Raw genomic sequence first — 72,089 nt, 5'->3', positions numbered from 1 at the left:
CTAAGGTTTATCAATCCGTGGAAGGCGTAGGATGAAGATGGTCCTCTTCAAACAACCCTGCAAACCAAATAACAAAGAGTCTGCTTGTGTCCCCAACACACCCAATACAATGGTAAATTGTATAGGTGCACTAGTTCGGCGAAGAGATGCTGATCAAGTGCAATATGGATGGTAGATATAGGTTTTTTGTAATCTGAAAATATAAAAACAGCAAGGTAACTAATGATAAAAGTGAGCACAAATGGTATTGCAATGTGTTGAAACAAGGCCTAGGGTTCATGGTTCCACTAGTGCAAGTTCTCTCAACAATAATAACATAATTGGATCATACAACTATCCCTCAACATGCAACAAAGAGTCACTCCAAAGTAACTAATAGCGGAGACAAACGAAGAGATTATTGTAGGGTATGAACCACCTCAAAGTTATCTTTCTGATCGATCTGTTCAAGAGCCCGTAGTAAAATAACACGAAGCTATTCTTTCCGTCCGATCTATCATAGAGTTTGTACTGGAATAACACCTTAAGACACAAATCAACCAAAACCCTAATGTCACCTAGATACTCCAATGTCACCTCAAGTATCCGTGGGCTTGATTATACGTTATGCATCACACGGGCTCAGATTCATCTATTCAACCAACACAAAGTACTTCAAAGAGTGCCCCAAAGTTTCTACCGAAGAGTCAAGATGAAATAAACGTGTGCCAACTCCTATGCATAAGTTCACAAGGTCACTGAACCCGCAAGTTGATCACCAAAACATACATCAAGTAGATCACGTGAATATCCCATTGTCACCACAGATAAGCACATGCAAGACATACATCAAGTGTTCTCAAATCCTTAAAGACTCAATCTAATAAGATAACTTCAAAGGGAAAACTCAATCCATTACAAGAGAGTAGAGGGGGAGAAGCATCATAAGATCCAACTATAATAGTAAAGCTCGCGATACATCAAGATCGTGCCAAATCAAGAACATGAGAGAGAGAAAGATCAAACACATAGCTACTGGTACATACCCTCAGCCCCGAGGGTGAATTTCTCCCACCTCATCATGGGGAGCGCCGAGATTATGAAGATGGCCACCGGTGACGGATCCCCCCTCCGGCAGGGTGCCGGAATAGGGTCCCGATTGGTTTTTGGTGGCTACAGAGGCTTGCGGCGGCGGAACTCCCGATCTATGGTGCTCCTGGATGTTTTTGGGGTATATGGATATATATAGGCGAAAGAAGTTGGCAGGGGAGCCACAAGGGGCCCACGAGGGTGGGGGGTGCGCCCAGGGGGTAGGGCGCACCCTGGACCCTCGTGGCCACCTTGTTGCTTCCGTGACGTCTACTCCAAGTCTCCTGGATTGCGTTTGTTCCAAAAATAACTCTCCCGAAGGTTTCATTCCGTTTGGACTCCGTTTGATATTCCTTTTCTGTGAAACACTGAAATAGGCAAAAAAACAGCAATTTGGACGTTAGTCCCAAAAAATAATATAATAGTGTATAGTAAAGCCCATTAAACATCCAAAACGGATAATATAATAGCATGGAACAATAAAAAATTATAGATACGTTGGAGACGTACCAAGCATCCCCAAGCTTAATTCCTGCTCGTCCTCGAGTAGGTAAATGATAAAAACAGAATTTTTGATGTGGAATGCTACCTAACATATTTATCCATGTAATTCTCTTTATTGTGGCAAGAATATTCAGATCCTAAAGATTCAAGATAAAAGTTTAATATTGACATAAAAATAGTAATACTTCAAGCATGTTAACCAAGCAGTTTATGCCTTATCAAAATAACATAGCCAAAGAAAGCTTATACCTACAAAATCATATAGTTTGACCATGCTTCATTTTCGTCACACAAAATGCTCCCATCATGCACAACCCCGGTTTCAGCCGAGCAATTGGTTCATACTTTTTAACGCGCTTGGACTTTTTCAACCCTCATGCAATACATGAGCGTAAGCCATGGATATAGCACCATGGGTGGAGTAGAGTATGATGATAGGGATTAGGTGAGAGAATAAAAAAGGAGAAAGTCTCACATTGACGCGGCTAATCAACGAGCTGTGGAGATGCGCATCAATTGATGTCAATGCGAGGAGTAGGGATTGCCATGCAACGGATGCACTAGAGCTATAAATGTATAAAAGCTCATCAAAAGAAAGTAAGTGGGTGTGCATCCAACTTGCTTGCTCACGAAGACCTAGGGCATTTTGAGAAAGCCCATCATTGGAATATACAAGCCAAGTTCTATAATGAAAAATGCCCACTAGTATATGAAAGTGACAACATAGGAGACTCTCTATCATGAAGATCATGGTGCTACTTTGAAGCACAAGTGTGGAAAAAGTATAGTAACATTGTCCCTTCTCTCTTTTTCTCTCATTCTTTTCTCTTCTTTTTTGGTGATCTTCTTTGGCCTCTTTTTTTTATTTGGGCCTCTTTGACCTCTTTTGTTTTTCATAAAGTCTAGAGTCTCATCCCAACTTGTGGGGGAATCATAGTCTCCATCATCCTTTCCTCACATGGGACAATGCTATGAAGATCATCACACTTTTATTTATTTACAACTCAAGAATTTCAACTCGATACTTAGAACAAAATATGACTCTATGTGAATGCCTCCGGCGGTGTATCGGGATATGCAATGAATCAAGAGAGACATGTATGAAAGAATTATAAAGGTGGCTTTGCCACAAATACGATGTCAACTACATGATCATGCAAAAGCAATATGACAATGATGGAGTGTGTCATAATAAACGGATCGATGGACAGTTGCATGGCAATATATCTCGGAATGGCTATGAAAATGCCATAATAGGTAGGTATGGTGGCTGTTTTGAGGAAGATATAAGGAGGTTTATGTGTGATAGAGCGTATCGTATCACGGGGTTTGGATGCACTGGCGAAGTTTGCACCAACTCTGAAGGTGAGAAAGGGAAATGCACGGTACCGTAGAGGCTAGCAATGATGGAAGGGTAAGAGTGCATATAATCCATGGAGTCACATTAGTCATAAAGAACTCATATACTTATTGCAAAAGTTTATTATCCCTCGAAGCAAAGTACTACTACGCATGCTCCTAGGGGAAGGGTTGGTAGGAGTTAACCATCGCGAGATCGCGACCTCCACTCATAAGTAAGGAAATCAAGAACACCCCATGCTTCAAATTTGTCACACAACGTTCACCATACGTGCATGCTACGGGACTGGCCAACTTTAACACAAGTATTTCTCAATTTAATAATTACCCAACTAGCATGACTCTAATATTACCACCTTTATATCTCAAAACAATTATCAAGTATCAAATTTCTCATAGTATCCAATGCACTTTATATGATAGTTTTTATTATACCCAACTTGGATGCCCATCATATTAGGACTAGATTCATAACCAAAGAAAATTACCATGTTATTCTAAAAGACTCTCAAAATAATATAAGTGAAGCATGAGAGATCAATAATTTCTATAAAATAAAACCACCACCGTGCTCTATAAATATATAAGTGAAGCACTAGAGCAAATGACAAACTACTCCAAAAGATATAAGTGAAAATCAATGAGTAGTCGAATAATTATGCAACTATGTGAAGACTCTATAACATTTAAGAATTTCAGATCTTGTTATTTTATCAAACAGCAAGCAAAATAAAATAAAATAAAATGACGCTCCAAGCAAAACACATATCAAGTGGTGAATAAAAATATAGCTCCAAGTAAAGTTACTGATAAACAAAGACGAAAGAGGGGATGCCATCCGGGGAATCCCCAAGCTTAGGCTCTTGATTGTCCTTGAATATTACCTTGGGGTGCCTTGGGCATCCCCAAGCTTAGGCTCTTGCTAGTCCTTATTCCATAGTCCATCGAATCTTTACCCAAAACTTGAAAACTTCACAACACAAAACTCAACAGAAAACTCGTAAGCTCCGTTAGTATAAGAAAATAAATCACCACTTAGGTACTGTTGTGAACTAATTCTAAATTCATATGGGTGTAATATCTAATATATTCCAACTTATCTATGGTTCATACCCTCTGATACTACTCGTGGATTCATCAAAATAAGCAAACAACACATAGAAAACAGAATCTGTCAAAAATAGAACAGTCTGTAGTAATCTGTAACTTTCGAATACTTCTGTAACTCCAAAAATTCTGAAATAATTTGATGGAAGTGAGTAATTTGTTTATTAATAATCTGCAAAAAGAATCAACCTAAAATCACTCTCCAGTAAAACATGGCAGCTAATCTCGTGAGCGCAAAAGTTTCTGTTTTTTACAGCAAGATCGCAAAGACTTCACCCAAGTATTCCCAAAGGTTCTAATTGGCACAAACACTAATTAAAACATAAAACCACATCTAATAAGAGTCTATATGAATTATTTATTACTAAACAGGAGCAAAAGCAAAGGACAAAAATAAAATTGGGTTGCCTCCCAACAAGCGCTAACGTTTAACGCCCTAGCTGGGCATGATAATTTCAATGATGCTCACATAAAAGATAAGAATTGAAACATAAAGAGAGCATCATGAAGAATATGACTAGCATATTTAAGTCTAACCCACTTCCTATGCATAGGGATTTTGTTAGCAAACAGCTTATGGGAACAATAATCAACTAGCATAGGAAGGCAAAACAAGCATAACTTCAAGATTTTCAACATATAGAGAGGAAACTTGATATTATTGCAATTCCTACAAGCATATATTCCTCCCTCATAATAATTTTCAGTGGCATCATGAATGAACTCAACAATGTAACCATCACATAAAGCATTCTTTTCATGATCTACAAGCATAGAAAATTTATTACTCTCCACATAAGCAAAATTCTTCTCATTCGGAATAGTGGGAGTATCATAAGAGACTCGGATACTGTAAATTGTTTCCACATTAAAAGAGTAATGTTCAGAAAAAGGGTAATCATAATCATGAAAAGTTTTACAAATATAATCATTACTACTTTTTATAGCATAAGTTTCATCACAATAATCATCATAAATAGGAGGCATGCTATCATCATAATAAATTTGCTCATCAAAACTTGGGAGGCTAAAAATATCATCTTCATTAAACATAGCATCCCCAAGCTTGGGACAAACATTAATTGCATCAAATATATTCTCAAACATGTCATTCTCAACAAACATAACATCCCCAAGCTTGGGCCTTTTCATATCATAAGCATAATCACTCTCATCATTAATAGTATGGATAGCACCAATAGTGTAGGAATTATCATCATCACAATGAGTAATAGGAGCAACATCATTTGGGAGGGATACCTTTCTACCCTTTCTTTTCCGTCTTTTCTTTTTCTTCTTCACATCATGTGTGGGTTTAACCCTCTTTTTTGAGCTCCTTATTAATGAGATTGGTTGAATATAAAGCTCATCCTCGTTACCTGATTCATCATAAGAAATAATAGGAGGGTATTGGGAAGTCTCTTCCCTTTCACTAGTATTCTCTTCATCTTCTATTTGCTTTATTTTCTTTATGTAATTGGCAGTATAAGGATTTTCAGTGCAATTCACCGCACAATACATATAAATTTCCTGGAGATCAATATCAAGAAATTTCTCAAGGTTATATTCTGGAATATCCTTAGTTAAACGTTTCATTTCTTCATAACCCAAAAGCAAACTAAGTTCATTATGATGTGCAAGGGAAATCAAGTCATCACAATTTTTGGACATGATACGATAATGAAACAATTTGCATTGGGTATTTAAATGATCACGTTCCTTGCAAAGTTCACAAGGATGGCAAAGAAATTTTAAATTTTTAGCACAAACATCTAGCCTCTCTTGCAACCATTTAGTTTCGGAATACTTATTCCTCTTGCAAAATCTATCTTCCCTATTTGGTGTGTACTAGCAAACTCTATGCACTCCACAAAAATTGACATGCTTATAAGAGACATTTTCATCATGACTAGTGCAATCATCATTAGTACTATGGATATTCAAAGAGTCCATACTAACAACATTGCGATCATGCTCATCATTCAAAGATTTAGTGCCAAACATTCTAATGCATTCTTCCTCTAGCAATTGAGCACAATTATCGGAATCCTTATTTTCATGAAAGATATTAAAAAGATGAAGCATATGAGGCACCCTCAATTCCATTTTTTTTGTAGTTTTCTTTTATATACTAAACTAGTGATAAAACAAGAAACAAAAAGATTCGATTGCAAGATCTAAAGATATACCTTCAAGCACTCACCTCCCCGGCAACGGCGCCAGAAAAGAGCTTGATGTCTACTACACAACCTTCTGCTTGTAGACGTTGTTGGGTCTCCAAGTGCAGAGGCTTGTAGGACAGTAGCAAATTTCCCTCAAGTGGATGACCTAAGGTTTATCAGTCCATGGGAGGCGTAGGATGAAGATGGTCTTTCTCAAACAACCCTGCAACCAAATAACAAAGAGTCTCTTGTGTCCCCAACACACCCAATACAATGGTAAATTGTATAGGTGCACTAGTTCGACGAAGAGATGGTGATACAAGTGCAGTATGGATGGTAGATATAGGTTTCTGTAATCTGAAAATATAAAAACAGAAAGGTAACTAATGATAAAAGTGAGCACAAACGGTATTGCAATGCGTTGAAACAAGGCCTAGGGTTCATAGTTTCACTAGTGCAAGATCTCTCAACAATAATAACATAATTGGATCATATAACTATCCCTCAACATGCAAGAAAGAGTCACTCCAAAGTCAGTAATAGCGAAGAACAAACAAAGAGATTATTGTAGGGTACGAAACCACCTCAAAGTTATCCTTTCTGATCGATCTATTCAAGAGCCCGTAGTAAAATAACACAAAGCTATTCTTTCCGTTCGATCTATCATAGAGTTCATACTGGAATAACACCTTAAGACACAAATCAACCAAAACCCTAATGTCACCTAGATACTCCAATGTCACCTCAAGTATCCGTGGGCTTGATTATACGATATGCATCACACGATCTCAGATTCATCTATTCAACCAACACAAAGTACTTCAAAGAGTGCCCCAAAGTTTCTACCGAAGAGTCAAGATGAAAAAAACGTGTGCCAACCCCTATGCATAAGTTTACAAGGTCACTGAACCCGCAAGTTGATCACCAAAACATACATCAAGTAGATCGCGTGAATATCCCATTGTCACCACAGATAAGCACATGCAAGACATACATCAAGTGTTCTCAAATCCTTAAAGACTCAATCCGATAAGATAACTTTAAAGGGAAAACTCAATCCATTACAAGAGTAGAGGGGGAGAAACATCATAAGATCCAACTATAATAGCAAAGCTCGCGATACATCAAGATCGTGCCAAATCAAGAACACGAGAGAGAGAGAGAGAGAGAGAGAGAGAGAGAGATCAAGCACATAGCTACTGGTACATACCCTCAGCCCCGAGGGTGAATTACTCCCTCCTCATCATGGAGAGCGCCGGGATGATGAAGATGGCTACCGGTGAGGGATCCCGCCTCCGGCAGGGTGCCGGAACAGGGTCCCAATTGGTTTTTGGTGTCTACAGAGGCTTGCGGCTGCGGAACTCCTGATCTATGGTGCCCCTAGATGTTTTGGGGGTATATGGATATATATAGGCGAAAGAAGTCGGTTAGGGGAGCCACGAGGGGCCCACGAGGGCGGGGGCGCTCCTAGGGGGTAGGGCGTGCCCTGGACCGTCGTGGCCACCTCATTGCTTCCCTGACATCTACTCCAAGTCTCCTAGATTGCGTTTGTTCCCAAAATAACTCTCCCGAAGGTTTCATTCCGTTTGGACTCCGTTTGGTATTCCTTTTCTGTGAAACACTGAAATAGGCAAAAAACAGCAATTTGGACTGGGCCTCCGGTTAATATGTTAGTCCCAAAAAATAATATAAAAGTGTATAGTAAAGCCCATTAAACATCCAAAACAGATAATATAATAGCATGGAACAATCAAAAATTATAGATACGTTAGAGACGTATCACACACCAATCATAAGTCCAAAGCTTACTTCTTCAAATACGAATTGTGATATGATACTGATATTAGTTAACAGACACACATTTAATTGGTCAGGTAATGCTCCCACTTGATTTTCCAAATGCATGTGGCCACATATAGAGAGACAACATGGAATTGCATTTCTTTGGGCGTTGTGATTCATCATGAGTGGGAAACCAACACTGTATGCAATGAAGCGAAACCTCAAGAATATGTTTCCTCTTCTATTCTTTAACATGTTACTCTTCTGTTATTCTGTATTTAGTACATACAGTATGTTCCTTGTCAGGAAGGGTAGCAGGGACATCTGCAGTCAACAGCTGATAGAGCTGGCATGTGCATGATTGATAGGCTTTCAATTAGTAGCGGCAATACAACACCGTAAATTCCAGCCAGTTCCACTTTCTCGATTTATATATCCCGGTTATGGTGTACCCCTTTTATGTACACTACGATCTGCCTAGTTGTTGTGTGCTCTTGTTATCATGGTTTGGCAATAAACTCTCTATACAGTATATTATGAACCTATCATCTGCCAACTATCCTTACTTCTGGAGCCTATTTTTGTGTGTACTTGTGCCAGATTATATTAATGCACGCACCATATTACAGCACACATGGGCTCTCTCATCAGAATCCATTGATAGCACACAAGGGTTTACAGGGGAGCCCCTATATTAGAATATCCTCTGCATTACAAAGATAATCTCACTACTATTTATGTTTTCATGCTTCTCAGATATTATACGTAATCACAGTGAATATCAGAATCCGCACATCAGAAGAATATTGTGGAACACTGCAACGATTTACAAAATTGGCACCAAGGCATTGAGTGCCATTCTGGATGCAATGGAACTCATACGCTCCCCACCTATAGATTCTTCTTCAGAATATGATCCTAATGACTATTCTGACCTCGAGGAGTCAAAGGAAGATGGCCTATCCTGTTCACCCATCAAGGTTCCTATTCTAATTTGTCAAGGTTTTATTGATTGCGCGTATCTGGCATAAGTTGTCTTGCATTTTTTCTACTTTTTAGCACCGCCATTTTCTTAGTTTACTCATCATATATGTCAAGATGCCATGTCCATCCATTATCAATACATATTTCATCTTTCATCATACCATGTTTTTCACTCAAATGATGTTCTTGTGCATCAGACATCAGAAAGGAAGAGGATGATTGCCGAACCAGAAGGAGCACCAGCAAAGTCCTTGAAAAACATGGTGGTGCCGGAGAAATTAGACAGCACCCCACTTATATTGGCTCTACAACCAGTGACACAAAACGTATGACCGACTCCAGCAGACTGTACCCATACTTCACTGGACACACCACTAGCCCCACCACACAGGACCTGAACTCCAGCAAAAGGTATGTCGATTTCAATTGCCATAGCACGAGCGTACCACAGAAAAATCCCACTCCAACAAAAAGTACAGCAAGTCCACCGGCTGAAGACCTATCCCAACTGCAGAGACGGCCAATTCCTGCAAATTGGAACCCCATTCCAGTTATTCCCAGTTTAAAAGACAATGCTTTCAATGTTGTTAGGGATTACTTTCATATATTACCATCATGGTTATAGTGAAGACAAACACCATTTTCACATCTTCCTGTCCCACTTACGTGTAAGTGCTATTATTCATGGTGATTATTTTCATGTTTTCTGCTGATTAAACACATCAATGATTTACATTACATGACTGTAAGTAGGTGAGGGTCAATCTAGATAGTCATGACGAGCAAAGCTTGCTAGCGCTTTTCAAGGAAGCATTGCAGCAGTATCGATCTTACCTGAGGAGATCACACTTTGATGGCAAGTCTATAAACGAATTTCCAGTGAAGTATCCTATGCTAAATTTAGAAGACATTGAATGGAAAAACCTTGTTATGCACTGGTCTCGTTCTCAGGATGAGGTACTATCTATGATATCACATGACAATTTGAACTTCTACTTTTTCTCATGTGCCTTACGGATCTTTTTTGTAGGAAATCTGCTCGAAGAAGAATTTCGGTTTGAAAAGGATGACAGGATATCCGCAAATATGTTGCCCGCTGCTTTGCTCTTCTTAGTACATGGTGTCATGTATAACTGTACTTGCATATTGTCGGTGTCCTAGACTTGGGGGTATCCAGTCCTGCCTGCCTGCAGCCCACCACGTGGCTTCATCGATGGCCTGGTACGGCCCAACTTCAACACCAACACTACAAGACCCTCGCGAGGGGCCAAGCCTCGCGAGGCGGACGACGCCAAGACCCCTGAAGGAGTGGCCTCCTCAGGAGGGCTCTTGAGGGGTCGAGAGTTATATGCAGTTACCTCATGAGGCTCAGCTGATGTGAGCCATGACGACCAAGGCCAGGCAGACGCCAGGCGGGTGCATAGCGTAGGTTTCCTCTTTGGTGCAAGGGAGGCAAGCCACATGCACGGAGTCCCAAGGAATCAACCAAAGGTCTCCATTCTGGTGCAACAAGACCAAGACCGCCAGGACGGCGGGGTGGAGGTTATCACCTAGCCCACCGCAGCGTCACGACCAGAGGCTTTTTGCAACCGAAGACTACTTTTGTCAGGATAGACTGTACTACTTGTCCCCTTTCAAATCCCGCCGTTGTGGAATCCCTTCCCGCTCATATTTGGGAAGAGGACCGAGGCCACTATATATAGGACTTAGCCACCACCATAGAAGAAAACCGAAACCAGAACAAGTAGAGCACCGCACCAGCTCAAGAACACCTCACCTCCTGAGGCTTGTTCATCCTTTATACTAGTTCATCCATAGCCCCTCGAGGCAATCCACCATACCACACTGGATTAGGGTGTTACACCACAATGGTGGACCGAACCAGTATAAATCTCTGTGTCTCTGTGTCTCTGTGAGCTCAACGCGCTAGGCTAGGGAGGATCGCGAGTAGGCAGGCTGGGTAGGTTGAGATCTCCGCATGCACCCCAGAGTTCAAACCTCTCAAGGGTTGCCGGATCCCGAAATCCGACATTTGGCGCGCCAGGTAGGGGTGCGTCGAATCCTCTCTTCCGTCGTTCGATCCGTCTCCACTCTGACATCTCCATGGCCGACGCGCACAGGGCTCGCACCGAGCGTCAGGCCGCAATCGTCGTCCGTGTCGCTTAGACGCCTTCATGATACGTCTCCAACGTATCTATAATTTTTGATTGCTCCATGCTACTTTATCTACTATTTTAGGCAATATTGGGCTTTATTATCCACTTTTATATTATTTTTGGGACTAACCTATTAACCGGAGGCCCAGCCCAGATTTGCTCTTTTATGCCTATTTCAGTGTTTCGAGGAAAAGGAATATCAGACGGAGTCAACACAGAATGAAATCAACTGGAGAAGTTATTTTTGGAAGGAAAGCAACCCAGAGAACTTGGAGTGCACGTCAGGGGAGATACGGGCTGCCCATGAGGGTGGGGGCGCGCCCACCCCCCACCCCCCGGGCGCGCCCCCCTGCCTCGTGGGGCCCCTGTAGCTCCTCCGACGTACCCCCTGCACCCATATATACTTGTGTACCCTAAAACTTCCAGAATAGAAGATAGATCGGGAGTTCCGCCGCTGCAAGCCTCTGTAGCCACCAAAAACCTCTCGGGAGCCCGTTCCCGCACCCTGCCGGAGGGGGAACCCATCACCGGTGGCCATCTTCATCATCCCGGTGCTATCCATGATGAGGAGGGAGTAGTTCACCCTCGGGGCTGAGGGTATGTACCAGTAGCTATGTGTTTGATCTCTCTCTCTCTCTCTCTCGTGTTCTCTCTCGTGTTCCATCTATGGCACGATCTTGATGTATCCCGAGCTTTGCTATTGTAGTTGGATCTTATGATGTTTCTCCCCCTCTACTCTCTTGTGATGAATTGAGTTTCCCCTTTGAAGTTATCTTATCGGATTGAGTCTTTTATGAGAACACTTGATGTATGTCTTGCCGTGATTATCTGTGGTGACAATGGGATATCATGTGCCACTTGATGTATGTTTTGGTGATCAACTTGCGGGTTTAGTGACATTGGGAACCTATGCATAGGGGTTGGCACACGTTCTTGACTCTCCGATAGAAACTTTGGGGCACTCTTTGAAGTACTTTTATGTTGGTTGGATGAATCTGAGATTGTGTGATGCATATCGTATAATCATGCCCACGGATACTTGAGGTGACAATGGAGTATCTAGGTGACATTAGGGTTTTGGTTGATTTGTATCTTAAGGTGTTATTCTAGTACGAACTCTTTTATAGATTGATCCGAAAGAATAACTTTGAGGTGGTTTCGTACCCTACCATAATCTCTACATTTCTTCTCCGCTATTAGTGGCTTTGGAGTGACTCTTTGTTGCATGTTGAAGGCTTGTTATATTATCTATCTATGTTATTATTGTTGAGAGAACTTGCACTAGTGAAAGTATGAACCCTAGGCCTTGTTTCCTATCATTGCAATAACGTTTACGCTCACTTTTACCACTTGTTACCTTGCTGTTTTTATTATTTCAGTTTACAAAAAACCTTTATATACTATCTATTTTGCACTTGTATCACCATCTCTTCGCCGAACTAGTGCACCTATACAATTTACCATTGTATTGGATGTGTTGGGGACACAAGAGACTTTTTGTTATTTGGTTGCAGGGTTTTTTGAGAGAGACCATCTTCATCCTACGCCTCCTACGGATTGATAAACCTTAGGTCATCCACTTGAGGGAAATTTTCTACTGTCCTACAAACCTGTGCACTTGTAGGCCCAACAACGTCTACAAGAAGAAGGTTGTGTAGTAGACATCAAGCTCTTTTCTGGCGCCATTGCCGGGGAGGCTAGGTAAAGGGCACTCACTCACACCCCGTCAACTAAGCTCTTTTCTGGTGCCATTGCTGGGGAGGTGAGTGCTTGAAGGTATATCTTTAGATCTTGCAATCGAATCTTTTTGTTTCCTTTTTAGCACTAGTTAGTCTATAAAATAAAATTACAAAAAAATGGAGTTAAGTTTGTCTCATACCCTTCACCTTTTTAATATCTTTCATGAGTATGATGGAAAGGATAATTGTGCTCAAGTGCTAGAAGAAGAAATCTCTAAATTATTTGGCACTAAATCTTTGAATGATGAGCATGATTGCAATGTTGTGCAAAGCCACAAGCTTGGGGAAGCTATGTTTGATGAATATGATATATTTTGTCCCTCAAGCTTTGATGAGCAAATTTACTATGATGAAAGCATGCCTCCTATCTATGATGATTATTGTGATGACACGTATGCTTTAAAGAATAATGATAACCATGAAACTTGTCATCTTGATCTTAATTTTCAATCATATGATAGTTATTTTGTTGAGTTTGCTCCCACTACTATTGATGAGAAGAATTTTGCTTATGTGGAGAGTAGTAAATTTTTATGCTTGTAGGTCATGAAAAGAATGCTTTAGGTGCTGGTTATATTGTTGAATTTATTCATGATGCTACTGAAAATTATTATGAGGGAGGAACATATGCTTGTAGGAATTGCAATAATATCAAGTTTCCTCTCTATGTGCTTAAATTGTTGAAGCTATGCTTGTGTTACCTTCCTATGCTTGTTGATTATTGTTCCCATAAGTTGTTTGCTCACAAAATCCCTATGCATAGGAAGTGGGTTAGACTTAAAAGTGCTAGTCATATGCTTCATGATGCTCCCATTATGTTTCAATTCTTATCTTTTATGTGAGCATCATTGTCATCATCATGCCTAGCTAGAAAGGCATTAAAAAAGCGCTTGTTGGGAGACAACCCAATACTTATCCTTACTGTTTTTGTGTGTTCACATGATTATGCTACTGTAGTAATCATGTTTTATAGCTTTTGTTTCAATAAAGTGCCAAGTAAGACCTTTAGGATGGCTTACGGTGATAGTTGTGTTGATCCTGCTGAAAATCAGAAACTTTTGCATCCAGTAAATTAGTTTTGTTAATTCACAGAAACGTGCTTCTGATCTGAGTATTTTTCATATGGATTGGTAAACGAATTTCTTAGGACTTCCTAATTTGGTAGGATTTTTGGAGTTTCAGAAGTATACGTTTGATTCAGATTACTACAGACTGTTCTGTTTTTGACAGATTCTGTTTTCTATGTGTTGTTTGCTTATTTTGATGAATCTATGAGTAGTATCGGAGGGTATGAACCATAGATAAGTTGGAGTACAGTAGATATTACACTAATATGAATTTAGAATGAGTTCATTACAGTACCTTGAAGTGTTGTTTTGTTTTATTTCACTAACGGAGCTTACGAGTTTTCTGTTAAGTTTTGTGTTGTGAAGTTTTCAGGTTTTGGGTAAAGATTCGATGGACTATGGAACAAGGAGTGGAAAGAGCCTAAGCTTGGGGATGCCCAAGGCACCCCAAGGTAATATTCAAAGGACAACCAAGAGCCTAAGCTTGGGGATGCCCCGGAAGGCATCCCCTCTTTCGTCTTCGTTCATCGGTAACTTTACTTGGAGCTATATTTTTATTCACCACATGATATGCGTTTTGCTTGGAGCGTCATTTTCTTTTGTTAGTTTTTGCTTGTTGTTTGAATAAAGTATCAAGATCTGAAATTATTAAATGAGGGAGAGTCTTCGCATAGTTGCATAATTATTTAGCTACTCATTGATCTTCACTTATATCTTTCGGAGTAGTTTGTCGTTTGCTCTAGTGCATCACTTATACCTTCTAGAGCATGGTGGTAGTTTTATTTTGAAGAAATAGATGAACTCTAGTACTTCACTTAGATTATTTTGAGAGTCATTAATAGCATGGTAATTTGCTTAATGTTAATATATTTAGTGTTCAAGATATGTGAAACTTTCTTTTGAGTGAATTGAATACTAAGATAAGTTTGATGCTTGATAATTGTTTTGAGATGTGGAGGTGATAATATCAAAGTCGTGCTAGTTGGGTAATTGTGAATTTGAGAAATGCTTGTGTTGAAGTTTTCAAGTCCCGTAGCATGCACGTATGGTTAAAGTTGTGTAACAAATTTGAAACATGAAGTGTACCTGGCTTGTGCATCCTTATGAGTGGTGGTCGGGGACGAGCGATGGTCTTTTCCAACCAATCTATCCCCCTAGGAGCATGCACGTAGTACTTGATTTTTGATGGCTTCTAAATTTTTGCAATAAGTATATGAGTTCTTTTGACTAATGTTGAGTCCATGGATTATATGCACTCTCACCTTTCCGCCTTTGCTAGCCTCTTCGGTACTGTGCATTGCCCTTTCTCACCTTGAGAGTTGGTGCAAACTTCGCCGGTGCATCCAAACCCCGTGATACGATACGCTCTATCACACATAAACCTCCTTATATATTCCTCAAAACAGACACCATACCTACCTATTATGGCATTTCCATAGCCATTCCGAGATATATTGCCATGCAACTTCCATCATCTTCATCATGACATACATTACTTTTGTCATATTGTCATTGCATGATCATGTAGTTGACATCGTATTTGTGGCAAAGCCACCATGCATTATTTTTCATACATGTCACTCTTGATTCATTGCACCATCCCGGTACACCGCCGGAGGCATTCATATAGAGTCATATCTTGTTCTAAGTTTCGAGTTGTAATCCTTATGTTGTAATCAATAGAAGTGCGATGATCATCATTGTTAGAGCATTGCCCAAAATAAAAAAAATAAAAAATAAAAAAAGAAAGGCCAAAAAAAAAGAAAGGCCCAAAAAAAGAAAAAAAAGAAAAAAAAGGGCAATGCAACTATCTCTTTTTACACACTTGTGCTTCAAAGTAGCACCTTGTTCCTCATGTAGTGAGTCTCATATATTGTGCTTCAAAGTAGCACCTTGTTCTTCATGTAGTGAGTCTCATAAAGTTGTCCTTCTTATACTAGTGGGAATTTTTCATTATAGAACTTGGCTTGTATATTCCTACGATGGGCTTCCTCAAATGCCCTAGGTCTTCATGAGCAAGCGAGTTGGATGCACACCCACTAGTTTTCTTTTGTTGAGCATTCGTAGCTCTAGTGCATCCGTTGCATGGCAATCCCTACTCCTCATGTTGACATCAATTAATGGGCATCTCCATAGCCCGTTGATTATCCTCGTCAATGTGAGACTTTCTCCTTTTTTGTCTTCTCCACACAATCCCCATCATCATATTCTATTCCACCCATAGTGATATATCCATGGCTCGCGCTCATGTATTGCGTGAAGGTTGAAAAAGTTTGAGATTATTTGAGTATGAAACAATTGCTTCGCTTGTCATCAGGGTATAGAAGTTGGGAACATCTTTATGTGACGAAAATGAAGCATAGCCTAACTATATGATTTTGTAGGGATGAACTTTCTTTTGCCCTCTTATTTTGAGAAGACATGATTGCTTTGATTAGTATGCTTGAAGTATTATTATTTTTATGTCAATATGAACTTTTGTCTTGAATCTTTTGGATCTGAATATTCATACCACAAGTAAGAAGAATTACATTGAAATTATGCCAAAGTATCACTCCGCATCAAAAATTCTTTTTTATCATTTACCTACTCGAGGACGAGCAGGAATTAAGCTTGGGGATGCTTCATACGTCTCCAACGTATCTATAATTTTTGATTGCTCCATGCTACTTTATCTACTACTTTAGGCAATATTGGGCTTTATTATCCACTTTTATATTATTTTTGGGACTAACCTATTAACCGGAGGCCCAGCCCAGATTTGCTGTTTTATGCCTATTTTAGTGTTTCGAGGAAAAGGAATATCAGACGGAGTCAAAACAGAACGAAATCAACTAGAGAAGTTATTTTTGGAAGGAAAGCAACCCAGAGAACTTGGCGTGCACGTCAGGGGAGATACAGGCTGCCCACGAGGGTGGGGGGGGGCGCCCACCCCCCACCCCCACGGGCGCGCCCCCCTGCCTCGTGGGGCCCCCGTAGCTCCTCCGACGTACCCCCTGCACCCATATATACTTGTGTACCCTAAAACTTCCAGAACAGAAGATAGATCGGGAGTTTCGCCGCTGCAAGCCTCTGTAGCCACCAAAAACCTCTCAGGAGCCCGTTCCCGCACCCTGCCGGAGGGGGAACCCATCACCGGTGGCCATCTTCATCATCCCGGTGCTATCCATGATGAGGAGGGAGTAGTTCACCCTCGGGGCTGAGGGTATGTACCAGTAGCTATGTGTTTGATCTCTCTCTCTCTCTCGTGTTCCATCTATGGCACGATCTTGATGTATCCCGAGCTTTGCTATTGTAGTTGGATCTTATGATGTTTCTCCCCCTCTACTCTCTAGTGATGAATTGAGTTTCCCCTTTGAAGTTATCTTATCGGATTGAGTCTTTTATGAGAACACTTGATGTATGTCTTGCCGTGATTATCTGTGGTGACAATGGGATATCATGTGCCACTTGATGTATGTTTTGGTGATCAACTTGTGGGTTTAGTGACATTGGGAACCTATGCATAGGGGTTGGCACACGTTCTTGACTCTCCGATAGAAACTTTGGGGCACTCTTTGAAGTACTTTTATGTTGGTTGGATGAATCTGAGATTGTGTGATGCATATCGTATAATCATGCCCACGGATACTTGAGGTGACAATGGAGTATCTAGGTGACATTAGGGTTTTGGTTGATTTGTATCTTAAGGTGTTATTCTAGTACGAACTCTTTTATAGATTGATCCGAAAGAATAACTTTGAGGTGGTTTCGTACCCTACCATAATCTCTACATTTCTTCTCCGCTATTAGTGGCTTTGGAGTGACTCTTTGTTGCATGTTGAGGGCTTGTTATATTATCTATCTATGTTATTATTGTTGAGAGAACTTGCACTAGTGAAAGTATGAACCCTAGGCCTTGTTTCCTATCATCGCAATACCGTTTACGCTCACTTTTACCACTTGTTACCTTGCTGTTTTTATTATTTCAGTTTACAAAAAACCTTTATCTACTATCTATTTTGCACTTGTATCACCATCTCTTCGCCGAACTAGTGCACCTATACAATTTACCATTGTATTGGGTGTGTTGGGGACACAAGAGACTTTTTGTTATTTGGTTGCAGGGTTGTTTGAGAGAGACCATCTTCATCCTACGCCTCCTACGGATTGATAAACCTTAGGTCATCCACTTGAGGGAAATTTGCTACTGTCCTACAAACGTGTGCACTTGCAGGCCCAACAACGTCTACAAGAAGAAGGTCGTGTAGTAGACTTCACTTCGGCGGGTGACGGCTGCGCCCTCCGCGCTCCTTCTCCGGTGGCCAACGCCGCCACGGGCCCTGCCGGCGACGAGCAGCAAGCTTCATCGCTACACCCGTCGATGCATCGTGACGGCCGCACCGCCACTCCGTTGCTGACCCCAGCTGCTTCGTCCTCCCACACGCATCGTGGCCAGGTGAACGCGCAGGCCGCTCTGCCCATGGTGCGGGAGCTTCTTCGCTACCGTCCGGTGCGTGATCTCTACGAGGAATGGCTCAAGCGTATCGCCGAGCTAATCAGCGTCACGCACGGGGGCTCTGACGGGCTGGATCGCTCGCTACCTCAGCAACCACCTACAACGGGCGACGTTGCGCACGGGGCTCCTCCTCCGCCTCTGGCCCGGGGCGCCATCATCGAGCCAAGGCGTATGGCTCCACGGCGCGACCCGCAGCGCCCGGCGCCGGCTCGGGACGACGTGAGCTGCCAGGTGGTGCAACGTCCCGAGGGAGAAGCACGCGTGCTTCCAGTACCCTAGCACCAGGCTCGCGAGCCGCCATAGGAGGTGGCGGTGCGCGTGCACCAGGACCACGTTCTACCCCCTCGACAACCTCCGGTGGCCATGGCAGGGTGCCACGCATTCACTGGGGACCTCTGCAACGTCATCTGGCCGAGCAAGCTCAAGCCTGACCTGCCTCCATGTTACGACGGCACCGTAGACCCCGTCGAGTTCCTACAGCTCTACGAGATGAACATCGAGGCGTCCAACGGCGACGAGAAGATCATGGCAAACTAGTTTCCGATGGACCTCAAAGATGGTGCACGTTCTTGGCTCCTGAACCTGACCGAGGGGTCGGTTTCTTCCTGGGAGGAGATATGCAGCCGCTTCATCGCCAACTTCCAGGGCGTTCGCGACCATCCTCCGGCCGCGGGCGACCTGTGTCGCGTCAAGCAGCAGCCTGGAGAGACCTTGCATAAGTATATCCAGTGCTTCAACAACATCCGCCTCAAGATCCCCAAGGTGTCTGACGAGGCCATCATCTCCATGTTCACCGATGGTGTCTGCGATGTCAAGATGAAGGAGGAGCTAGCCATCCACGAGGACCTCTGCACCGCTCTGGAGTTGTTCAACATGGCGAACAAGTGTGCAAGGGATGAGGAGGGACGCCTCTCCCTCCTCGAGCTCCCTGATGCTGATCCAGAAGACAAGAAGACCAAGACCAAGGACACGAAGCGCAAGGGGCCAGCCGTGCTTGCGGCGGAGCCATAGACCAAGCGCGACTGCGACCACCCCGAGTCATCCAAGGGCAAGCGGCCGTTCTGCACCTTCCACAACGTCTTACAGCCACAGCACCAGCGACTGCCAGGAGCTCAGGGCTCTCTGCGACGGGTGCCTCGGTCGACGCCCCGAGCACAACAATCGAGGCTACGGTCGCGGAGGTGGCAGAGATGGAGGACGCTGGGATTGACGCGACCGCTGTCAGGAGTGGCACCACCAGCCTTGTGAGGACGGCTGGCAGGACCAGCCTTGTGAGGGCAACTGGAGGGGGAAGCCTCGTGAGGACCGCCCACAGGGCAATGCAGCTCGGCCTCCACCGACAAGAAGGAACGAAGATCACCAGCAGGACGAGGGGGCTAGGGGCTTCTAGGAGCCTCGAGCCATTGCCTGCATCTTGGGCGGCTCACAGGCCCCGGCTTCCCACCGTGTCTTCAAGCAGTTCACGCGCGAGGTGAATGCACCGCTCCCCAAGCTTGAAGCAACTCTCCCTCTCAAGTGGTCCAAGTGCGCCATCACCTTCGACTCCTCAGACTGGCTCAAGTGCGCGGCCACCACTGGCGTGCTCCCCATGCTCTGCTCCCCCGTCATCAGCAACGTGACCATCACCAAGACCCTCATTGACGGTGGAGAAGGGCTCAATGTTCTCTCCGTCCAGACATTCGACAGACTCCAGGTGCCATACTACCAGCTGCACCCCACCAAGCCATTCTTAGGAGTGACCGACGAATCAACACACCTGATCGGGCAAGTTCGCCTCCCTGTCACCTTCGGCGTGCGCAACAACTACCGCACCGAGCTCATTGACTTTGACGTCGCCGACATCCGCCTGCCCTACAACACCATCCTAGGGTACCCAGCACTTGCCAGGTTCATGGCGGCCACACACCACGGCTACAATGTCCTCAAGATGCCAGGAAGCAGCGGCATCATCACGGTCGCCTGTCAGGAGAAGGATGCAGTGTGCTCCCTCGAGCATGCCTTCCAGGCTGCAGTTGTTGAGAACCCAGAAGACGAAGATGGCGCCCTCCCTCCTGAGGTCGCCCCCAAGACGAAGAAGCTGCAGCTGGGCCAGGGGTCTCGTGAGGGAGCACCACTCGAGGACGCGGTGCTGAGTCTCGCATCTCCGGACGCGACGCCTTCACCCATCGCATAGGAAGGCACACCCGACGCCCCTCTCAAGCTGGTCTCGGGGGCTCTCCTCTGGAGGGCCTCATACCTAGCCGATGTCACGAGAGCGGCGCTCGGGCACCATGTGGAGGCACTCTTCATAGCATGCTTCCCAGGAGAAGGCAACATGCGTGAGGCACTAGGCGTTCAGGAGTTCATCAGTAGGGCGATGGAGGAGATTCAGGAAGGAAGGGTTCTGCAAGGCGATCATCGCCTGCCACGAGGCAGAGCTCACTGCCCTAGCGAGGGTACGGAGTTCTGCGTCTGCATCGACATTCCCGGGCTCAACAAGGCCGCATCTCGGCAGCTCATGTGGCCGTCTCGTGTCGGCCGATGCAAGGGTCCGCCTCACAGCTACGTCTGCATGCCTTTTGTCCTGGCGGGCGCGGCTGAGGCCTTCTAGTGCTGCATGAGGGATGCTCAGGCGGCCTGCGAGGCCAGGCACCAGGCAATCTTGGCGGAGATGGAGGAGCACCCTCAGGAGCCCTCCGGTCCCTCTGAGCCTCTCGAGGCTCGACACCGGAGCGGCTCATGAGGAACGGCTTCTGCAGCGCGCGTTTTTTGGCTACTTGAACAAATCTTTAGCAACGGTACCAGGTGACATCTCCCTAGTTAGTTCAGTTTGGGGGCGCCCCTACGGCATGTATCGTTTTGCATTCACCAGGACTATCTAATCGTTTCTGTGAATTTGTCTATGATTGTTACCTTGCGACCACCGCATCACGACCCTCATGCGTCTGACTAACGCCAATTCTGCATCACTGCACAACACTCACATCAGCACGGTGCTTGTGCTCGGGTCCGTCCCTGCAATGCTGATAAACCCGGGTTTCAAGCTCTGGTTCGCGGCCCGCCTCGCGTACACCACCTCGCAGGGTCCTCGGTGCCTCCGTCTCACGCCCTGGGGGCTCTTGGCCTCCTTTGTCATCCAGCCTGCAGGTTCACCTAGCGACGGCCCAAAGGTCGGCCCGGACAGCCACCGTCTAGCCTCGCGAGTCGCTTGCACGTTAAAGGGGGGCCTCCCGAGCATCGCGTCTCGGGAGCCCCTACTAGCTCTCCAGCCCCCACCCCCTGGCCTTGACCACGACATCGCGACCTGGCATACCAGTGGCGGCTGAGATTGCTCGAGGGCTAGGTCCTGAGGACGTAGAGCACCTTGGCAAGCGAGGTAGGAGGGTGGCCAAGAAGGGTTGCGCCTGATGGCACCACTGGCGCGATGACAAGCATTGCCTCTTCGATGGACTCAGGCCGCAAAAGATAAGTCTCGGCTCGCTACGGCACCAGTTTTGCTCCACATGCCTCACCCTGCAGTTCCACTTGGGTGGTTCAACTCCCCTTTTCAATTTTCTGCACAGCTGCTTGCACGCCAAGGGGGACCTCGTGAGCATCGCGTCTCATGAGCTCTTACCCGACCTTGGGCCGCTCACCTCCTATCCTTGACCATGGCATCACGACCTAGCATACTAGCGACGGCTGAAGCCTGCCTAGGGACTGGGTCCTGCCGGCGTAGAGTGCCACGCTGTCTAGGAAAGAGAAAAGGGAGGGACTCAGCTGAACTGGCATACGCGCACCCATTACAAAGTCAAAAGGAACAACGATACTATTAAATACATCCCAATCCTTACAAGCCCCACGGGGGCTGATCTTCATCTCGCGCAGGAGAAACAACTACAGGGCCCTACGGTGTCGCTGACCACGCTGGGTAGCAGCCGCTGTAGCACTCCAGCCTCGGTGGGAGCTCGGCGGCACGTAGCTGTCACCGCTCGACTCCGGAGAATCACTGGGCTCAGGAGAGTCGTTAGATTCCCAGGAGTCGTTGCTACTGCTAGACGAAGCGCTGAAGGGGGGAGCGGCATATCCAGCACCCATCACGGCGTCCCTCGAGCAGTCTCCTCTGGGGCAGCACTCCAGCCGCTCGCCCCGCTCGTTGAAGACCTTGAAGAACAAGGTGGCTGCACCGTCGTACTCGAAGTGGATCGCCAGGGCTCCCTCCATCGGCAAGCCCGGGCGACCTCGCCCCATCCTCGTGTCATGAAGACGTCTCCAGACGGCACCACCTCGACCTCAGCTCCGGTGGCTAGGCTGCTGCACCCAGCGTGTTGCAGCCATAGCTCCACCGGTCCCCTCAGAGGCAGCTCGCTAGTGAAGAACCGCGGGAGTCGGATCCAAGTATCGGGAGGCATCACCACCCACAACACAAACTCACGCGAGCTATCCTCAGCGGGGGTCTATGGTGTGGCTGGCAGGGCAATGGTGGCCCTGCCATCTTCGCGAGGCGCCGCTCGGCGGCGCACTCCTTCACCTTGAGCGCGGGTGTATAGGGGAAGGGGGAAGCCAGGCGGAGGCCTCGATTGCCAAGGCCTAGCCACCTCGCTCCCCGCGCCGGCGCCGTTAGGGAGGTGGAGCCGCTTCTTCGGTGGGAGAGGGTCCGGCCCCTCCCTAGGAGCCTTCCCCTTCTCTACCGCAGAGAACCTCCTGATCGGCGCCATGAGAGCAAGATGGAGAGGAGGAGAAGCAAACAGGAGCAAGACGAAAGAGAGATGGGCAGGGGCTCCACCCGCTCGCACGTTTATATTCCGGAGAAGGTAAATCGTCGGCCTCCCACAATTTCCAGTAATTATGATCCTCTCTACATGCAGCATGCAGTTGTCAAGTCGAGCAGTTGCCGAGGCAGCGTGGGGAAACAGAGTCGTCCACGTCCAATCAATCACCACACGTCATCAAGGCCGCAGGCGGTTAGGGCCTGCGGTGCTCCGCACTTGCCCTTTGGCTTCGCCTGGAAGCCAAGTCCGAGCGCGCCTTGGGCCTGGGGGCTACTGTCAGCGTCCTGGACATGGGGGTATCCAGTCCTGCCTGCCTGCGGCCCACCACGTGGCTTCATCGACGGCCTGGTACGGCCCAGCTTCAACACCAACACTACAAGACCCTCACAAGGGGCCAAGTCTCGCGAGGCGGATGACGCCAAGACCCCTAAAGGAGTGGCCTCCTCAGGAGGGCTCCTGAGGGGCGGAGAGTTCTATGCAGTTACCTCATGAGGCTCAGCTCACGTGAGCCATGACGACCAAGGCCAGGCGGGTGCAGAGCGCAGGTTTCCTCTTTGGTGCAAGAGAGGCAAGCCATAGGCGCGGATTCCCGAGGAATCAACCAAAGGTTTCCATTCTGGTGCCACAAGACCAAGACGGCCAGGACGGTAGGGTGGAGGTCATCACCGAGCCCGCCGCAGCGTCATGACCAGAGGCCTTTCGCAGGCAAAGACTACTTTTGTCTGGATATATTGTACTACTTGTCCCCTTTCAAATCCCGCCATTGTGGAATCCTTTCCCGCTCATATTTGTGAAGAGGACCGAGGCCACTATATATAGGACTTAGCCACCACCATAGACGAAAACCGAAACCAGAACAAGTAGAGCACCGCACCAGCTCAAGAACACCTCACCTACTGAGGCTTGTTCATCCTTTGTACTAGTTCATCCATAGCCCTTCGAGGCAATTGACCACACCACACTGGATTAGGGTATTATACCACAATGGTGGCCTGAACTAGTATAAATCTCTGTGTCTTTGTGTCTCTGTGAGCTCGACACGCTAGGTTAGGGAGGATCGCGAGTAGGCAGGTTGGGCAGGTTGAGATCTCCGCACGCACCCCAGAGTTCGAACCTCTCAAGGGTTGTCGGATCCCGAAATCCAACACATACATACCTGGTTCATTATGTGACAACAGTATGCCTGATAGCTTGGTTATCAATTGTTCGCTCCAAATTATCTGATCTGTATGAATGGTTACATTAGTGTAGAATATATCCAATGCCAATGAATTTTTTTAGCTCTGCATTGTTCTTGTAAGTACCTGCTGTCCTTTATCAGTGTACTTATATTGACACCTAGTTGTACATGTACCATCACTCTGTAGCTTATTTTCCTTTGCCCTCCATTTTGTACACATCAGATCTATATTTACTCTTACCATAAGGTTGGATAACACCGATGGTACTGAAGAAGTTTAGCTCTGCATTGCTCTTGGCTGTACCTTTTGCCTGTATCGTTGTACTTACATTTATAGGTACTTGGTTATGTAGCATCACTCTTCATCTTATCTTAAATATTCTCCATTTTTTCTTATATTATCACATGTATATTTACTCTTAACAAAATGTAGAATAAAGGCAATGCTTATGAAGAAGATTCTCTAGTAAACTTCTTGAATTGCCCCCCCCCAATCAGCATGGACAAGGGCTTTATGGAGCCTGTCTTCACCAATAATGTAAGTTTGTCCTTCTCAAGCCTTCAAACTTTGTTGTGTATATTTAGTTAGGCATGACTGCAACATCTATTTATTTTTGGTGTTTGCATCAAATTGCATGTTTAAAGTTTATTATGTAGTTCATAAACAAAAGTTTGTCCTTCTCAATTTAAGTTTTCAGTTGTACAACCAAGTTCATTCTTCATACCATGTAAATTAAACTATACAGGGCAAGTGATCTTCTTTTGCACTGCATGTATGCTTCTATTCTTGATCCGTAATTCAGTGGTGTGGTGAACCTACCCACTATAACACAATGTCATATTCTGCAGTGTCTTAACTATGAACAATGTCATATCATTCTACTATTACATAAACCATCTCTTTATTTGCCAATATGAAATGGGATAAATTGACAGCACACTAACCATTGATACTTATGAGTTCTTGATCTGTAATCTAGTGGTGTTGTGAAGCTGCCAACTCCTTCACAATGTCATTTCCTGCCATGTCTTGACCTGAACTAACACCCGAGGAGTACATAAGGGATACTTTCCAGAATGTTTCAGATTCCGAAAAGGAATAGGTATGTGGTACGGTAAGTAAACCGACTCCAAAAGTGTTCTAATGCTAGTTTTTCTCAGTTTTGCAATATTTAAAAAATTAGGAAAATTAAAAGCAGTCCGAAGAGTGCACGAGGAAGCGGCAAGGCAGGGGGAGCGCCCTACCCCCTGGGCGCGCCCCTGTACCTTGCCGCCACCTTGTGTGCCTCCGGACTCCATTTTCTTGCACAATACTTCTTTTGGTCAGTAAAAATTAATTATATAATCTCCCGAAGGTTTTGACCACTATATCACGGCAATATCCCCTATTTTCATTTTGAGTTGTTTCTGCAGCAGATTTAGAGCAAGATGTCCTTGCAAGAGTTGGTTGGGGAGAGTCGTGTCTCTCATCCGACACCGGGCCCAAGAGCAAACAGCGAAGCTGACCACTTCGGGCAATCAACGAAGGAAGAGATGGAGGCTGACTTGAAAAGGGTGGATGCCATGGAGGAGGATCAGGAAGCTACCTCTCGTCTTCAACCTGGAGCCATGCTGGAGGAACTTCAGAGCTCAACAATACCAAATTCGGTCATCCCTCCCAATGCTAGATTTCTCTCTTATGAAAATATGAAAAAGAGTGTTGCTTTTTTCCCCTCAGCTATGAAACATCCATGGGTGATTGGAGCTATAGCCGTCACGGGTAAACTTCGCAAGGAAATAATGGATCTTAAGTAGCAAAATAATAAGCTCGAGGAGGAGAATCGCATCCTAAGGGGCATCATCGCCAAGAATATATCATCACTACCTCCGAAGAAAGAGATCTAAATACATGGGTATGGGCACTCCCCTTGGCTTGTGCCAAGCTTGGGGGAGGTGCCCCGGTATCCTATCACCATCACACCTTTACTTTTATCGTTTTTCTTAGTTCGGTCCTTTTGGTTATATCTAGTACAATAAAATTTTAGTATGATTTAGCTTTGAGTTTTGTTTTGAGATCTACCTATGTAATCGAGTCAGTGAGTTATATATATAATAAAGACTAGTTTTGAGTTGAGGGCTTTGCTTTCTTGCTATGATCTTGAGGAAATAAAATAGAATAAAAAGATCAAATAATGATCTTATGGAGAGTGATGACTTCACATATAAAGAGTGTGATGAATAAAATTTGTTGAGAGCTGACAAACATAGTTTTGGTCATTGTTGCAATTAATAGGAAGTAATAAAGAAAGAGAGGTTTTACATATAAATACACTATCTTAGACATATTTTGTGATTGTGAGCACTCATTAGAATATGACATGCTAAAAAGTTGATGTTGGACAAGGAAGACAACATAATGGGTTATGTTTTCTTATATCCGAATAGAAGTTATATTGTCATGGATCCTCCAACATGTTCAGCTTGCTTTTCCCTCTTATGCTAGCCAAATCCTTTGCACCAAGTAGAGATAGTACTTGTGCATCCAAACATCCCTTAACCTAGTTTTGCCATGAGAGTCCACCATACCTACCTATGGATTGAGTAATATCCTTCAAGTAAGTTGTCATCGGTGCAAGCAATAAAAAATGCTCTCTAAATATGTATGATCTATTAGTATGAAGAAAATAAGTTTTATACGAACTTGTGATATGGAAGAAATAAAAGCGACAGCCTGCATAATAAATTTCTTTATCACAAGCGGCAATATAAAGTGACATTCTTTTGTATTAAGATTTTGTGCATCCAACCATAAAAGCGCATGACAACCTCTGCTTCCCTCTGTGAAGGGCCTATCTTTTACTTTTATTTTCTACCCTTATACAAGAGTCATGGTGATCTTCACCTTTCCTTTTTACACTTTTTCCTTTTGGCAAGCACTATGTGTTGGAGAAAGATCCATATAGGGAAAATCCATCCTACCACCCTGTGGTAGTTACCCCATATGTCTCATATACTACCATTTAGTACTATATGTACTACTTTATCATTTTAAATATATTCATATACTATATCTAAGATATTTCAAAGCAAGTTACATGAAAAAATTACATATGAACCCATAGTTTTTGTTATATTTGTGAAATACGTACATATTTGTACGTAAAAAAGAGCATACTCAAAACATGGTATATACTACCTAAAAATTAGTATATATACTACCTAATCATTGTTATGTACTACATACTACACATACATACTCTCAATTTTGACAGATACTACATACAACATACAAAATGCAAGTGGTGGTAACTACCACTGCTTGTAGGAAACATTTGTCCTCTCTCTCTCTCTCTCTCTATATATATATATATATATATATATATATATACATATATATATATATATATATATATATCCACTCGGATGTAGGTTATCATAACGTATTATTGTTGACATTACCCTTGAGGTAAAAGGTTGGGAGGTGAAACTATAAGCCCCTATCTTTCTGTGTGTCCGACTGAGGCTTTGAACCCATAAGTATCGCGTGAGTGTTAGAAATTTTGAAAGACTAATGATAGTTGACTATGTGGACTTGCTGACAAGCTCTTAAATTGACTCTTTCCGATGTTATGATAAATTGCAATTGCTTCAATGACTGAGATCATAGTTTGTTAGTTTTCAATGAAGTTTTTGATTCACACTTTACCTTGTGAACGAATTGTTACTTTAGCATAAGAAATTATATGACAATATATGTTGTTGTTCTAAAGATGATCATGATGCTCTCATGTCCGTATTTTATTTTATCGACACCTCTATCTCTAAACATGTTGACATATTTTTCGACTTCGGCTTTCGCTTGAGGACAAGCGAGGTCTAAGCTTGGGGGAGTTGATATGTCCATTTTGCATCTTGCTTTTATATTGATATTTATTGCATTATGGGCTGTTATTACACATTATAGCACAATACTTATGCCTTTTCTCTCTTATTTTACAAGGTTCACATGAAGAGGGAGAATGTCGGCAGCTAGAATTCTATGCTGGAAAAAGGAGAAAATATTAGAAACTTATTCTGCACAACTCCAATAGTCCTGAAAATTTATGGAGAGTAATTTAGGAATTAATAAAAAATATTGGGCGAAGAAAGTACTAGAGGGGCCCCACCAGGAAGCCACAAGGGTGGGGGGCACGCCCCCTGCCTTGTGGGCCCCCTGGCAGGCCTCCGGTGCCCATCTTCTGCTATATGATGTGTCTTGACCTGTAAAAAATCAGAAGGAAGCTCGAGACGAAGCGCCGCCGTCTCGAGACGGAACCTGGGCAGAAGCAATCTAGGGCTCTGGCGGAGCTATTCTGCCGGGGAAACTTCCCTCTTGGAGGGGGAAATCAAAGCCATCACCATCACCATCGATCCTCTCTTCGAGAGGGGGTCAATCTCCATCAACATCTTCACCAGCACCATCTCCTCTCAAACCCTAGTTCATCTCTTTTATCCGATCTTTGTCTCAAAACCTCAGATTGGTACCTGTGGAATGCTAGCAATGTTTATTACTCCTTGTAGTTGATTCTAGTTGGTTTATTTGGTGGAAGATCATATGTTCAGATCCTTAATGATAACTAATACTCCTCTGATTATGAACATGAATAGGCTCTGTGAGTAGTTACATTTGTTCCTGAGGACATGGGAGAAGTCTCGTTATAAGTAATCATGTGAATTTGGTATTCGTTCGATATTTTGATGAGATGTATGTTGTCTTTCCTCTAGTGGTGTTATGTGAACGTCGACTACATGACACTTCACCATGATTTGGGCCTAGGGGAAGGCATTGGGAAGTAATAACTAGATGATGGGTTGCTAGAGTGACAAAAGCTTAAATCCTAGTTTATACGTTGCTTCGTAAGGGGCTGATTTGGATCCATATGTTTCATGCCATGGTTAGATTTATCTTAATTCTTCTTTCGTGGTTGTGGATGCTTACAAGAGGGGTTGATCATAAGTGGGATGCTTGTCCAAGTAAGGACAACACCCAAGCACCGGTCCACCAACATATCAAATTATCAAAGTAACGAACACGAATCATATGAGCATGATGAAAACTAGCTTGACAGTAATTCCCATGTGTCCTCGGGAGCGCTTTGCACTATAAAAGAGTTCTTCTAGGCATGTCCTTTGCTACAAAAAGGATTGGGACACCTTGCTGCACCTTACTTACTTTTGTTACTTGTTACCCATTACCAATTATCTTATCACAAAACTATTCGTATCAATAATTTCAGTGCTTGCAGAGAATACCTTGTTGAAAACCGCTCCTCGTTGAGTTCGACACTCTTACCCATCGAAAGGACTATGATAGATCCCCTATACTTGTGGGTCGTCAATTGGTTCTTCTTGCAATGGAAGAGGTGCTTAGTTTTGGGTTCAATCTTGCGGTGTCCTCACCGAGTGAGAAAGTAGGGGTAGCGAGGCACATATTTGTATTGTTGACATCAATGGTAAAACGATGGGGTTTTCATCATATTGCTTGAGTTTATCCCTCTACGTCATGTCATCTTACTTAAGGCGTTACTCTGTTCTTATGAACTTAATACTCTAGATGCATGCTGGATAGTGGTCGATGTGTGGGGTAATAGTAGTAGATGAAAAATCATTTCGGTCTACTTCACACGAACATGATGCCTATATGCATAATCATTGCCTTGGATATCGTCACACTTTCTTTTCTATCAATTGCTCGACAGTAATTTGTTCACCTACCGTATTATTTGCTCTCAAGAGAGAAGCCTCTAGTGAAACCTATGGCCCCCGGGTCTATTTTCCATCATTTATTTTTAGATCTATAAACCAAAAAAACTAAAGATACCTTGCTGCAATTTATTTGTTTTTTACTTTGTTTTACATTTTAGTCATCTTTTATATCTATCTCTATCATATCTCATCGTTGCAAGTGACCGTGAAGGGATTGACAACCCCTTTATCGCGTTGGGTGGACGTGTTTGATTGTTTGTGCAGGTGCATAGATTGGAAACTTGCTTGTACCTCGTACTGGATTGATATCTTGGTTCTCAAAATTGAGGGAAATACTTATCTCTACTTTTCTGCATCACCCTTTCCTCTTCAAGGGAAAAACCAACGCAAGCTCAAGAAGTAGCAATCTACCACGGGATCAGATGAACTAAACCCTAGGTAAGTAGGATGATGGTTCTTCTTCTAAATATGAGATCGTCTATTGACTAGCCGACCTCGGTTTATATAATACACCAGAGGCCTAGGATTTAAAGGAGTCCTTGTCTTGTGCGCCAAGTCTTGTGGAATACTCCTTGTATGCGTCATGGGTTGCCCGAAGTGGCCCATGAGTGAACCGCCATGGGGGTCCTCGGCCTGATCCACCTGGTCGGGAGACGACGTGGTGAGTACCCCCTAGTCTAGGACACCGTCAGTAGCCCCTTGAACAGGTCTTCAAGTTGGGGACGCTCCTCGATTCTTCTGAACTGTTCTTCATCTTCAGTCGTCGGTCTTGAAAATTCGTTCAACAAATCTTCCCATCATCGATCTTGAGGATTGCCGAGCTAAATCCAAAGTGTCCACATGTCGAGCATCCGAGGGGCCCTTTAAGTCTCTGGCCTTTATTAATTCCTTGTTATTTTTTACGCCACACCTCGGGTTTGAAGTGTTTCCCGTGCGGCGGTGTCCTCTTGCGTCCGAGCTCCAACATCGGACTGCATCCGAGGTGTGTTTTTGTAGCCGAGCTCCAATGCCAATCTGCATCTGAGATGTCTATTTACAGCCGAGCTCCAGCGCCGATCTGCATCTGAGGTGTCATAAATTACCTCATTCTTGAAAAAACTTGAAGGAGTTCAATCAAGCTTAATGCCGGAAACGTCCTATATGGATCTAGCCAATTGCATCCGAGCTTTATGTCGGTCTGCTTCCGAGGAGGTGCACCACCTCGGCCGTGGTCTTACTTTTTGTGGACTTTTTGATTGGTGCAATTTATTCTCTGCCAAGATATATAGCCAGTAGCCCCCGAAACTCAGCTTGGGTATGACCGACTAACCTGAGGATCGAATCTCCGCGGGAACTATTTCATCTATTGAATGTGTTTTGACGACACTGCTACTTCTTGAGCTTGCGTTGTTTTTTCCCTTGAATAGGAAAGGGTGATGCAGCAAAGTAGAGATAATTATTTCCCTTAGTTTGTGACCCAAGGTATCAATCTAGTAGGAGGAACACACAAGTCACCAATGGTTGCACCTACACAGATAAACAAATACTTGCACCCAATGCAATAAAGGGGTTGTCAATCCCTTTGTAAGTGCATCTAGTGCCCCTTAGTGATTTTGGTGTATTGAAGACTTATATGTTAAGGGACTAATGTGTTTTTGAGTGTACACAGGTCTATAAGTCTATGAGGAGTTTGATATTTACAGAGAAAGTCGACCCCTAAAAATGAATATCTTCGACTGAAGATTTTGGTATTCCTGAAGACTTTCATGAAGACTTTGAAAGTGAAGAAATTGGTGTGTTCGTGAAGACTTGATATTCATGCAAGGAATATGAAGCTTTAAGACTTTCGTTTTCATAGTTTTGTTTTTCTCCTTCTTGAGTCATATGAAACACCGTATTGTTAAAGGGGGTCAAGGAAATACTAAGGAAAAATTTCCATGTGATGCTCAACTCAAAATCCTACACCTATCAATCCCTTCGAGTGAAGCCATTGGAAATCTCATACAGTTCAGTCAATTTCTTCAGTGACAGAGACGAAGTTCTTCTGGTCACTGAGGAATTTGTTTTGACTGAGGAGTTAGGAATTCACCAGTGCAGATTGCCTACACAATGAGGAACATGATAGCCCTGAGGAATTTGAGAGTCAAATTTCCGACCGTTGCTGTGCTATGCGCCAGCTGTCCCAAAATATCTTATCCACATAACGGTCATATCATTGAAGGGCATTTATGTCTTATCATGTCGGGCTGCTCCCTAGGCTATAAATAGCCGCCCCCTACAACCACCAGCTGGTTGGTTGCTCTGAGAGAAACTGAAACTTGTCATTTGAGAGCAACCCATCCTCCGAGGACTTTGAGCGAAAATCATTGAGCGACCAAAAACCCAAACCAAACACCTACAAACCCAAAGTGATTGAGCATCACTGAAGAGATTGATCCTGTGTGGATCCGACGCTTGTTACCTTTGAAGACTGTGCTTCTTCCAGACGGTTAGGCGTCATGGTCTAGAGCATCCAAGAGGAATTGTGGATCGCCGAGTGACCGAAGTCTGTGAAGATTTGGAAGTCGCCTGAAGACTTACCACGAGTGATTGGACGAGGTCTGTGTGACCTTAGTTCAAGGAGAATACGGTGTGGACTTGGTGTCCTGAGCTGCATGCTTAGCGACTGGGTGTCCAGGACTGTGTGTCCTCGAGTTTAAATACTCAGCCGCTCCAACCAGACGTACAACTGAGACAACAGTTGGAACTGGTCTACCAAATCATTGTCTTCACCAACCTTAGTGGTTCTATTTCCTCAACTCTTTCATTTCTTCATTACTATGTTGATGATTGTTCATATCTGTGTTTGAAGACTTTGACTGAAGACTTTCTCAATTTCCTCAGTTCAATTTCTTTAGTCTGTTTGTCTTCATCTTGTGTTATCTTGTGTTTACGCTTTCTGTACTCTGTGTTTGTTTTCATTTCATCATGATGACCATGTGTGTATTCTGTCATGCTTACTTCTGAGTACTTATTCCACTGCAAGTAGTTCTTCGCTAAGGAATTTCCTCACCAGCAAATTCCTAAGTGAAGAATTCATAAAATCGCCTATTCACCCCTCCTCTAGTCGATATAACGCACTTTCAATTGGTATCAGAGCAAGGTACTCCCTTGTTCTGTGTGATTTTGGTTTAACCACCTGGAGTTTTAGTTATGTCGACTGCAGGATCGAGGAACGTTTCTTGCCCCATCTTTGACGGTCATGAGTATCCTCGGTGGAAGGCCATGATGACAAAGCGACTCATGGCTATGGACAGCGAACTGTGGACCGTCACCGAGATCGGTCTTACCAATCTATGCAAGATGGCTGAGGCTGATGACATTCGCAAGTACACACTGCTTAACCTCACAGCAAAGGATGTCATCTGCTCTAGTCTGTCCTGAAATCAGTTCAGGAACGTCATGCATCTCAATCACGCGAAGCTAATTTGGGACCGTCTCTTTGAGGTCTATGAAGGTCATTGGACTCGTCATGATCCTTGGTTTGAGGATTACAAGGAATCTCTCAATGCGATGACATTCGAACCAGAATCATCATCGTCTACCCCCTGCCTTATGGCAAACGGTGCTGAGGTAACCGAATCCTACCTATCTGAATCTAGTGATGATGAATCTGGCGATGAATTTGGACCTAGCTATGTCAAACTTGCTTCCCTTGCCACTAAACAACAAAGAGCCTTGGAAAAATTCCAATACATGCTAAATAAGAGCGATGATATGTTGGGTGAAGAAATGGATCGGTCAAAAGCCTTGGCTGAAAGTCTTCAGGGACTCCATTCCAAGTTTGACGGCCTTCAATGTCATCATAACGCTCTCTTATCTGATCACGAGAAGCTTTCTCTTGAACTTCTTCAAAGAAAGCAAGATCTTGAGAAGCTAAGAGTGAGTTATGAAGATCTTCAGAAGGAGCGCGATTCATTACTTGCTCAACAAATCAGCGCTACTCAGGAAGAGTTTGATCCTCCATGCTTAAAGTGCATTGAACGTGAATCTGCTAATTCTTCACCTGAATGTTCAAATGCTTCAAATGTTACAAATTCTTCACCTGCCTCTGCTATCACTAATTCCTCATCTGAGGACATTGCTAGTATCACTAACGATGCAGGGTTGAAGGAATTGTATATGACAGGCATGTACAAAAGCCTCAAAGGGCATCAGACTCTTTGTGATGTGCTTAAAAAGCAGATCCTCAACAGAAACCCTAGGAAAGAGGGTATTGCCTTTGAGAGGAAACTCAATGCTGATGGAACATATTGGAAGCCTGAGCAGTACCCCAAAACCTCATGGGTTGCTGCAAAGGGACCTCCAGTTGATCCATCTAACTTATCTGGCTTTACATGTGAATCTCCTCATTCTTCTGATGAGTCATTTGACTCCAACTATAAACTATTCAAAAATCAGAATGGTGAAGTATTTGCTAGATATGTTGGCACTAACTGCAGGAACGGTTCCCCTATGAAGAAAATCTGGGTTCTCAAAAGTTATGTTGAAAGTCTTCAGGTGAATGTCCTCATGACACCACCAGTGAAGAATAGGAACCCCGGATCAAACTCTTCATATGGACCAAATTCTTCATATGGATCCAAGTCCTCATATGGACCAAATTCCTCACATGGATCAAATTCCTCAAAAGGATCAAAATCCTCATATGAACATCATCGTGCTAACCCTTCTGTTTCACAGGGTAGAGCTAAGGGCTATGAATATGAGCATTATTCTTCTAATCATTATGTTCATAAGTCCTCGAAGAATTTCTCTGCTTATTCATATGCTTACCCTAACCCCTCTTATGTGAAGCGAAGTGGACTAGCTTCTATGCCACCTTTCTCATATGGTGCTCGCAGAGTGATGAATTCTTTGCCACCCCTTCAGATGTGGGTGGTGAAGAAAAAGAACTAACTTCTTCCGCAGGGTCAGGTCTCCAGACATGCTTTAACGTCTGAAGAATTTGCTGGGGGCCTGACAAAATGCCTGAAAGGATGCAGGCGAATCATGATGAAATGAACTTTCATTTCACATGTCCTCACACTGCTTATCTGTGCTATTGCTTGACGAAATTGAACTGATGAACTTGATATCATATTCTTCACTGATGAAGTATATGAGACCATAAGTTGCACTAATTCATCTGCAGGATGATCAACCCAAAGCCAACGAGTGGGTCCTCGATAGTGGATGTACAAATCACATGACTGGTGACAAGAACCTATTGATGGATGCTCCCTTAACACCGTCACATCTGAAGCATATCATCTTTGCTGACAAAGGCAAAAGTCAGGTATTGGGTCTAGGTAAGGTTGCGATCTCAAAGGATCGACACATGGACAAAGTCATGCTTGTCGAGTCCTTAGGATACAACCTCATGTCTGTCTCAATGCTTTGTGATCTCGATATGGTTGCTGTCTTTGGAAGATATCGTTGTGTTGTGATCATGGAAGCTAACCATTCCAAAGTCTTCGAAGGCTTTAGGAGAGGAGATCTGTATATTGTTGATTTCTCTACAGGACCACAACCAGCCGTGTGCTTACTAGCGAAAGCTTCAGAAGGCTGGCTATGGCATCGACGACTTGGTCACGCAGGCATGAGGAATTTGCACACGCTTGCGAAGAAGAAGCATGTCATTGGCATTGAGAATGTCAAATTCCTCAAGGATCACCTGTGTGGTGCCTGTGAAGCAGGAAAAATGACCAAGGCCAAGCATCCAGCGAAGACTATCATGACCACTACTCATCCATTCGAATTGCTTCACATGGACCTCTTTGGTCCTAATCATTACTCAGCAGTCACTAATGATGCATCTTTATATGGCTTTGTTATTGTTGATGATTACTCTCGTTACACATGGGTACACATTGTCACTTACAAACATGAAGTGCAGGAAGTCTTCAAACGATTTTCCTCGAGCGCTTCAACCAACTTTGGTGTGAAGATCAAGCACATCAGGAGTGACAATGGAACTGAGTTCAAGAATTCCGGTCTTAATGACTATCTTGATGAACTTGGTATTACTCATGAGTTATCTGCTCCTTATACTCCTCAGCAAAATGGCGTCATGGAGCGCAAGAACAGAACTCTTGTTGAGGTGGCTCGCACTATGCTTGATGAATACAAAACGCCTCATCATTTTTGGATTGATGCAATTGATACCGCATGCCACATCATCAACAGAGTATATCTTCACAAATTCTTCAAGAAGACTGCCTATGAACTCCTCACTGACAAGTAACCCAATGTGAGTTATTTCAAAGTCTTCGGTGCTAAATGTTGGATTAGGGATCCTCATCACAATGCTAAATTTGCACCGAAAGCACATGAAGGTTTTATGCGTGGTTACGGAAAGGACTCGCACACCTATAGTCTTCAACAACGCTCTTCACAAGGTTGTTGAAACTGTAGATGTGCGGTTCGATGAAACTAATGGCTCGCAAAAAGAGCACCTACCTTCTATGATAGATGAACCAGCACCTGAGGATTCTATCAAGTTCGAGGCTACTGTGGATGTCATTCCTACCAAAGAATCTACTGAAGAATTCATTCCAGAACGCGAAGATCGTCGAGCTAATGCACCTGAGGAAAATGCTGAAGAAAATGGTGCTGAAGAAAATGTTGATCAAGTTCCTCGACGACAACCAGCTCACCCTCGCATTGCAAAAGAAGTGCAAGTTGAAAAGATCATCGATGACATTGAAGCACCAGGTCCTCTCACACGCTCAAAAGCTTCACATTTATCTAACTTTTGTGGGCACTATGCTTTTATCTCTATCACAGAGCCCACTAAGGTAGATGAAGCATTTCTAGAGCCTAAGTGGATTCAGGCCATGCAAGAAGAATTACATCAGTTCGAGCTCAACAATGTCTGGGAACTGGTCAAACATCCAGATCCTCGCAAGCATAATATCATTGGCACAAAGTGGATCTACCGCAACAAGCAAGATGAAAATGGCTTTGTGGTGAGGAATAAGGCACAACTTGTAGCTCAAGGCTACACACAGGTTGAAGGAATTGATTTCGATGAAACTTTTGCACCTGTTGCTAGACTTGAGGCTATTCGCATATTACTTGCTTATGCTAACCATCATAATATCGCTTTATATCAAATGGATATGAAAAGTGCATTCCTCAATGGTAAGCTTGAGGAAGAAGTATATTTTGCTCAACCCCTAGGTTTTGAAGATCCAAAGAATCCTGACAAAGTCTTCATACTCGACAAGGCCCTCTATGGCCTCAAGTAGGCCCCTCGGACGTGGTATGATACTTTGAAGGAATTCTTCGCGAAGAATGGCTTCACACCCGGTTCACTCGACCCTACTCTCTTTACTAAATCTTATGATGGCGAACTATTTGTGTGCCAAATATACGTTGATGATATTATCTTTGGCTGTACTAACCAACGTTATAGTGATGAATTTGCCTATATGATGAGTGAAGAATATCAAATGTCTATGATGGGAGAGTTGAAATTCTTCTTAGGTCTTCAAATTCGTCAACAGCACAATGGCATATTCATATCTCAGGAGAAATACCTCAAGGATGTTCTGAGGAAATTCGGCATGCAAGATTGCAAAGGCGTCAAAATTCCTATGCCCACAAATGGCCATCTATGCACTAATGAAAATGGTATTGACTTCGATCACAAGGTATACCACTCCATGATTGGTTCTTTATTGTACTTATGTGCATCTAGGCCAGATATAATGCTTAGTGTTTGCATGTGTGCCCGATTTCAAGCTACACCGAAGGAATCACACCATAAGGCTGTGAAGCATATTCTTCGATATCTAGCTCACACACCAACACTAGGATTATGGTACCCCAAGGGCTCTACTTTTGATCTCATTGGATATTCTGACTCTGACTATGCTGGTGATCGTGTGGACCGCAAATCAACCTATGGTACTTGTCATTTCCTCGAACGATCTTTGGTCTGTTGGTCCTCAAAGAAATAGAAGTGCGTATCATTGTCTACTGCTGAAGCTGAGTACATTGCTACTGGTTCTTGCTGTGCTCAATTGCTGTGGATGAAGCAAACTCTCGAGGACTACGGCATCAACGTGAAGAATGTGCCTCTCTACTGTGATAATGAGAGTGCCATCAAGATTGCTCACAACCCAGTTCAGCACTCGGAGACAAAGCACATTCAGATTCGTCATCATTTTCTTCGCGATCATGTGTTGAAGGGCGACATCTTTATTGATCATGTGAAGACTGAAGAACAGCTAGCCGATATCTTCACAAAGCCCTTGGATGAGAAGAGATTTAGCAAGTTGCGGTGTGAGCTAAATATCTTAGAGTCTTCGAATGTTCTTTGAAAAAAGACACTCATCCTAACACTTATGCAAAATTGATGACTTAGATGTGCAACACATGAAGAAACGTTTTTCTTCAATCAATGAAGAATAACACTCTAAGTGTGAAGAAATTAATGAAAAATTTGATTCTCAGAACCCTACGACAATTGTACGCGGTGTCTGAAATCATCATTCTTATACGGTGGGTCACGCCACCACCAAAGTTGAAAATCTTCAATTTGAGTTTTTCCTCAGTTTTTTGAAATTCTTCAGTTTTTTTTTAATTCTTCAACTTTGCAAAATCTTCACTGTTTCCTTTGTTTTTCTTCATTGGCTATATATATATAGGTTTATGTCCTCTACATCATTCACTTATGGCTATTTCTTCAAGTTGCATTTTCTGCTAAGTGAATGTGATCGGACCCTTCCCCCCTCTATGCTATACTCAACCCAATCTATTCACAAATTCTTCACGTGCGTTCTATTTGAAACTCGTTCAAAATCTTCACTGTGTCCTTGTCAGCTGAAGAAATTGCGAATGGAACTTTAAAACTAATCTTATCCAAATTTTCGGCTTTGCCGCCCAAACCGTTCCGCTTCCTACGATAGACTTATCTATTCACCCACGATCTAACACGGTCTCCACTTTTCAGTATGTGGGTGACACATGTCAAGCGAATGAGAAGGGTCAGGGGCACGTTCGTCCTAAATCTTCGGGCGAACAGTTTTTCACTGCGACTATAAATACCCCCTCTCCCCTTCCTCACTTCCTTTACTCCGCTCGACCGCTCTCTCTCTCGCTCGAGCTTCTCAAACCCTAGCGCCGCCGCTACTCCATCATCGCCGGTGAGGAAGAGATTCACTGCCTCGACATCATCGTTGTCGTACTCATGCCGGCCGCGGAAATCTTCACTCCGCCGCCGCCGTAGCTGTCTTCCTCCGCCAAGTTAGGGCGTGGAAGATCTGAACTGACGAGCTTCAAATCTACACTTCTCAGTTCGTCGTGTTCTTCATCCAGGGTAATTAAAAGTTACTTTTACTGCCCTCTTTGATTCAAATTTTCTCTACAAAATCTTCAAAGGTGTTTTATTCTTCAAATCCTCACACACAAAACACCTCACTAGTCATATGTTCTTGATTTGTTTCTATAAGCATCATTTATATTCAAGATTCCTTAATTGTGTGGATCCTCAATCTATACAACTCTGGAACCTAAGACAAAGAATGCTTAGTGAAATTCTTCAAGACTCATCTGGTCAAATTCCTCAAACTTGTTCTTTTTGAAAACTTTCTGATAACGCATATGACCTCTTCAAATTCCTTGCAACTATACTCTGTTCACAGGTACTCATGTCCGCTACTGAATCACTAGGTTATCATCAACTTAACTCATTTGCAGCGTTCCTTGAAAAAAAAGTTGCATACTTCTTCAGAGAATTCGATTGTTCAAATCCCTCAACTGAAGAATATGGCAGAAGGTAAGAAACCACAGAAAGGAGGAAAGAAGCATGAGGTCATGAATGCTTTTGAAATACCTGAGAACATCTATGCTGACTATTGCACATCTGATGAGGCCAAGTTCGGAAAGGAGAACAAAAATCAGCGCAAGGTGCACATACAGAGGATTGAAAGGAGATGGGCAAGAGAATGGAGGGAGTACAGATATGTAACTCCAAAGTATATGAAGAAATTTGCTCTAAATCCTCCATGCCCAAGAGCTCCATTGGCACCTGGCCAAGAAGCTGACCCCACCAGCATCAAGCGTGGTGAGGATTTCCCTGAAGAATGGGCCAAACGCCAAGCCAAGTTGGCAAGACAAGCCAAAGAAGCAGTGAGGAAATTCTATGAAGACTCTGCTACTGCTGCTGCCACTAAGGCCTCTGTCAGGCCTAGAAAATTAATGGCCAAGAAGCCCGATCACAAGCTAAGTGCTTCACCAACTATGCCCTCACGGCCAAGTTCCTCAGCAATGCCCTCACAGCCAGAATCTTCAAAGCCCTCACGGCCAGATTCTTCAAAGCCCTCACGGCCAGTTCCTCATGCTGCTCCTGCTCCTCCAAAGTCCTCAGCTCCTCCCCCAAAGTCCTCAGTTGCTCCGGCAAAGTCCTCAACAACTGTACATCTGGCCACGTGCCAAAGGACTGCAGGCATCTCTATTGCCTCTGGTGTCTGGGCGAGTTCCTCAGCTGAACCAAACTCTTCATCAGGCCCCACTCTACTGAAGACAAAGGCAATAGCTGGTCGAGGTCCTCGGCCAAATCTGAAGAAGAAACATGTGACGCCCCCGATTCAATTGTACACTAATCATACACGCAAACGTGTACGATCAAGATCAGGGACTCACGGGAAGATATCACAACACAACTCTAAAAATAAAATAAGTCATACAAGCATCATAATACAAGCCAGGGGCCTCGAGGGCTCGAATACAAGTGCTTGATCATAGACGAGTCAGCGGAAGCAACAATATCTGAGTACAGACATAAGTTAAACAAGTTTGCCTTAAGAAGGCTAGCACAAACTGGGATACAGATTGAAAGAGGCGCAAGCCTCCTGCCTGGGATCCTCCTAACTACTCCTGGTCGTCGTCCGCAGGCTGCACATAGTAGTAGGCACCTCCAGCATAGTAGGAGTCGTCGTCGACGGTGGCGTCTGGCTCCTGGACTCCAGCATCTGGTTGCGACAACCAGAAAGAAAGGAAATGGGGAAAAGGGGGGAGAAAGCAACCGTGAGTACTCATCCAAAGTACTCGCAAGCAAGGAGCTACACTACATATGCATGGGTATATGTGTAAAGGGCCATATCAGTGGACTGAACTGCAGAATGCCAGAATAAGAGGGGGATAGCTAATCCTGTCAAAGACTACGCTTCTGGCAACCTTTGTCTTGCAGCATGTAGAAGAGAGTAGATTGAAGTCCTCCAAGTAGCATCGCATAGCATAATCCTACCAGGCGATCCTCTCCTCGTCGCCCTGTTAGAAGGCGATCACCGGGTTGTATCTGGCACTTGGAAGGGTGTGTTTTATTAAGTATTCGGTTCTAGTTGTCATAAGGTCAAGGTACAACTCCAAGTCATCCTATTACCGAAGATCACGGCTATTCGAATAGATTAACTTCCCTGCAGGGGTGCACCACATAACCCAACACACTCGATCCCATTTGGCCGGACACACTTTCCTGGGTCATGCCCGGCCTCGGAAGATCAACACGTCGCAGCCCCACCTAGGCACAACAGAGAGGTCAGCCCGCCGGTCTAAATCCTATGCGCGCAGGGGTCTGGGCCCATCGCCCATTACACACTTGCACGTTGCGAGGGCGGCCGGAAGCAGACCTAGCAACCTCCATTACAAAGGAAGTCACGTTACGCGGTCTAATCCGGCGCGCGCCGGTCCGTCGCTGATGTCAAGAAGGCTTCCGCTAATACCACGACGTCGAGTGCCCATAACTGTTCCCGCGTAGTTGGTTAGTGCGTATAGGCCAGTAGCCAGACTCGGATCAAATACCAAGATCTTGTTAAGCGTGTTAAGTATCCGCGAACGCCGAACAGGGCCAGGCCCACCTGTCTCCTAGGTGGTCTCAACCTGCCCTGTCGCTCTGCCACAAAGTAACAGTCGGCGGCCGTCGGGAACCCAGGCCCACCTCTATCGGGATGGAGCCACCTGTCCTTCCAGCCCCCACATCAGAATCACTTGCGGGTACTCAACGAGCTGACCCGACTTTAGTCACCATCTGTATAGTATATGTATGTATAGTATATACCCGTGATCACCTCCTGAGTGATCACGGCCCAATAGTATAGCAAGGCAGACTGACAAGAATGTAGGGCCAATGATGATAAACTAGCATCCTATACTAAGCATTTAGGATTGCGGGTAAGGTATCAATGACTGTAGCAACAATGACAGGCTATGCAACAGAATAGGAGTAACCGAACAGTAACATGCTACACTACTCTAATGCAAGCAATATAGAGAAGAATAGGCGATATCTGGTGATCAAGGGGGAGGGGGGCTTGCCTGGTTGCTCTGGCAAGAAGGATGAGTCACCAACACCGTAGGCGAACTGGGGGTCGCCGGCAGTCTCAGGGTCTATCAGAAAGAAGTAACGGAGAGGGAACACAATAAATAATAGAGCAATCAAAGCATCACAAAGCATAACAAGACAATAGGCGGTGTTCGGTGTGCCCTAACGCGGTAGTAGGTGATACTGGTGAAGGGGGGAAACATCCGGGAAAGTATCCCCGGTGTTTCGCGTTTTCGGACAGATGAACCGGAGGGGGAAAGTTGCGAGTTCGATAGGTTAGGGATGTGTGGCGGACGAAAGGGCTGCGTATCCGGATTTGTCTCGTTGTTTTGAGCAACTTTCATGTTGAAAATAATTTAATCCGAGTTACGGATTAAAAGTTATGATTTTCTAAAGATTTTATGAATTTCTGGAATTTAATTAATTATTTAAATTAATTCGAAAAATGGATTAATGACATCAGCATGAGGTCATGCTGACGTCAGCAGTCAACAGAGTTGACTGGTCAACCTGGCATGTGGGTCCTGCATGCCATAGGCTAAGACTAACTAATCAAGTTTAGTTAGTCTAACTAAATGATTAGGTTAATATAAACAAGATTAATTAAGTTAATTAATTAAGTAATTAATTAATTAAATAATTCAATTATTATTAATTTTACTTTATATATTATTTTTCTTATTTTTTTTGTAAATGTTCTGGGGCGGGGCCCCACATGCCTGTGGCCCCAAGGGGCCTTGCGGTTTTCGGGCGCATGGGCGCGCGGTTGTCGCCCGAACGGGCGCGGGCGCAACGGGTGCCAGCACTCGCTCGTCCGGGCGCACCACAGGGGCGGGCGGAGCCGGCAAGTCGCCGGAGCAGGGGGGTTGGTGACCACGGCGGGGCTCGCCGGGCGCCAACCGGGCGGAGGACGGGGATGGCGACGGCGCACGGGACAGGGGCGGACGGAGGGAGGAGCGGGCTGCCGCGGCATCCGCGAGCAGCACCACCAGGGGCGCGCGGGGGTGGCGAACAGGGGGCGCGGTCACGGGCGAGCGCGTAGGGGGGAGGGTGAGGCATCGGTGCGTGCCCGGGCGCGTGTACAGGGACACGCCAGGCGGGGCGAGGCCACGGTGAGCGCGGGCCGGGGCGCGGTGACGGTGAGCGCGGGCCGGGCCGCGGTGAGCCAGCGCGGGCCTCCCGCGTGCGGCGGCAGATGTGGCGCGCACGGTGAGCGCGCGCGGCGCGGGGTGTACACCGAGGCGAGGGAGAGAGAGGAGGCCGGGACCTCACCGGGGGAAGTAGGGATCGTGGCAATGGGCGCGGGGGAGTTCGGGGAGGTTGATGGGGACGACGTGCGTATAAGGGGAAGTCCGGCGGCGTCCGGGATGCTTCGGGCGACGGAGTCGGGGTCGAGGCGGCGATGGCGGGGCGGCGCCGGGAGGAAGCAGAGGCCGGCCGGGGAGGAGGGGTGGACGGGGCGGCGTCGGGCGGCATCGGCCTCCTCTAGATCCCAATCCAGATCGGGAGAGGAGGGGGGTGTCGTGGGGAGAGTGGGGTGTGGGTGCGAGGAGTGGGTTAGGGTTTGTGGGGTGAGGGGATAACGAGAGGGAGTGGTCGGCTGGGCCTTTGCCCAGTTGGGCCGATGGCCGAATGGGCCGGCCAGTTGGGTCGGCTGGCCCGGGGGGGGGTTCTTTTCCTTTCTTTCTTTCTGTCTTTTCTTTATTTTTCTTTTATGTTTTATTTCATTTTAAAGTATTTAGGCATTTTCTAAAAATGTGTTCACTTCACCATAATTACCTACGCAATATTTGGCACCCCCCCCCCCGAACATTTTTGTTTTGACTTTTGAAAACTTTGGGTGTTTGTCGCTAATTCATTTTTGAATTTGCAATGTTTTGGAACTACCACTTAATTAGCAACAGTAACATAGATGACATGGCATCATCAGGAGAGTTTTACTATAGTCTAATTATCGGGGCGTCACAATTCTCCTCCACTACATGAAATCTCGTCCCGAGATTTAAGAGGGGAGTAAGGGGGAAGTTCTGGTTATGGTATTCTAAAGGATCTTCTCGAAGGAGTTAATCCCTTTCGTTGATGTCTTCAATTCTTTATTCCAATGCATCATGATAAAGTTGTCGTCCTTTCTTCGGGAACTCCATCGTACTTACAAAAGTATAAGGGGCAGCTCAGCTACGGCATAATGCTTTTGAGGGAAGCAATCTTGGGGTTAACCCATGAAGGAGCATAAGATTATCTCTCGAGTTGAACATATAGAATACATCAAGAGTAAGGTACGAAGGTACAATAAGAGGTTCCAAGCGGATAGATAGTTGCTCGAAGTCTGAACCAGAGTGAGAAAGTGGTTCCGGGCAGCGAGAGTAAGTATTGCGTCTAATACCAGAATAGAGCACTAGGAAGGTGGCTCATGAATTACACACGAAACCAAGAGTAAGGTATAACTTTGTCAACAAGGTGTACAGGAGAGTCAGGTTTCGATCCTGGGACCTGTGGGTTATGGGCCCACCATGTGGGTTAAAAGTAGGAAGGGCGATGACGTCTTGCACGATCATGTAAGCAAGGCATGTCAGAGGTTAGCCTATCAGTTATATGTCAGTAACAACATCGGTACCAAGGGCGAGGGACGAAGAGAACCATTTTCCTGCTTGTTGAAACGAGGCGGGCCAATAGGCTAGGTTCTCGTCCATCGGTGGCTACCGGAATGTCATCAACAATAGTAACAGGGTCTTACTGACAGAGCGGTACACCGAGGTGTTTGCACAAGCAGGGAACTGTTACTGCTTATATCATATAGATCATAGAAAGGGTTTAAACAAACTAATGGAAAGGGAAACGTGTTTATCCGATTTAATCAGAATAATGGAAAGAAAAATGTGTTTAAACACATAATTCAGGGGTATATCCTTCCCAAGGACAAGCATAGCATGATGCCCATGACAGGATATAACGTAGAAAACCATTTAGGTAATGGGAGAGAATTTTCATGGCATTACCCATACAACGGTGTTAGGATAATTAAGAAAGAAACATTTAGCATTGGGCTTCAAATGTTCTTGTTGAAAATCGGAGTACCACAGACTTGCTTTGAGTTAGCATTGACATGGGTTTCAAGCAAAGGTCGGATTTTTGGATACACAAAGGATCCATCAGAATGAACTTATTAAACAAGGTATTCCATTTCCTCATGGAAAATGACTATCCTTGTTAAAAAGGAAACTATAACACTGGGTCCCTTGGTCAGGAGTGCTAGGCATGACATCACCTTACCGAGTCATAAGAGGACCAATGTTATAACTCTTAAAAGTATGTTCCAACCATCATATCTGACCGGAATTCAGATCTGATTGGTGTCAAGGACTCAGGATGCCTGAGAAGAAAAGGTGCAACTCAATTTGATGTGATGGAGTTGCAAGATTCTCGGGAAATAAACTATGGAAGCAAGTTCCGAATCATGAGTTCATCATTAAACCAAGGAGAGGATGAGGAGGTGGCTGATGAACTCAGCGAAATTCATTGGGATTTTCCAAAAGATGGATTTCCACAATTAGGTGAACAGGGAGATAGCATTTGTCAGATCAAATGATATAATGAGGTATGCTCGAGGAAAACATACTCAATTAAACATTGGTGGAAAGGTGCGCCCGGAATATGGGTTGGGTTGCACGACCAATGTTATAATGGTGATTCGATAACCAAATGTCTAAGAATGAATGGCCGACCATTAACTTCAAAGCAATAGGGTTGCTAGAAGGGCAGAATCCAAATAGCACCGTTCATCTGTTGGTATCCTGGTTAGAACCAACACGGGGACCAAGAAAGAATGGTGATGGCGAGAAGCATCGCTGCAACAAGAATTTCTTAAGAGGTGGTGAAATTCTCACAACATCCTCGACATTAGAGATAGTAATACTTCAAGGTAGAACATAAGACAAGCTGGATTGCAAGTTGCATCCATAACAGGAATAAGTTTGTAACAGAAGGAAGGCAAGGATGTTGTCGATGGTAACTCAAATTACCAAGGGACGAGGGTGGTACTCATCATCATGAATTCGATTGGTATCCTGGAAGGAGTCAAAATGTTGACGATGACCACGATAAATTTGTTGAGAGATTTCAATAAGATGTAATCAATCAGCGACGACATCAAGTCAAAGGAATGAGGTAGCGGAAGGTTATTGGAACCATGGGTAGGACACAAACTTGAAATCAAGATTGTTGTTCAAGGCGAACTGATAGGACGAGGAAGATCGACGTAAGCTTAGCTCATCGTCGAAAATTTTGTGCTCCGGGAAGAAGGACCAGGTAGCACAGTTAGAAGTTTGCACGATAATGATATGGCCGATAAGGCTAGGAATGACTTGAAGGATTATTAAACTCGTAAGCAACAAGAATTACTTAGAGTTATTGAATCGGAGTGCGGAATCGATTCACTTATCTGTGTTCTCGAGTGACTAATAAATCAGAACCTGGGGGGAATCCGAGATCGGTGAGAAGCAATACTAGATGAAGACTCGCAGGAAGCAACATAGTCCTCGAGATACCAGAGGTTAATACTCGAGGAAGATCAAAATAGAGGTTGGGCAAGCGTATTGATCTGCAAAAGGCAAGTACTTTAACTTGTCCGATAAATGGAATCAAAGAGAAAATGTGGTCGGGACCACGACTGCAAATGATCAATACGTAGATACCAGCTGATTTCATATCAAGGAAATAGTTATTATTACAAGAAGCTTCTATAATAGGATCTACATCGTGTCCATGGGCATGAACACAAAGTTCAAGGTCGACTCCCACTTCTTTAATGCATAACCTTTCATTCACTTCTCGCCTTCAACGAATTTGTGTCTTGAAATTTTATCTGACATAACACTAGTGGAGTATGACCCATCATAGTTTCCGGGGTCACACAGTTTAGAGAAGCATTATGTCCAACCCATCGGGGCCTCTTAGGAACATATACCACAAACTTCAGGAGTAAATAACACAAGCTCGATAGCAGAGTATGGTTGACAAAGCAGAGGATACAATTTACTAAAGGTGGTATATATCCTACGAAAGGCTCAAGGTTATTGAATATGAAGGACATTGTCGGATAAAATCCCACAAGGATCTAGGGTGAGTATCGGCACACAACCAGAGGAAGAAGCAAGGCAAAGACATTGGATTATAGAAACAACTGAATAACTTAGAGCGCAATTGCTAAGGAATTATGATTTACAACGCGAAGGATCAGAAGCAGACGCTCTGATCAAGGATGGATAAGTTCAATACTTAGGGGCACAATCGACGACAATTTAATTGGCGAGAACCAGCTCATGATTAAAACGACGTCTGAGCCGGAAGGATGAATTCTAGGATCTGTTTGAGGATTGCGAGCATTCGCAACAAATCGAATCAACAGACTCAAAATGTCAATGACAATGGATGTCAACAAGATTACTAGACTTATGGGATTAACCATAATGCAAGCAATCAAGAATTTCAAGAGCAATAGGATGCTCAAGATTATCGGAAGATCGAATGATATTTCGAGGATTCGTGACATACATGCATCAACTGGGGATGAGTGGATACTCGGTAAGTGCGACAAATTATCCGTAGGGGTATTCAGGCGACAAGGAACTGCAAGGCAGTAGGCACAAAAGGATTCTCGGAACAATAGAGAGAATTTCGAGGTATCTTGTAATAACAAGATCAACTGGGAATAAAAGTAAGAACGACAGGTGTAAGTATTTATCCATAGGGATGTTTCGGTGGTAGGGAATTGCAAAAGGCGACAGGCACAAGGTCTCAAGAGAATATCAGAGAGTATCTTCGAATTCTTCTGTTTCACGGAGTAATCATCTGGAGTGAGGGGTTCTCCGGGAGGAAGTAGTAACGAGATCCTAAAGTTAGGTTTTAGTAAATTCAGTAAACCCGAATAGAAGAGAGATCAGAGTCCCAGAGTATAGACGAGGAGTAAAAGATCCTAATACCACCCAATGGCAACGTGGGCCCATGGGCGGCACAGCCATGTTAGTAAAAGTTTTGTAAAGTCTAGACTCGACTTTGGCCAAGGAGTTGGAAGGGGGATTCCTACAGGCAGTCGGCTCTGATACCAACTTGTGACGCCCCCGATTCAATCGTACACTAATCATACATGAAAATGTGTACGATCAAGATCAGGGACTCACGGGAAGATATCACAACACAACTCTAAAACATAAATAAGTCATACAAGCATCATAATACAAGCCAGGGGCCTCGAGGGCTCGAATACAAGTGCTCGATCATAGACGAGTCAGCAGAAGCAACAATATCTGAGTACAGACATAAGTTAAACAAGTTTACCTTAAGAAGGCTAGCACAAACTGGGATACAGATCGAAAGAGGCGCAAGCCTCCTGCCTGGGATCCTCCTAACTACTCCTGATCGTTGTCCGCAGGCTGCACGTAGTAGTAGGCACCTCCAGCGTAGTAGGAGTCATCGTCGACGGTGGCGTCTGGCTCCTGGGCTCCAGCATCTGGTTGCGACAACCAGGAAGAAAGGAAAGGGGGAAAAGGGGGGGAGAAAGCAACCGTGAGTACTCATCCAAAGTACTCGCAAGCAAGGAGCTACACTACATATGCATGGGTATATGTGTAAAGGGCCATATCAGTGGACTGAACTGCAGAATGCCAGAATAAGAGGGGGATAGCTAATCCTGTCGAAGACTATGCTTCTGGCAGCCTCCGTCTTGCAGCATGTAGAAGAGAGTAGATTGAAGTCCTCCAAGTAGCATCGCATAGCATAATCCTACCTGGCGATCCTCTCCTCGTCGCCCTGTTAGAGAGCGATCACCGGGTTGTATCTGGCACTTGGAAGGGTGTGTTTTATTAAGTATCCGGTTCTAGTTGTCATAAGGTCAAGGTACAACTCCAAGTCGTCCTGTTACTGAAGATCACGGCTATTCGAATAGATTAACTTCCCTGCAGTGGTGCACCACATAACCCAACACGCTCGATCCCATTTGGCTGGACACACTTTCCTGGGTCATGCCCGGCCTCGGAAGATCAACACGTCGCAGCCCCACCTAGGCACAACAGAGAGGTTAGCCCGCCGGTCTAAATCTTATGCGCACAGGGGTCTGGGCCCATCACCCATTGCACACCTGCACGTTGCGAGGGAGGCCGGAAGCAGACCTAGCAACCTCCATTATAAAGGAAGTGACGTTACGCGGTCCAATCCGGCGCGTGCCGCTCCGTCGCTGACGTCAAGAAGGCTTCGGCTGATACCACGACGTCGAGTGCCCATAACTGTTCCCGCGTAGTTGGTTAGTGCGTATAGGCCAGTAGCCAGACTCGGATCAAATACCAAGATCTCGTTAAGCATGTTAAGTATTCGCGAACGCCGAACAGGGCCAGGCCCACCTGTCTCCTAGGTGGTCTCAACCTGCCCTGTCGCTCTGCCACAAAGTAACAGCCGGGGGCCGTCGGGAACCCAGACCCACCTCTACCGGGATGGAGCCACCTGTCCTTCCAGCCCCCACATCGGAATCACTTGCGGGTACTCAACGAGCTGACCCGACTTAAGTCACCATCTGTATAGTATATGTATGTATAGTATATACCCATGATCACCTCCCGAGCGATCACGACCCAATAGTATACCAAGGCAGACTGACAAGAATGTAGGGCCAATGATGATAAACTAGCATCCTATACTAAGCATTTAGGATTGCGGGTAAGGTATCAATGACTGTAGCAACAATGACAGGCTATGCAACAGAATAGGAGTAACCGAACAGTAACATGCTACACTACTCTAATGCAAGCAATATAGAGAAGAATAGGCGATATCTGGTGATCAAGGGGGGGCTTGCCTGGTTGCTCTGGCAAGAAGGACGAGTCTCCAACACCGTAGGCGAACAGGGGGTCGCCGGCAGTCTCAGGGTCTATCGAAAAGAAGTAACGGAGAGGGAACACAATAAATAACAGAGCAATCAAAGCATCACAAAGAGTAACAAGACAATACGCGGTGTTCGGTGTGCCCTAACGCGGTAGTAGGTGATACTGGTGAAGGGGGGAAACATCCGGGAAAGTATCCCCGGTGTTTCGTGTTTTCGGACAGATGAACCGGAGGGGGAAAGTTGCGAGTTCGACAGGTTAGGGATGTGTGGCGGACGAACGGGCTGCGTATCCGGATTCCTCTCGTTGTTTTGAGCAACTTTCATGTTGAAAATAATTTAATCCGAGTTACGGATTAAAAGTTATGATTTTCTAAATTTTTTATGAATTTCTGGAATTTAATTAATTATTTAAATTAATTTGAAAATTGGATTAATGACATCAGCATGAGGTCATGCTTACGTCAGCAGTCAACAGAGTTGACTGGTTAACCTGGCATGTGGGTCCTGCATGCCATAGGCTAAGACTAACTAATCAAGTTTAGTTAGTCTAACTAAATGATTAGGTTAATCTAAACAAGATTAATTAAGTTATTTAGTTAAGTAAATAATTAATTAAATAATTCAATTATTATTAATTTTATTTTATATATTATTTTTCTTATTATTATTTTTGTAAACGTTCTGGGGCGGGGCCCCACATGCCTGTGGCCCCAAGGGGCCTTGCGGTTTTCGGGCGCATGGGCGCGCGGTTGTCGCCCGAACGGGCGCGGGCGCAACGGGTGCCCATCACCCGCTCGTTCGGGTGCACCACAGGGGCGGGCGGAGCCGGCAGGTCGCCGGAGCAGGGGGGTTGGCGACCACGGCGGGGCTCGCCGGGCGCCAACCGGGCGGAGGACGGGGATGGCGACGGCGCACGGGACAGGGGCGAATGGAGGGAGGAGCGGGCTGCCGCGGCATCCGCGAGCAGCACCACCAGGGGCGCGCGGGGGTGGCGAACAGGGGGCGCGGCCACGGGCGAGCGCGTAGGAGGGGGCGAGGCATTGGTGCGCGCCCGGGCGCGTGTACAGGGACACGCCGGGCGGGGCGAGGCCACGATGAGCGCGGGCCGGGGCGCGGTGACGGTGAGCGCGGGCCGGGGCGCGGTGAGCCAGCGCGGGCCTCCCGCGTGCGGCGGCAGATGTGGCGCGCACGGTGAGCACGCGTGGCGCGGGGTGTACGCCGAGGCGAGGGACAGAGAGGAGGCCTGGACCTCACCGGGGGAAGTAGGGATCGTGGCAATGGGCGCGGGGGAGTTTGGGGAGGTTGACGGGGACGACGTGCATAGAAGGGGAAGTCCGGCAGGGGAGCGTCGTGGGGAGAGTGGGGTGTGGGTGCGGGGAGTGGGTTAGGGTTTGCGGGGTGAGGGGATAAGGAGAGGGAGTGGCCGGCTGGGCCTTTGCCCAGTTGGGCCAGTGGCCGAATGGGCCGGCCAGTTGGGCCGGCTGGCCCGGGGGGGGGGTTCTTTTCTTTCTTTCTTTCTTTCTTTTCTTTATTTTTCTTTTCTGTTTTATTTCATTTTAAAGTATTTAGGCATTTTCTAAAAATGTGTTCACTTCACCATAATTACCTACGCAATATTTGGCACCCCCCGAACATTTTTGTTTTGACTTTTGAAAACTTTGGGTGTTTGTCGCTAACTCATTTTTGAATTTGCAATGTTTTTGAACTACCACTTAATTAGCAACAGTAACATAGATGGCATGGCATCATCAGGAGAGTTTTACTATAGTCTAATTATCGGGGCGTCACAAAATAGGTTGCCTTCCAAGTGCCATCTGACGATGAAGCTGATGATGATGAACTTGCAGAAATCATCAGAGACAGGCAAGAAAGGGCCGCTAGAGCCAAAGGCACAAATGTGCCACTGCTTTTGGATCCAAAGGCGATCCTCGACTACATTGATCTCTGGCACAAGGACTCAAACACTCCTATGCCTGATTTTCATTTGACTCCTGGCCAAAGTCACATGCTGACCCATTTCATCACTGAAGAGAAATAGAAATTTGAGAAGACTAGACAAATCAAGAAGGCTCAGTTCAGGAAATAGAAGTTCCTGAGGAAAAACGTTGTCAAAATGACAACTGATGAACTCCTCAAGATCCAGTCTGAAATCAAAGCCCTCAGCGATGATTTCAATGCTTATTATGCTGATTGGCAAGGAGCCAAAGTCAGGTTCGTTAAACTGACTGAGAAGTTCACCAATGTTGCAGCTCCATTGCGACAAGAAATTCCTCAAGTTGAAGCCTCTACTCAGCAAACTAAAGAACATGCCAGCACCGCTGATGACTTTCAGGCTGCTGATGAAAATGCTAGTTCTAGGGCTGATGACTCCATTCTAGCCGCTGAAGACATTGTCAGGGCATCCACTAGTGGTGCACCTGAAGAAAATGAAGAAGTCAGGGCAACTGCATCAGTTGCGCCTGAGGAAATTCAAACAGATTCCTCAACTCCTCCTGTGCCTACACCAACTCCTACCCTTCCATCTGCATTAGATGTGAGGAAGACCAAGGCTGCAGAGAGAGCTGCAGTGAAGAAAAAGAAAGCATCATCTGCTTCAGATTCTTCAGCTCGGAAGAAAACGAAGCCTATGGCCAGCTCACTTGAAAATCCAATTGATGTTGTTCCGATTTCCACCCTGCCATCAAAGGACCTTGTTCCTTTTGGTGAAGAATATGTGATCCCTAGCAGATCTGATGAATACAATCATTCTGCTGCTTCGTCAGAGCAGATTGATGAAGAAATTGAAGTGGATACGATCCCTTCAACGCCTGTTGCTTCCTCACCAATGCCTCAGTTCACAGCTGAAGAGGCTGGCGTTGAAGAAATTGAAGATGAAGACGTGGATATTGGATGCACTACGCCTATGATGAATGATGACTTTTGGGAAAGTCAGCATCCCAATTCTCCACACTTCACCCCAATACAACAAATACCTCAGTCCCCTGCACCAACCGTTCAAATGGGCTCTGAAGAAACTCATCCTACCTCATCTGTGCATGAAGAAATTCCATCCACTAGTGCTGAAGAAACTGCTGCTGCTGATCCTTTGAACATGCAGACTGCCACTGAAGAGGAACCAGAAATTCCTCAGCCTGAAGAACCGGAGATTGCGATTCCTGAGGTTGTGATGCAACTTACTGACACTCCTCTGCCCAAGCCAAAGGATCCATTCTCAAAGAAGCAAAAGTTCAAGGCTACAGATTTCTTTAACGAGCATGTGTTCTTCACAGACTACAATCCCTATGATTCTGCTCGCATAAGGAAGAGGCGTTTCCGGACTACTAGTCAAGCCAATTTTTATTCCTCTGTGCTATTCGACAAAGACAAAGTCTTCGATCATGCACACATTCCTCACGTGGACATGGAATCTTTGCCAGGCTTCGAGCCAGTCCTTAGTGTTCTTCATGATGCTGGATTGCTGAATTTCTGCACCGACATCTGTGATTGGAATGAAGAACTCATTCTTTAATTCTATGCAACGGTGCACATCACAGGAAATTCTGAAGATATGAACTCTTGGGTGCTGGACTGGATGTCAGAAAATACTCACTACAAGGCACCAGCAACTGAATTGCTTCGTGCTCTCCCACTCAGTCCTCCCCTTGATGATGCTCATTGCGTCTACAGTGAACCTGAGCTTACAAATCATTACATGCAAGTGCTGATGAAGCCTTTGAAGCCAGGGCAAGCCCCTCGAACCAAATTCCTCGTCAAGGAATTACTGTATGTGCCACGGACTGTCTATCACATTCTGACGAAGACAATGAGTCCTATCAAAGGCCACGACTCAAATGATGAAGAAGTCGTTGGCATCATGAATAATATGCTTTTCAATATCATTCATGGCGTTCCCGTCAACTTCCATGATTTCTTCATGAGGACTCTGGCCAATATTTCTATGTCACCTTTTGAGCTGAAGCCTTATGCACCATGGATTATGAGGTTCATCAGGACAAGGTCTTCACTCAATTACAAGGCTGATACTCTGAACCACGGCAGCTACTTGCCTCCAATTGAAGTCCTCAAATGGACATTTTCCTCAGTTGATGACAAAGGCAAGGCAACTGTTGTGATAAATGAAGGCATTCGTCCATTGGATGGTCAATTTCGCAAGGCTACATCCTACTCCACCAATGATGACTCTACCACACATGACTCTGCCGCCAACACCTCTGCCAAGCAAATTCCTCAAGCCACAGCACCCAGGGTGATGACTGATCATGAGTTACTCCTCAGTCTTCATCAGAAAGTTGATCGCAATCATAAATGGGTCAAGCGTTAGTTTGGTTCAATTCTTCACAACATGACCTCCACACACAATGCAATGAAGAAAAACCACTACTACCTTCATGAAACCTTCAACCGTACCTGGGCTGTTCTATCTCATGTCTACAGCGCAGAAGATCTGAAGAGAATGGGTCTCAAGGAAGAATTTGACTGGTCTGCACCTCCACCAAAGAGATTCAAGAAGGTCAAGGTTCCTTCCTTGGTGGCCAGCTCCTATTCTTCATCGCGCGACACTGATGAAAATGAAGACTTGGACGACACTGCGGCATGCCCTACTACGACAACCGACCCCGACAACGCTGACGCTCCTCCATCAACTTGATATTCTTCAGGGGCGTTAGTCCTCAGTTTCGATCCTTTTGGTCATTCGATGCCAAAGGGGGAGAAATCTGAGTTAGTCTTCAAGCGGGTCTATTATATGGGCATTTTTTGCTAAGTTACAACTCTCGCTCTTCTGAAACTTTTATTGGATCGAGTTGTAATCTTAAAACCGATGGTGCTCTGATACTTTTGATGCACTGTGCTTTGATTCTGCATGCTTGTTCCTCGTTAATATTATTGCATGCATGCTGAATTTCTTCAGGCACCATATTTCATCATGCACTTCAAATTCTTCATATTATATGTCAAATGCATGTATGAATTACAAGATATAGGGGGAGATCTCCATGATTCAACTCTTCAAGTGTGCATTGCTTCAAAAGCAAATTCCTCACTATGCACATCTTCAGGGCGAGTTCTTCTATATATTGCAATCAAATTCCTCAATATCAGTACTTACACTTCATATGTTTATCCCCGTTGAAAACTTAACCTATATTGTCATCAATCACCAAAAAGGGGGAGATTGTAAGTGCATCTAGTGCCCCTTAGTGATTTTGGTGTATTCAAGACTTATAGGTTAAGGGACTAATGTGTTTTTGAGTGTACACAGGTCTATAAGTCTATGAGGAGTTTGATATTTACAGAGAAAGTCGACCATAAAAATGAATATCTTCAACTGAAGATTTTGGTATTCCTGAAGACTTTCATGAAGACTTTGAAAGTGAAGAAATTGGTGTGTCCGTGAAGACTTGATATTCATGCAAGGAATATGAAGCTTGAAGACTTTCGTTTTCATAGTTTTGTTTTTCTCCTTCTTGAGTCATAGGAAACACCGTACTGTTAAAGGGGGTCGAGGAAATACTAAGGAAAAATTTCCATGTGATGCTCAACTCAAAATCCTACACCTACCAATCCCTTCGAGTGAAGCCATTGGAAATCTCATACACTTTAGTCAATTTCTTCAGTGACAGAGACGAAGTTCTTCTGGTCGCTGAGGAATTTGTTCTGACTGAGGAGTTAGGAATTCGCCAGTGCAGATTGCCTACACAGTGAGGAACATGATAGCCCTGAGGAATTTGAGAGTCAAATTTCCGACCGTTGTTGTGCTACGCGCCAGCTGTCCCAAAATATCTTATCCACATAACGATCATATCATTGAAGGGCATTTCTGTCTTATCATGTCGGGCTGCTCCCTAGGCTATAAATAGCCGCCCCCTACAACCACTAGCTGGTTGGCTGCTCTGAGAGAAACTGACACTTGTCATTTGAGAGCAACCCATCCTCCGAGGACTTTGAGCAAAAATCATCGAGTGAGGAAAAACCCAAACCAAACACCTACAAACCCAAAGTGATTAAGCATCACTGAAGAGATTGATTCTGCGTGGATCCGACGCTTGTTACCTTTGAAGACTGTGCTTCTTCCAGATGGTTAGGCGTCATGGTCTAGAGCATCCAAGAGGAATTGTGGATCGCCGAGTGACCGAAGTCTGTGAAGATTTGGAAGTCGCCTGAAGACTTACCACGAGTGATTGGATGAGGTCTGTGTGACCTTAGTTCAAGGAGAATACGGTGAGGACTTGGTGTCCTGAGCTGCGTGCTCAGCAACTGGGTGTCCAGGACTGTGTGTCCTCGAGTTTAAATACTCAGCCGCTCCAACCAGACGTACAACTGAGACAACAGTTGGAACTGGTCTACCAAATCATTGTCTTCACCAACCTTACTGGTTCTATTTCCTCAACTCTTTCATTTCTTCATTACTGTGTTGAGTGATTATTCATATCTGTGTTTGAAGACTTTGACTGAAGACTTTCTCAATTTCCTCAGTTCAATTTCTTCAGTCTGTTTGTCTTCATCTTGTGTTATCATGTGTTTACGCTTTCTGTACTCTGTGTTTGTTTTCATTTCATCATGATGACCATGTGTGTATTCTGTCATGCTTACTTCTGAGTACTTATTCTGTTGCAAGTAGTTCTTCGCTAAGGAATTTCCTCACCGGCAAATTCCCCAGTGAAGAATTCATAAAAATCGCCTATTCACCCCCCCTCTAGTCGATATAACGCACTTTCACCCTTCACGGTTACTTGCAAGGATGGGATCGGATAGAGATAGGTATAAAATATAAATAGAAGTGCAAAATAAAGTAAAGGTAAATAAATTGCAGCAAGGAATTTTTGGGTTTTTGGTTTTATAGACCTGAAAATAATATGATAAAAGATAGACTCGGGGCCATTGTTTCACTAGAGGCTTGTCTCTTGAAAGAACGCATTTGGTGGATAAACAAATTACTATTGAGCAATTGATAGAAAAGCGCATAGTTATGACGATATCTAAGGCAATGATCATGAATACAGGCATCACGACCGTGACAAGTAGACTGACTCCTGCCTGCATCTACTACTATTACTGCACACATCGACCACTGTCCAGCATGCATCTAGTGTATTAAGTCAACAAGAACGGAGTAACGCCTTAAGCAAGATGACATGATGTAGAGGGATAGATCCAATCAATATGAGTAAAACCCACCTTTTTATCCTTAATGGCAACAATATACAAAGATGTGCCTCGTGATACGTCTTCGTCATATCTATTATTTTTTATTGTTTCATGCCAATACGTTACATATACTTTTGGCAACCTTTCATATTATTTTTGGGACTAACATATTGATCCAGTGCCCGGTGCTAGTTCCTATTTATTGCATGTTTTTTGTTTCCCAGAATACCCATATCAAAAGAAGTCCAAACGCGATAAAAATTTACAGAGATTTATTCTGGAATGTATGTGATTTATGGGAAAAAGAATCAATGTGAGACGATGCCCGAGGGGCCCACTAGCCCTAGGGGCGCGCCCCTACCCTGGGCGCAGCCAGGAGGCTTGTGGACACCCCGTAAGGTGGTTGGTGCCCTTCTTTCGCCGCAAGAAATATAATATCCGGATAAAAATCGTGTTAAAATTTTAGCCCAATCGGAGTTACGGATCTCTAGGAATTTAAGAAACGGTGAAAGGCCAGAAAACAGGAACGCAGAACAGAAGGAAACAGAGAGAGAGAACCAATCTCGGAGGGGCTTCCACCCCTCCACCACCATGGAGGCCAAGGACCAGAGGGGAAACCCTCCTCCCATCTAGGGGGGGGGGGCAAGGAAGAAGGAGGAGGGGGGCTCTCTCCCCCTTTCTCCCAGTGGCGCGGGAACGCCGCCGGGGCCATCATCGTGACGATGATCTACACCAACATCTTCACTGTCGTCACCACCAACTCTCTCCCCCTTTATGCAGAGGTGTAACCTCTCCTTTATCTGCTATAATCTCTACTTAAACATGGTGCTCAACGCTATATATTATTATCCAATGATGTGTGGCTATCCTATGATGTTTGAGTAGATCTGTTTTGTCCTATGGGTTGATTGATGATCATGATTGGTTTGAGTTGTATGTTTTATTGTTGGTGTTGTCCTATGGTGCTCTCCGTGTCGCGCACGCATGAGGGATCACATATGTAGGGTTTGCAATATGTTCATGATTCACTTATGGTGGGTGGCGTGAGTGACAGAAGCACAGACCCAAGTAAGTGGATTGTTTGCGTACGAGAGTAAAGAGAACTTGATACTTTAATGCTATGGTTGGGTCTTGCCTTAATGATCTTTAGTAGTTGCGGATGCTTGCTGGAGTTCCAATCATAAGTGCATATGATCCAAGTAGAGAACGTATGTTAGCTTATGCCTCTCCCTCATATAAAATTGCAATGATGATTGCCGGTCTAGTTATCAATTGCCTAGGGACAAATAACTTTCTTGTGACAAAAAGGTCTCTACTAAAACTAAGTTAGTTGTTTGTTTATATAAACAACCCCCAGCTTTCGTTAATGTGTTCTTTATTATCTTGCAAACCTATGCTATCACACCTACAAAGTACTTCTAGTTTCATACTTGTTCTAGGTAAAGCGAACGTTAAGTGCGCATAGAGTTGTATCGATGGTGGATAGAACTTGAAGGGGATATAAAATCTACCTTTAGCTCCTCGTTGGGTTCGACACTCTTACTTATCGAGAAAGGATACAATTTATCCCCTATACTTATGGGTTATCACCTTGCTACCCCTTCTGTCACTGGATGAGGACACCGCAAGATTGAACCCATTACAAAGCACCTCTTCCATGGCAAGGAAAATCAATCTAGTTGGCCAAACCAAATCAGTAGATCGAAGAGAAATACAAAGCTATCTTAATCTTGCATAAAAGAGTTCACAGAAGACTCAAATAATATTCATAGATAATCTAATCATAAATCCATAATTCATCGGATCTCAACAAACACACCGCAAAAGAATATTACATCGAATAGATCTCCAAGAACATCGAGCAGAATATTGCATTGAAGATCAAAGAGGGAGAAGAAGCCATCTAGATACTAGCTATGCACCCATAGGTCTGTGGTAAACTACTCACACATCATCGGAAGGGCAGCAAGGTTGATGTGGAGGCCCTCCATGATCGAATCCCCCTTCGGCGGAGTAGCGGAACAGGTCTCCAGATGGGTTCTCATGAGGACAGAAACTTGTGGCGGCGGTATTTTTGGTGTGCCCTCTGGTATATGGGGAATATTTGGGTATTTATAGAGCAAAGATTAGGGTTGGAGAGGCATCGGGGGGAGGGGGCACGAGCCTGGGGGACGTATGATAACCCACAAGTATAGGGGATCACAATAGTTTTCGAGGGTAGAATATTCAACCCAAATTTATAGATTCGGCACATGGGGAGCCAAAGAATATTTGAAGGTATTAGTAGCTGAGTTGTCAATTCAGCCACACCTGGAGATTAATTATCAGCAGCAAAGTGATCAGTAGCAAAGTAGTTTGATAATTTTGATAGTAGTGACAACAGCAACGATAATAGTAATAGTGATAGCAGTAATTTGTAGCAAGCATAACAGTGATGATAGCAGTAGTAACTTAGCAGAAACAATATATGATAAATTCGTAGGCATTGGATCGGTGACTCGTTGGATGATATTCATCATGTGACAGTTATAACCTAGGGCGATACGGCACTAACTCCAGTTCATCGATATAATGTAGGCATGTATTCCGTAAATAGTCATACGTGCTTTATTAAAAGAACTTGCAAGACATATTTTGTCCTACCCTCCCATGGCAGCGGGGTCCATATTGGAAACTAAGGGATATTAAGGCCTCCTTTTAATAGAGAATTGGAACAAAGCATTAACACATAGTGAATACATGAACTCCTCAAACTACGGTCATCACCGAGAGTGGGCCCGGTTGTTGTCACTCTGGGGTTGTCGAATCATAACACGTAGTAGGTGACTATAACTTGCAAGATCGGATCTAAAACATGGATATAATGATGAATTCATAAACGGTTCAGATCTGAGTTCATGGCACTCGGGCCCAAAGTGACAAGCATTAAGCATAGCAAAGTCATAGTAACATCAATCTAAGAACATAGTGGATACTAGGGATCAAGCCCTAACAAAACTAACTCGATTACACGATGAATCTCATCCAACTCCTCATCGACCAGCGAGCCTACGAAGGAACTACTCACTCCCGGTGGGGTGCATCATGGAATTGACGATGGAGATGGGTTGGCGATGACGAAGAATGAAGACCCCCCTCTCTGGAGCCCCAAACGGACTCCAGATCTGCCCCCCCCGAGGAAGAACAGCGCTTGGCGGCGGCTCCGTCTCGTGAAACGTGATAATTCTTTCTCCTTGATTTTTTTCTCTGAAAATAGGAATTTATAATATCAGGGTTGAGGTACGCGGGGCCACTAGGTGGGTACAACCCAGCTGGGCGCGCAACACGTTGTCAAAACAACTATGATATATAGTGGTATCTTGCTAGCCCTTTCCGAGACCACAAAACATAAACGCAGAGCACCTCCAAAGTTCAAGCAGCGACTAAACATTGTAATTCATGGTATAAAAGATCCAATCATGATGCACCCAACATTAGCTATACGCAATGCATAAATCATGACAACTGTGCTCTACTCAGTTTCTGGCGCTTGTTTGAGAAGGTGATGACACAACATAAAACTAAATAGAAAGTCCCTTCGCAGAGGGAAGCAATGATTTGCAGAGGTGCCAGAGCTCAATTTCTAAAATAGAGATAAATAATATTTTGAGGCATGCACCCTTCTTATTCACTTCACGACCATCAGTTATCAACATCTTCCATGCTAAGCACGCTAGTGGCGGTTTCCAAGTGATAAAAGTAAAGGTTTACGCCCCCTCCACCATCAATCACACTCCACAGCTTGTCCGAAACAATGGGTGCCGTCCATACCAACATCAGTCCCGGGGGAGTTTTGTTTAATTATTTGCATTTTTTTAGTTCGGGGCTGGGAATCCCTATTACCGCCCATTTTCTCATGCGACAGCGAGTGAATAAACACTCAACCTAGGAATAACCCGCTTAGCATGGAAGATATTGACCACCTCCTATCGTTCCATGAATGATCCAGGCACACAAAAAGGATAATTTTTAGAAGTTTTTAGAGGTGGCACATGAAAATTTACTTAGGATGGTAGGGTAATACCGCATATAGGTTGGTATGGTGGACTCATCTGGAATAACTTTGGGTTCAAGGTTTTTGATGTACAAGCAGAGTTCGCACTTAGTATAGGCGAAGGCTAGCAATTAGATTGAGAAGCGTCCAGCTAGAGAGCAACAACGATCATAACTAGGCATTATGCATAAGTAACATTGGACACTAGCATGAGTAGGATATGAACACCATGAACATAAATATCATAGAGGCTATGTTGGTTTTGATTCAACTACATGCATGAACATGTGCCAAGTCAAGCCACTCGAACATTCAGAGGAGGATACCATATCATCATACTACATCACAATCATTTTAACGCTATGTTGATATCCAAGATAAATCATTATTCACTCCTAGCTACTTATGCATGGCATGAGAAACTATAATCTCTAATTGTCATTGCAAAACATGTTTAATCATAATGGGCTGAAGCCTGGATACTAGGTCAAACATATTTACACAGATAGAACAAGTCGAGTTCATACCAGTTTCTCCTTGCTACGGCCAATTCATCAAATATCATCATTATTTCCTTTCACTTGCACGACCAAATAATAAGAGAATAATAACAGTGCAAGAGTGCCATGGACTAAGTTGGAATCCGCAGGACATTTTATTCAACAGGAGAAGACAAAGGTAAAATGGGCTCTTTATTAGTTCAACAATTTATTCATATGAGAGCCACTCAACATTTTCATCGTGGTCTTCTCCTTGGTAAGACTCGAATAAAAAGAAAAGAAGTTTAGAGAAACACACTGAAATATTTTTGGAGTTTTTGGTTTTCTAGAACAGTCAAATAAAAGGGAAAAGCAAAAATGAGAAAAACTATTTACACGGGAAAGCTCCCAACAAGCAAAAGAAGAACAAGGAAATCTTTTTGGATTTTCTTTTTAATAGTACTACTAAGCATGCATAGAAAGTAAATTCACTACAACTAATTTTTTTGGTTTTTCTAAAGTTTTTCAAACACACAAGAAGAAAGCAAGAAAATAAATCTAAGCATGGATGATACAATGAAAAAGTGTGAACACCGACAAACAGAATTATATGAGTGAATATGAATATAATGTCAGTGAGAAACACGTACTCCCCCAAGCTTAGGCTTTTGGCCTAGCTTGGTAATCGATCAGTAGCCTAGAGGGTAGTAGGGATCCTGAGGAGCGGGCATCCACTCATCCCACTGCTGAGGTACCTGTGCAGACTCTGGAGGGTAGTAGGGATCCTGAGGAGCTTTCCAGTAGGCGATGATGTCTGCAGGCATAATCTGGTATCTGCCCCTGGCAACAGAATCAAACAAAGCATGTGCAGGCAATGGAATAACATCACGAGTGTCAACGCCATAGACCAGGTTGTAAGGAATGGCAATGTGAGGACGATCATGTGCAAGAAAGTGATGATGTTCCATGGCTGCTCGGTCTAGATAAACCTTAGCCAGAGGGTAATCATGAGGGCGTATCTCAACCTCGAAGTGAGCTGCCAAACGAGTAGCAAAAATCCCACCATGTATTTTACCCTGAGATTTATTAAGATGGAGGCGACGAGCCACAATAGCTCCCAATCTATGCGTGTTGTCGCCCTCTAATGCACGACGTAAAACATCAAGGTCTGGTGAACTGAGCGCACTCACCTTCTCTCTAGCAAGCAAGCATTTGGTAATGAAGAGTGCAAAGTAACGAACAGCAGGAAAATGTAAGCCACCGGCAGTGATGGCCGACACTCCTCTCTCATCACTCACTGTCAAAGTGGGACAGAAGGCCTCAAACTCAGCCGGCCTAGGCTCGGCCAAGCTCCCATCAGATGGGATCATGCATATGTCACAAAATTCAGTAAGTGAAATCTGATGGTTTTCAGCATATAAATCAAAGCTCACTTCCGGAGAATTATTTCTAGGCAAGAAAGTAAAGCTCTGAACAAAGTTGTTTGTGAGAAGGTGCTGGTCACACTCATCTGCGATGAAGTCGGTGAGGCCGGCATTAGCAATATATTGCATGAACTCCTCATGAATTTTGGCCTCCTGCAGGAACGGGGTGTGTGGCCATTCGCACGGCCGTACCTCCGCCAACCTCCGAGGCTGGAGATCACTGTCAAAAGACTCCCCAATAACACCCATGGAGTTCTTCTTAGAGCCAAACTTCCTGAAGATATTCATGTCCGCGTACAATTTTTCCTATGAACAAAAATCTGAATTTTTAGTTCACAAAAAATTCCCAACAAAACTTCACAAAATTGATAGCAACTACTCATAGGGATACATAGAGGCCATAGCAAGCATTCAAACTACTTAGAACACTAAGAATTCAACACGCAAGCTCATCTACAACAGCACCAAGAGTAGCTATTTATTCAAAGTATAAACCACTAAAACAAAAACTAATTGGACAAATGATGGAGTCACATACCAAGCAACAATCCCCCGAAATAGTTTCGGAAATGGAGCTTCGAGCAAAGAGATCGAAATCCGCGGGTTTGAGCTCAAGAACGCGCGCGCGCGAGAGAGAGAGAGCGCAATGGGGATTTTTTTTCTAGAGGTAAGTGATGATGTGGGCTAAAGAGATAAGTGAGGGGGCCCACATGGGGATCACAACCCACCAAGGCACGCTTGGGGGTCCTGGCGCGCCCAGGTGGGTTGTGCCCACTTGGTGCACCTCCCTCTAGTATTATTTGCACCAAAAATTCTTAAATATTCAGAAAAAAATCGTATAAAATTTCCAGGGCATTTTGAGCACTTTTATTTTTGGGTCATTTTTTATTGCACGGGAAATTCAGAAAACAGACAAAACATGGCATTTTATTTTATTTAACTAATAAAAACAAAAAACAAAAAGTAAAGACAGAAGGTAGTGCTTACTAAATTCATCAACTTCATACCACTAAAAATGATTCATTAATAAGGTTGATCAGGTCTTATTAACAACCACTTTCGATTAGCATGAAATCGAAGAACTTCGTAAATCACTAAGTTACCTCAATGGGGATATGCATATCCCCAACAATAAGCATTTCATATTTCATTTTGACAGTAGGTAGAGGTATTTGAAAACTTCTATCATACCTTTTATTCTTAGGTTGTGGGTTATCAAGATCAACATGTGGTTCTATTTCAACATCATTATATGATTCTTTTTCATTTGGTTGAGCATCTTCATGAACATCATATTTATCTTTTTCATTATCACTAGGTGGATGTTCATTACCAGATTGAGTTTCAGCATCAGAGATAGAAGTTTCATTTTCATTATCAAGAGGTTTTTCTATTTCAGGTTCACTAAAAGCATGCAAGCCCTATCATTTTTATTTTTCTTTTTCTTTTTAGTAGGACTAGGTGCACTAGTGTTCTTTCCTTGTGAGTCTTGTATAATTCTTTTTGGGTGTCCCTCAGGATAAAGTGGTTCCTGAGTCATTTTACCTCCTCTAGTTGCAACTCTAATAGCAAAGTCATGCATATTATGATTCATTTCACCAAGCAATTCTCTTTGAGATTTAGCAACTTGTTCTAGTTGGGTTTGAACCATAGAAGCATGTTTTCCAACACCTCTAACATCATTTGAAATTCTAAATAACAAGTCACTCAAGCGAGCTATCATATCAGAGTTATATTTCAATTGTTCCATAACATTTGCATTGAAGTGATCTTGTTTTCTAATGTAGTTCTCGAACTCGTAAAGGCATTGACTAGGATGCATATTGTGAGGATTACCATTTTCATTGAACTTCAAAAGAGAATTTACCTCTACCAACTTAGGCAGTGGTGGTGTATTAAGCCCATGTATTTCTTAAATAGGAGGTAAATTTTTAACATCCTCAACTTTAATAAATTTTTCCTTCATAGATTTCTTTGCCTCTTGCATATCTTCAGGACAGAGATATAATATACCCCTCTTCTTTGGAGTGGGTTTAGCCGGTGGTTCAGGAATAGTCCAATCATCATAATTTTTCAGTATGTTATTTAATAATTCTTCAGCTTGAGCAATAGTTTGTTCCCTGAAAACACAACCAGCACAACTATCTAGGAAGTCCCTAGAAGCATCGGTTAGTCCATTATAGAAGATATCAAGTATTTCATTTTTCTTAAGAGGATGATCAGGCAAAGAATTAAGTAACTAGCAAAGCCTCCCCCAAGCTTGTGGGACACTCTCTTCTTTATTTTGCACAAAGTTAAATATTTCCTGTAAGGCAGCTTGTTTCTTATGAGCAGGAAAATACTTCTCAGAGAAGTAATAAACCATATCCCTGGGAACTACGCACACAACCAAGAGTAAGAGTATTGTACCAAGCTTTAGCATCACCCTTTAATGAGAAAGGAAATAATTTGAGAATAAAGTAATAGCAAGTTTTCTCATCATGAGTAAAAAGGGTGGCTATATCATTCAACTTAGTAAGATGTGCCACAACAGTTTCAGTTTCATAACCATGGAAAGGATCAGATTCAACCAAAGTAATTAACTCTGGGTCGACAGAGAATTCATAATCCTTATCAACAATACAGATAGGTGAAGTAGCAAACTTAGGATCATACTTCATTCTAGCATTCAGAGATTTTTCTTTATACTTGCATAATAATTTCTCTAGATCATCTATATCCTTACAAGCAAGAATATCTCTAGTTGTTTCCTCATTCATAACATAACCTTACGGTACCTAGGCAATTCATATCTAGGAAGGCTAGTTCTAGTAGGTGTTTCAAGAGTTTCAGTTTCAAGCTCATCATCAGATTCAACAACATCATGTTGTGTTACTCTAGCAATTTGTTCATCAAGAAATTCACCAAGTGGCACATCATCATTATCAAGCATGGTACTAGCATCATCATAAGCATTATCCATGGCAGAAGTAGCATCATCAATAACTTGTGACATATTAGAATTGATAGCATGTGGTGGTGTTGCAAGTTTACTCATAATAAAAGGCGAATCTAAAGCAGAACTGGATGGCAGTTCCTTACCTCCCCTCATCTTAGAGGGAAATATCTTAGTCTTTCGATCCTTCAGATTCTTCATAGTGATAAATTGATAATAATCCCAAGTGACTCAACAAATATAGCTATGCTCCCCGGCAACGGCGCCAGAAAAAGGTCTTGATAACCCACAAGTATAGGGGATCGCTACAGTTTTTGAGGGTAGAGTATTCAACCCAAATTTATAGATTCGACACAAGGGGAGCCAAAGAATATTTGAAGGTATTAGCAGATGAGTTGTCAATTCAACCACACATGTAGATTAATTATTTATAGCAAAGTGATCAGTAGCAAAGTAGTTTGATAGTTTTGAGAGTAGTGACAGCAGCAACGGTAACAGTAACAGTGATAGCAGTAATTTGTAGCAAGTGTGACAGTAGCAGCAGCAGTAGTAACTTAGCAGAAACAATATATGATAAATTCGTAGGCACTGGATCGGTGACTTGTTGGATGATATTCGTCATGAGACAGTTATAACCTAGGGTGATACGACACTAGCTCCAGTTCATCCATATAATGTAGGCATGTATTCCGTAAATAGTCATACGTGCTTTATTAAAAGAACTTGCATGACATCTTTTGTCCTACCCTCCCGTGGCAGCGGGGTCCACATTGGAAACTAAGGGATATTAAGGCCTCCTTTTAATAGAGAACCGGAACAAAGCATTAACACATAGTGAATGCATGAACTCCTCAAACTACGGTCATCACCGAGAGTGGGCCCGGTTGTTGTCACTCCGCGGTTGTCGGATCATAACACATAGTAGGTGACTATAACTTGCAAGATTGGATCTAAAACATGGATATAATGATGAATTCATAAACGGTTCAGATCTGAGTTCATAGCACCCGGGCCCAAAGTGACAAGCATTAAGCATAGCAAAGTCATAGCAACATCAATCTAAGAACATAGTGGATACTAGGAATCAGGCCCTAACAAAACTAGCTCGATTACATGATGAATCTCATCCAACTCCTCACTGACTAGCGAGCCTACGAAGGAATTACTCACTCCCGGTGGGGAGTATCATGGAATTGGCGATGACGAAGAACGAAGACCCCCCTCTCCGGAGCCCCAAACGGACTCCAGATCTACCCTCCCGAGGAAGAACAGGGCTTGGCAGCGGCTTCGTCTCGTGAAATGCGATAATTTTTCTCCCTCATTTTTCTCTCCGAAAATAGGAATTTATAGTGTCAGGGTTGAGGTCTACAGGGCCACCAGGTGGGTACAACCCACCTGGGCGCGCCAGGAGAGGGGGGCGCGTCCTGGTAGGTTGTTCCCACCCAGGGGCCCCTCTCCGGTAGTTGTTGGCTCCAAAAAACCTCATTTATTCCATAAAAAATCCTCGCAAAGTTTCATTTCATTCCGAGAACTTCTATTTCTGCATAAAAACAACACCATGGTAGTTCTGCTGAAAACAACGTCAGACCGGGGTTAGTTTCATTCAAATCATGCAAATTAGAGTCCAAAACAAGAAGAAAAGCGTGAGAAAAAATAGATACGTTGGAGACGTATCAATGGGTTGTGGCTGGAGCATATGCCACACTACAAAAATGTCCCGGCGGGCCAACTATCGCTATTGGCCCCCCTTTAGGAGCGGTTCCGGTCAGTATCTTTGAAGAAAGGATCACCCGGTTATCCGCCCGATCAGGGCGTTGGGATACTCACTTAGGGCGACAGGGTCATGACTCATTCCTTTGAGGTTACCCCGGTGTCACTCTATGATTCGGCCAACACCAAACTGAGGCTACCATCCCCCAAGTACTTTGCGTTCACCACTTTAAGCCAGACACCTCCATGGATCCTGATATTTGGGGAAACCTGGGCAATGAAGACCCGGTCGGAGCTCATGAGAAAAGGATCTCCCAGTAGGAGGAATTGGTTATCGAGCATGACAAAGGGCCCCTCTCGCTCTAGCGAGGGGACCCGGGCGACGCCTTTTGTTTCGGCCCCTATCACAGGAAGCTCCAAGCACGACCCCCTTCCTTGGCGAAAACCTTGGAATCACGGACGATACTGAGGAGCCCTCATGGATCTTCGAGATCAACGACTACCTAGATGTTAATATCCTCCATGAAGATGACGTGAACGCGAAAATGATTACCGAACAGGCGAAGCGCTACATGCTAATGGACGGAGAGCTCTACGAGCGCGACGGTGATCGAATCTTGCTCAAGTACATCTTCAGGAAGGAAGGTTGTGACCTACTCGCGGTCATACATGAGGGTGCGTGCGGTAGCCACACTGCTTCATGCACGTTGATCGGTAAGGTTTTTCGGCAGGGTTTCTAGTGGCGTACTGCCCTGTAGGGCACCACATACATGGTCCAACACCAAGAGGTGTGCCAACTCCATCCAAAGCAGATCTACTAGTCAACCCAGGCCCTCCACACCATCCCCCTCTCGTAGCCCTTCGTGGTTTATGAGCTGGACATCTTTGGGGCCTTGCCCCGGGCGGTCGGGGGCTACGAGTACCTCTACATGTCATCGACAAGTTCACCAAATGGGTGGAGGCCGTGCCCATCGCCAAGGTCACCGCCAACACCGCCATTAGCTTCTTCCGAGGGATTGTGTGCCGCTTCAGCGTCGCGAATCACATCATCAAGGGGGAGAATTGTATGAGATCTCACATTAGGTGAGATCGTGAGATCAACCCTAAAAATTCAATTTAGACATTTCAAAAAAAGTATGAAACTATTTGATAACATCCATGTGGGGTACGTCTACAACTCCGAAAAAATCATCTCAAATCTCGATGTATATTTGGAGATGCAAAAAAGACAAATTTGAATGTGAATAGTGGCAGCTTTGGGTGAATAATACTTTGATACTATTCACGTACAATTTTTTTTTCTATTAATGCATGTCGAATTATAAGCTGAAACTTTTTAAGGTTGAACCATCAACCATTGATGTGCGTCTACAATTTTTTGAGAATGTTTGAACTTTTAGATTTTTTTTTCAAAAAATGGATCTCATTGATCTCACCTAATGTAAGATCTCACACAAGTCTTCCCCACATCATCACCGACAACAACACATAGTTCATCAGCGTTGCCTTCACCAAATACTACGAAAGGCTTGGGATATATATAGTAATAAAGTATTAGAGACTTTACCAAAATCAAGCTACTTTATTTTCTGAATTGTACCAAAATCAAGTTTTCAACATCTACGGCCATCGCGAACCAACCTGTGGTTGGATGGTTAGAGGAACTGTGGTATCCCCAGATCAGCAGGATTCAAGTCCTGATGCTCGCATTTATTCCTGAATTTATTTCAGAATTTTCGGCGATGCGCATCTAGTGGAAGGAGACGTCCCCGTTGATGACGAGGTGTCTATGCTGACTTCGTAAATTTCAAGATGATATGCCGGCTCAGTCTTTCGAAGATGCTCATAGGGATAGGGTGTGCGTGTGTGCGTTCATAAGAGTGAGTGTATGCGCGTGTATATGAGCGTTTGCGTCTGTACTGTGTTAAGAAAAAAACCTCTACGGGCATCATGGACCAGCCATCTTACCATAATCTCCCCATCATCGTCCACCGTCAGGTCCCATAAATCCAACGGCCCGTAGTTCCTCGCCACGTCACAGGAACCACCTCACCACCAAGCCACGGCCCCGGCCAATGGCGTGCGCCATAGAGCCTACAACCTACGTGTCCGAACCACCTGCATGCGTCCGGTCATGGATCCGGCGGTCCATCTAGCTTCCCCCCTCTGGAAGTCTCGCCGAGCGACTACCACTTTATTCTACTTCTCCGCCCACGCCCAGCGAGCACGAGACTGACGACGAGACCCGAGAGAGGCCGAGACCTGGAAGATCCGAATCCATCGCCGCTCCCCCACGCGACGAGATGTCTTCACCCGCAGAGTGAGTCCTCTCGAATCCTACAGAAGTTTAGCATCGTCTTTTGCTCAATTCTCAAATTGCTAGGCACAGATGCGGTTATTCTTATTGGGATCGATGGTTTGGGCGGGGCGGTTAACGGAGGAGCTGGAGAAATATTGTTCGGATTGGACTCTAGTTTCGTATGCTTGAGCTAATTGGATGGGACTGTGCTGGCTTTGCAAGGGAGCGAGGGGCGGGTGCGGCGGGACACGCTGTAGTGTAGTGACTGTAAATGTTCTTGCGACGAATTTAGTTGTGTTAGGGTTGGGACTACCTTGGAGAGTTAGCGCAGTTTGTTTCGTGTTATTTCGTCGGTCTGATCTGCTTCTTGCTTTACTGTTATATATACTACACAGCTAGTATCTGTCAAGGTTTGGCAGCTGCCATACCTAAATTTTTCTGCAAATACACCTAGTACACATACTAGTAGATGTAAACTTTGTCACTAGTACATGTAAACTTTGTCACTGGTTTGCGAGTTGTGATTCAGTGCGCGTTAGGCCTGGTTGCTGCCTACTGGTGGGCCTGATGCATTTGTCACTGGGTTTGCGAGTTGTGATTTGACCCCACAAATAAATTAAACACACCAATACATGATCCGACTGGCCAATAAGCACCATCATTTTGCTCAATCTGTTCTCTAAAAAAAATTAGCGGCCGCCAGTTACAAAATCTCGGAAAGTCGAAACAATTGTGGAGTTGTGATCATGTGTGCAGGCGGTAGGCACACAACAGCTGCGAGCATAGCAATCACTGGCCGGCCGGTGGGTTGGGCTAGACAGCAAGGATGTGAGAACTACTGGGCTAGTATGCAGAAAACGTCGAAGAGCGAGGGCAAGTACGTATGAAAGATACATAACTGAAACTGAACTTGTTTTGCAGCAAATGTTGTTACCGCCCACCGAACATTGTTGAAACTAATTGGTTAGTATTGGTTTTTGGTTGTACTTGCCGAACACAAATACATACCTAGTTAGTATTTTATTTAACTCTTGCTTAGTTGTATTATACATGGTTTTCTCCTTCATAAATTTTGCCACACCTAAAAAATATTCTTGCCTTCGCCACTGGGTGTACATAAGAGATTATCCTTGTGAGTTTGTGACATGTATGGGGAACATGGGAGCTCGTCTTTCAAACTTGAGCAGGAGGTCATGGCCGCCTTTTCTATTTCAGGATAACTGAGCCCTGAATTGGTGGTTCTACCAATTGATTGTTGTGAGTTGTGAGACCGTAAGCAGCTAGGCCGTAGTTCTGGAGCTTAGCGCCAATTCGAAGGGATACATTGGTTTATAAGCTTGTTGTTTCAATAGCTAATTTGTACTCCCTCCGTCCCAAAATAAGTGACTCAACTTTGTACTAACTTTAGTACAAAATTGAGTCACTTATTTTGAGACGGAGGGAGTAGTTCTCATGAACAACAATTCTCCCAGATGCTCGGTTATTTATGCTGATGTTTTTTTGGGAAAGTCCATGGGAGGCTGATGCCCGCTTACACTGACTTTTGCTGTAGTTGGCCACAAGTTTCTCTTGGTTTGTAAATTTTGGTTTCGGAGGCATGGTTCCCAAGTAGCACCAAGTGCAGTATTCTGGAATTTCGCAGTCTTCAATATTAAAATATTCCATAGCTAGTACAGTTCAATAGCCTTCTGGCAGTGAAAATGTGAAACATTGGATACTAATGTCCTAAAAAATAATAATATCTAGATTTCTTGTACAAAAATGAATTTCTAGACTGGTTAAGAAATGCTTAAATAACATTACGT

At 44.3% G+C, this 72,089-nt stretch overlaps 1 protein-coding gene across 2 annotated transcripts in view; it reads left to right on the top strand.

Annotated features, from left to right (window-relative positions):
• The first annotated feature begins 70,025 nt into the window (after window positions 1–70,025).
• The window catches only part of LOC123115382 (derlin-1), a 4,740-nt gene continuing 2,676 nt past the window's right edge, over window positions 70,026–72,089 (top strand). The window contains exons 1-2 of one of the 2 annotated variants that reach the window (XM_044536546.1): window positions 70,074–70,305; window positions 71,041–71,161. In XM_044536546.1, coding sequence (XP_044392481.1) covers window positions 71,133–71,161 — 29 coding nt within the window. In that variant the 5' untranslated portion in view covers window positions 70,074–70,305; window positions 71,041–71,132. Of the gene's footprint in view, window positions 70,306–71,040; window positions 71,162–72,089 lie in introns of both variants that reach the window. The other variant, XM_044536552.1, reaches the window with a different exon arrangement.

This window comes from Triticum aestivum, chromosome 1B (assembly GCF_018294505.1).
Source record: "Triticum aestivum cultivar Chinese Spring chromosome 1B, IWGSC CS RefSeq v2.1, whole genome shotgun sequence".
Classification (NCBI taxonomy): Eukaryota; Viridiplantae; Streptophyta; class Magnoliopsida; order Poales; family Poaceae; genus Triticum; species Triticum aestivum.
This window is presented reverse-complemented; position numbering and strand designations above follow the sequence as displayed.